Source organism: Eptesicus fuscus, chromosome 4 (assembly GCF_027574615.1).
Source record: "Eptesicus fuscus isolate TK198812 chromosome 4, DD_ASM_mEF_20220401, whole genome shotgun sequence".
NCBI classification, from domain to species: domain Eukaryota; kingdom Metazoa; phylum Chordata; class Mammalia; order Chiroptera; family Vespertilionidae; genus Eptesicus; species Eptesicus fuscus.
This window is the reverse complement of record NC_072476.1, coordinates 84302317-84371868: the sequence shown is the minus strand read 5'-3', so window position 1 is coordinate 84371868 and position 69552 is coordinate 84302317. Positions and strand designations below refer to the sequence as shown.

The 69552-nt window shown below is 53.3% G+C and overlaps 2 protein-coding genes across 4 annotated transcripts; both read left to right on the top strand.

Annotated features, from left to right (window-relative positions):
• Positions 1-19505: 19505 nt before the first annotated feature.
• On the top strand, positions 19506-36815 carry CLPTM1L (CLPTM1 like). 2 transcript variants are annotated; one of them, XM_008161814.3, is made up of 17 exons: positions 19506-19941; positions 20418-20518; positions 21344-21533; positions 23870-24015; positions 25868-25946; positions 27167-27284; positions 27595-27689; positions 28375-28459; positions 29937-30040; positions 31066-31131; positions 32137-32187; positions 33009-33091; positions 33766-33800; positions 34383-34438; positions 34521-34565; positions 35237-35352; positions 36198-36815. In XM_008161814.3, exons 1-17 carry the CDS (start codon positions 19780-19782, stop codon positions 36280-36282), a joined length of 1617 nt encoding a protein of 538 aa, XP_008160036.1. In that variant the 5' UTR covers positions 19506-19779; the 3' UTR covers positions 36283-36815. The 2 variants fall into 2 exon arrangements, with proteins under 2 accessions (XP_008160036.1, XP_027995264.1); XM_028139463.2 differs by having other exon boundaries at positions 23867-24015.
• Positions 36816-48109: 11294 nt separating this feature from the next.
• On the top strand, positions 48110-66501 carry TERT (telomerase reverse transcriptase). Of its 2 annotated transcripts, XM_008161815.3 has the most exons (16): positions 48110-48328; positions 48444-49755; positions 52555-52750; positions 53974-54154; positions 54970-55149; positions 55975-56133; positions 59052-59147; positions 59706-59791; positions 60010-60123; positions 60437-60508; positions 61151-61339; positions 61691-61817; positions 62752-62813; positions 64932-65056; positions 65800-65937; positions 66398-66501. In XM_008161815.3, exons 1-16 carry the CDS (start codon positions 48110-48112, stop codon positions 66499-66501), a joined length of 3360 nt encoding a protein of 1119 aa, XP_008160037.2. The 2 variants fall into 2 exon arrangements, with proteins under 2 accessions (XP_008160037.2, XP_054570283.1); XM_054714308.1 differs by lacking the exon at positions 61151-61339.
• Positions 66502-69552: the final 3051 nt, after the last annotated feature.

Here is a 69552-nt window from a genome sequence, read left to right as displayed (position 1 = left end):
CCAGACTTCAGCCCTGCGGTCTGACCACTGCCCCTGCTGGGCCAAGTGCCTCTTCCAGGGACATGTACCAGGGTCTCAAGTAGCTCCCTGTCCTTGGTGTCTGAGGGCTTTTCATCCACTCTATGGCCAAAGGAATCCTTCTAGATACCAGTCAGCTCAGGCCACAGACTAGAGGAGAGCTCTGTGGCTTATCATTATACTTGAAATACGCCAAATTCTGTGATCTGAGTGGTCAGGTAGCCAGTCACTCCCTCCAGGCTGTGGGACACTGGTCACTCCTGCCAGACCCTCCAGCCCTGCTCCCAGGCAGGGTATCCGGCAGACACACCCACCCCTGCATGGCCATTCTTGCTCCAGGTCCCCAAAGAATATCCTCACTTCTTTTGGGTCTCACTTTCCCAGGGACCAGGGGACCACACAGAGTCTGCCCATTGGGCTCCACCCATCTGGCCTCATCTGGGCCATGCCTCAACTGTCCAGCACTTCCTGCTGCTGCTTTCCTGGGGTGCTGCCTGCCCCTTGGCTATGACCCAGCCCTCCCCCTCCTGGCTCCACAGGTGTCTTCACCTCTGTCAGCCATCACAACACACCCTGGGCGGGACATAGGACCTGTCCCAATGGGACCAGGTGAGCAGACCTCAGCACCATTGTGTCCCCTCTGCTCCCTGGTCACCAGAGCAGGCGTGGTCCACTTGGACTAACTGTCCATGGCCTTACAGGCCTGTTCTGTTGCCCCAGGTGCAGTGTGAGCATTGCAGGACCCTGGGAAAAGTCATGAAACAAAGGTCTGATTGTGGCCACAGCCCCAACATGGAGCCTTCCAGGTGTCACATTCTGGGGTGGGGAGAACTCCAGGAGCCAAGCTGTCCTTTCTTACATATTCTCCCACACAGAGAGAGACATGCACATGCACACACAGTGTATATCTTGCATGTGTCATACATATGCTGCACACATCATACACATACACACAAGCACATGCACCAGACATGCTTCACATCACACATGAGCCTGTGTATGCACACATACACGCTCTCATACTGGGTCCACTGCGATCAGCAGAGAGCCTCATGGTCAGCTGGGCACAGCCTGGGAACTTTGTGCCTCCCTGGACGGTCCCAGGGAGCTGTTCCATGGAGCAGGCCACCCCAGAACTGCTGAGGGGTGTTGTCTTGGTCGCCCCTTGTTACAATGGGAGCCTCCTCTGTGTCCTGATCCCAAGCTACTAGGCTGGGGTTCCTCCTAGGCAGCCAGACAGACAGCCACATGCTGCTCAGAGCTGTGACACAAACGGACGTGACAAAGGGCTTATACCCTGCATCTGTAGAGAATTCCTACCAATCAATAAGAAAAAGAGGGACAACCCAATAGGAAAATGAACAGGCACACAAGGGGAGGTGGGTCCAAATGGCCAACGGTCCCACAAAAAGATGCTCAACCTCATCCGTAATCGAGGACTTGCAGGGGAAGCTGTGAGGCAACTCCACCTCAGCCCGCCACACCTGGTAAACTCCAGAGGCCGGACACTCCCCACCCATGTCGATGAGCAGGCCGAGCAATGGGAATGCTAACACATTTCGGGCACGAGAATAAATGATATGCGTTTTCAAGGTTGAACCACGCTGCAAGGTCTCCGTCTGGCATATGGGATGTTTTCTTGCCTTCGGGTGTGGCACCTGCTGCAGGTCAGCACAGCTCACACCTGGAACCACCCCGGGGGCTGCCTGGGTGACTGGGCCCCTCACACGGAGACTCCTGGGGCTTGGGCTTAGGCCTGCCCTGGGATGGGATGCCAGTTACCAACCACTGACCATGTGCAAAAGCCTGACCCTGACCTGAGGTGGGTCTGTGCCCCAGAGTGCCCCAGGGCAGGCTTGCTTGACTGCTCCTGAGACCAGGCCCATTCTTAGCCTTTGGCCCCTTTACCCCGTTTCCTTCCCATTTTCTCCTGAGCACCCCCTCTGCTGAATCAGGGAATCCTCTGCTTCTCAGGAGTTCCAGCCTATGGAGAAGTACATCCCCAAACACAACAATTCCACCTCCAACCACATGCCCAGCAGAACACGTACACACCTGTCTGTCACAACACACTGAGAGATCATGAATGGAACATTTCAGCCGGTAAGGGAGGACCTGTTAGCAGATGGCATTGACTTATGGGGGCACTAGAGGTTAACTTCTGTGTCCCAGCAAGAGACAGTGAAGTCCTAAGCCCAGCACCTCATTGGAAATGTATCATTACATTATGTTAGCACAGTATCAGAGGGTAAATGAGAGCATTAGGGTTAGCATTAGCGGAGGTATGAGAGGATCAGAGGATAGATAGTATTAGAGTTCCCGTTGCTCCACAAATTCACTAACACAAGGGGTTGTCATCTTTTAAATGTTAGCTGTGTAGCTAGGCAGTGGTATTCCCACACAGGACGTATATTGAATGGAATATAATTAGGTAAGAGGAGGTCATACTGGAGTGGGGAAGGCTGTATCCAATATGACTGGCGACCTTATAAGAAGAGGAAAGAGACAGAGACGCAGCGGGGAGAAGACCATGGGATGACGGAGGGAGAGATGAGAGTGAGGCAGCCACAGCCCACAATGCCCAGGATCACCAGTCACCCCTAGAAGCTTGGAGAGAGGCGTGGAACAGACAGTCTCGGGGCCCTGTGGAAGGAGCCAGCCCTTCCTGTGCTTGATTTCAGACTCAGACCCCAAAACTGTATAAAAATAGTACATTTTAAAGGTAAATAAAATCAATTTCCGTTGTTTGAAGCCCCTCCATCCCACCCAGGTTGTGGGGCTTTGTTACAGCAACCCCAGAAAACTGATACAGGTGGGCCTGCCGGGGATGTCAGAAAGAGCGGGTCTACCCTGAGTGGAGTTCAGGTCCCTGAGACCACCCTCCAGGCTCCAGCCTAATGGGATTCATCTCCAAGTTCCTGAGCCTCCCACTTGCTCCCTGTCTAGAACAATCTCCTTTCCACTCTCACCCCCCACTTTCTAACCACCATTCCAGACACCATTCTGGCTTCTCTTGAACAGCACCTCTGGAAGCCTGCTCCAACCCCCACTTCTGGGTTCTGGCCCCTGGTCAGTGTCCCCTGAATGTCCACTCTCCCCAGGTGTCACAGGAAAGGGCTACACTCCTCCCAGTTGGCTGGGAGCTCCCTGGGAGCAGGCCTGAGCTGGTCCCAGTCACTTCTACCAGTGTCCTTGATAGTCCTGGAACACGGTGGAAGGTGTCACTCATATACAGGGTGTCCAAAAAAATCTATACACACTTTAACAGCTGATAGCTCAATTTTGAAGATGAAATGTATTTTAATAAGCACTGCATTTATAATTATTCAAAGTGTGTATGTGTATACATTTTGAGGGACACCCTACATTTACAGATGGACGAGTTGATGGGTGGGTATTTAGATGAATGAGTGAGTGAGTGAGTAAGTGGATGTTTGGTGGATGGGTGGATAGATGAAAAAAAGATAGGTGGGTGGATAGAAGGAGGATGGAGAGAAAGGAGGGAGGGAGAGAGGAAGGTAGAAGAATGGATGGGTAGGTGGATGATGGATTATGAATGGACAAATGATGGAGGGATGGATGAATGGATAGGTGGGTATGTGGATGGATGGTTGTCAGGCAGGTGATTGGGTTGATGGATGGTGGAAGGAAGGATAATAGATGGATGGGTGGGTGGATAGATAGAGGGGTAGTTGGATAGATGAACAAGTAGGTGGATGGGTGGAAGGTCCTGCATTACATCTAAAGTCTGTCATTCTGGCCCAATATAAGATCCCCAATAAAAGTATTGATCCAGACTCACTAAATTGAAGTACTCTGACATTGGGGCTAGACATAGGAACGCTGTATGTGCCACTTGTTCTCCAAGGAGACATCAGGCTCTTTAATACTGTCCATTTCAAAACCTGGAGAACTGTACTCTTCTCACACCAACATGTGCAGAGGCCAAGCTCTCTGGGAGGGAGAGCCTGCCTGTGCCCCCAATTCTGTCAAGTGGGAGGTCTCAGCCCTCTGTCCACCCTGCACTTTACCATCGAATTTATGCTGTTTGCCAAGTGACCTTTAGACACAAAGTCTGCAAGTTAAACCCCAGAAAAGCCATGTGATTTTCCTTTGAGAGAAGCATTTTAATTTAAGGTTCAGCAATAGTGAACTCGGTGATTTAAAGGGTAAACAGATTCCTCTGTGTTCGGCTTTTTTGCTTTTTCTCTGCAATCCTTTAATCTTTAGAGATGCATCTGACCAGCCCAAACCTTTACCTGAATCCTGATTCCTGGCAGCAGAGGAAAAGGTCACCTTTTTTTGAGACAATTACCGTAATTAGCAAGTCCCATGTTCAGTTGTCCCCATGGATGCTGCTGCCACACCCAGATCTACCTGTTCCCCTCCTCCTTCCAAGGAGCCTCAAGGGCACAAAATCCACCTTCAAGGCCATGATTCCAGTGGAGAAGGCTGAGGCACCACACCCTCCCCACACTTCGCTTCAAACCAACCCCAGAGCACCCGTGCTACCTGCCTGCACAGAAGGCTCACGTGGGAGCTGGGAAGACAGAACAGGAGCAGACAGCCACACAGGGGCTTCCACCCCTCCAGCCCCCACCCCTGCTTGCCAGGTAACTGGGCGGGGCTGGGCACCTAACTGCTTCCCAGGTAATCCAAGCAAAAGAACCTCTGCACTGGGCCAGGACCCACAGTTTGGGGTAACATCACATAGAATGGAAAATGTCAGAGCATTTCAATTTAGTGATTCTGGCTTGATACTTTTAAAATTTCTAACCCAAAATATCAAAGTTAGTGCACCTGAGAAGGGCAAGTTCTGTTTTGTGAAACCTGTTTCAGGTGTGGGGGAGGGGGAAGGGGGAGAACAGGCCTTTGCAGGTCAAGGTCAAAGACCTGGGGCCCAGACTGGGAAGGGTGAGTGGCCACCCCAGTCCACCCAGCACTTCCCAGGATGGTTGGTCACTGGAGTCCACAGCCCCTGTAGCCCCCATGCTGTCCCTCTGTGAAGACCAGGGGCGGAGCCCTGAGTTCGGGAGGAGTGAGGCCCAGGACAGTTACATCTGAGAAGGGCCACGGTGTCCCGAGGGGGAAGGTAGCAGAGGGGTATTTGAGGAGAGCAGACCTGTTTGCCTCACTGTGTCCCAAGGGCAGCTATAGTAGAAGGTGGCAGCTGATGAATGACACAATAGAAGAGAACAGTGTCCAGTGAACTGGGGGTGCTAAGTGGCCTCATTTTCCTGTTCAGGACACCTCACCGCCCGTAGTGTGCGAGTGTGCACTGCTGTCTGCAGTGGAAACCAAGGGCTCCAGTGTGGGTGGGGCCCCGGGTCACCGACACCAGTGCAGACCGGCCAGGTGTGGACAGGTAACAGAGATGAGTGCAGACACTAGGAAATTCTGCCCTGGGAAGCAGCCCTTCCCTTTCTCAGGAGGGGTGGTGTTCACTGGGACGGAAGGCTCCCCCTTGGGGACACCAGCCTTGGGGGTCCTTGAGTATACCTAGCAAATAGGTGGCGTGGGAGAAAATATCACAAACCCTATTTGCTTGGAATACTCGCTCTTCCAAACTGAATGCAAAAAGCTTCAGTTTATATAACTGAACTTTAAAAGTCAAGCCACTTATGCACTGAATGTATTTATCTAGAATTTAAATAATTTTACTTATTCCAGGAGCTAAGTTCCTCTTGCCTTAAAGTTATTTGTTGTGTAGATGAAGAGTTGCCTCCAACAGAATACTTATTGGGTTAAAATTTGAATGGTAAATGTATTCACACGCTATCCCACTTGAAACTGTGCGCCCAGCCTAGCTGCCCGGCCCAGGGGCAATGCCCTGGGGGTCCTCACGGGGATCTAGTCTGGTCTGGATCAAAGGTTAATATTTGAGTAGCTTTTCCATAAATGTATTCAAAGATGGTATTATCAACCATCAGCTATTAAACATTCTGATTTATCCTTTAAGCCTTTTTCACACAGAGACACTAAATCTAAAATTTTAAATATTCTACTATACCACAAAATGATTATTTTTAAAGCTTAGGAAGAAGAAGGGGAAAAGTCACCTATAGATCCATTCCCCACGGCAGCAAAGTCTATGTTGGCCCTGTGCCGCTGGGGTGCAGAGTTTTGTCTGTGTGTCAATGTTGGGACCCCCTGTCCTGTCCACCCTGTACTCTGTCCACCCCAGAGGTGTTGGAGGAGGACGTGGGAGGAGGGGGGAGGGATGGGCAGGGCCCCACTGCCCAGTTCAAGGGCGAAGTTCCCGCCTGCCTGTTTACTCATCAGTTTACTCATTGTAAACAGGTGATCGCCAGGCCCAGCTGAAGATGTTGAAACTATTAGATGAGTTAAGTGTGGAAGGTCGCAGAGCCCCCGGTGCTGGGAAGCCTGGGTTATGAGGTTGATGTAGAGCCATTTTCATGGGCTCTTCCAGTGATTCGCTAACGAGATCACATTCTCAGTTGCACTCACGACGGTAGCTAGCACGGAGGAAAGTTGTTTTTAACCCAGGCCATAGATTTTTATGGCTGCTCTCTGATTTCTAACTAGAAATGCAAGTTTATCTGAACCAGTAAGTTGATTTGTTTCTGTTTCTGACCCCAGCACCGTCGTGGCTTTGTGGGCAGTGTCCTGGGATGATGGTCAGTCCTACATGGTTCCTGCAGGCTTGTTGGAGGTACCCATGCCCCACAGGCATGACTGGGCGCTGAGAGGTGGAACACTATGGGCCGGGGCTTTGCCCGGGGAGAGCTCCTGCCCCATCATGAAATTGTCCACAGCAGCAACCAGGTGTCCTATGGGAATGGACATGCCTTCCACAGCATCAGCACCCCCTCAGCCGCCTGTGGAAGGGGAAGCTCTCGGACCGGGCTGGACCTGCTGCAGCTGTGGGCATCTTAGCGGGGTGCCTGGCTGAGCCCAGGGGCACACACATTAGTGTCAATTCCCCCCACCCAGAGGGCGATTTGCCCTGAGCCCCAGACCAAACTTCCGATTCCAGTGCAGATTGGTTTCCTTCTGGCTGCTTCCAACTGGAGTCAAAATGCTGCCCAGCCCTCCCTGGCCTGGGGACCGACAGACCAGCCACTCCTCAGACTCCAGGCAGAGCCCAGGCCTCTCCTGCTTGTCCCCACAGCCTTCCCGGAGAGTTGCAGTGCACTGTGGGTTCTACTGACTATCGTAGCAGCAGTGGACAGACTGGGAGGCCATGGCTGAGCAGGCTGGGGCATGAGGTCAGAGCGGTGCTTATAGCCCCACAGGTCAGCACAGGCCAGAGGGCTCCTTGTCCCCCAGAGGAGTGGCCCAATGGCCACACATGCAAGCTTTCAAGGGTCCCTGCGGTGACCAGTGCCCTCCTGTGTTCCAGCTGAGTCCTGGGGGCATGTGAGCCCTGGACCAGGGAGGACTCAGTGTTGTTGTGTTAAGTTGGGACTGAAGAAGACAGAGCATGTCCAGGAGGCCCAGGGAGGGGAGGGCCAGTAGCCTAAGCAGCACCCTTGTGATTTCTGTGATCTCACCACCTAACAGGGCTGCATTTGTGGCTAGGAGAGAGCACTTTCCACGGAAGACTAGAGACTGGGTTTTCCCCAGCTAGAGCTGAAACGACCATGGAAGAGCAGAGCTATCTAGTCAGAGAGGGGCCTGGTCCCAGGGCCACCAGGCCCTAGAGCTGTTCCACAGCTGTGCTGTAGCACCACTGAGCTCTTCCACAGCTGTGCTGTAGCACCACTGAGCTCTTCCACAGCTGTGCTGTAGCACCACTGAGCTCTTCCACAGCTGTGCTGTAGCACCACTGAGCTCTTCCACAGTAGTGGTGTTTTCACATCTGTGCTGTAGCGCCACTGAGCTGTTCCACAGCTGTGCTGTTTTCACATCTGTGCTGTAGCGCCACTGAGCTGTTCCACATCTGTGCTGTAGCACCACTGAGCTGTTCCACAGCTGTGCTGTAGCACCACTGAGCTGTTCCACAGCTGTGCTGTAGCACCACTGAGCTCTTCCACAGTAGTGGTGTTTTCACATCTGTGCTGTAGCACCACTGAGCTGTTCCACAGCTGTGCTGTTTTCACATCTGTGCTGTAGCACCACTGAGCTGTTCCACATCTGTGCTGTAGCACCACTGAGCTGTTCCACAGCTGTGCTGTAGCACCACTGAGCTGTTCCACAGCTGTGCTGTTTTCACAAGTATGCTGTAGCACCACTGAGCTCTTCCACAGCTGTGCTGTTTTCACAGCTGTGCTGTGGCATCATTTAGCTCTTCCACAGCAGTGCTGTTTTCACAGCCATGCTGTAGTATTGTTTGCACTGAATAAAGTTTCCTTCACTGCACCCCAATTGGGGATTCTTGTTGGCGTTGAATTGGTGCCAACAAATTATTGGTTGACAGGTGCAACACACATACCTGCCCGGAGCCTGGCTCCTGCTCCTGTCTAGGCAGATCCCTACTGAATACCAGACTGCCATCTCCTGGAGCCTGGGCTCCCAACCCCTGGCCCAAGCCCTGAGTACACACCTCTCCCTTCTGGCCCTGCACTTACCCCCCTACCCCTCCACCCGCCACCACTGTCCGTCTCCACCAGGCTGGCCAACTGTCCACTGGCCCAGGGGTGTGTCAGTTCAGCCAGGATGAGACAGAGGGACACCTGACCCCACCCCAGGTCTCAGGATGACAGTATTTTGACTATATGCAGTAAGACAAGTAGAACTGTACACAGATAATGTGCCCCAGTTAGGAAATTTGTTTTGCACAGAGCTATGAGTTAGCAATCCTAGAGTTATTTTGTTTTCTAGAATTGAGCAAGCGAGCAAACATGTTTTGGATAATCAGAAGTGGATACATAATTTTGCATAATTTTCAGGCCCTGTACAAAATGAGAACATGGGGCCCTTGTTCAGAATTCGTTAACAATTTCAGGACAGCAACAGTAGAGCATTAAACCAAGCCCTTCTGTGCGGGAGGCTCTGTGGATAATGAGTCTCAAGGCTGAATAAGGTGAATGTTGGTCATAAACACAGAAGGAATGACAGACAGAGAAAAACAAACACGATGTGATTTCACTTATATGTATAATCTTCTTAAAAATCCCAAACTCATAGAAAAAGAGAGATTTGCATTTACCAGAGGTGTGGGGTGGGACAGAAGGAATTGGAGGAAGGGGGGTCAAAGGTACAAACTTTTAGGCATAAGATCAATTAAGTCCTGGGCGTGTCAAGTACAGCACAGGGACTACAGGTCACAGTGTCATGGGGGATATAGGAAAGCTGCTCAGACAGCAGATCCTAACAGTAAAAAATACAAGAACATGTATGTTCAAGCTTATCCATTACTAAAGGCCCAATGCACGAAATTCATGCAGGAGTAGGCCTTCCTTCCCCGGGCTTCCCTCACAGCCCCAGCTTCGTCCAGAAGGACAGAAGGACGTCTGGAAGGACATCTGGTCTAACTAGCATATGACGCTTTTATTATTATAGATAGCCCAGTTTTAAAGCTGAAGGCTGGAAACAACCCATATGTCTGTCAAGATGGAGATAGTTGAATAAACTGTGGTACAGCCACAAAATGGAGAAATGTGCAGCTGTAAAAAGATATAAGAAATGTCTCTATTTACTGCACAGCATTTTCTCCAGGATATATATATATTTAAAAAAAAAAGAATAAAAAACTCAAACGTCTGGAGATAAAAAAATATAACACCTGAAATAAAAAAACACACAGAATGAGCTTAATAGTTTGAAAACTGCAGGGGAATATTGGTGAATTTAAACACACAGCATTAGAAAGTATTCAAACCCGAGCATGGGAGGGGAGGAAGTTGGAAAAATAAACCAGCCTAAAGCTGTGTAACATATACATAGCTGGAGCCCAAAAAAAGGGGGCAGAAAGAACTTATTTGAAGAAATCTCAGCTGCAGCATTTTCAAATTTGATGAAACTCTCATTGAATAAGTTCAATAAGCCTCAAGCAGGACAAACAAGGGAAACCACACGATAGCATGTCATCAATAAATTGCTGAAAACCCACCACTTTTGTGAGACTAAACAAGTCATCTTTTCTGTCAAAGAACAGTTTAGACAGCTGCCATTTTGGACTGCGTGACTTGGCAGCCACCATGTTGGCTACACGACTTGCAGCTCCCTGGAAGCTGCCATCTTGAAACGGCAAAGGCCAACCCCTCCCTTCAAATTAGGCAATCTCAAAAGAATGTCGGCCTGAGCTCCAATCAAGAGTGAGAGGCAGGTCACATGGGTCAGGATTAAAAAGCCAAGCAGACCATCTCAGTGCAAGTGTGTTCCCAGGCCATGTGCATGCACACCCTTCTGCACAGGAGTAAAGGTATTTGCCTTGCTGCCTAGCTCCCGAGTGTTTTGTGTTCTATCAGGACCCCTGAATTTGGGGTTTTGCCTTATTTCTTACCCTTTTTCAAAATATTCTAAAAGCAGCCAGAGAAAACTAACACACTATAGAAAGAGAAACAAGGACAAGGATAACTGCTAACTTTTCAGCAGAAACAATGCAAGCCATAAGACAATAAAACATGTGCTTCAACATGCTGGAAAAAAAATGCTGATCAAACTAGAATCCTGTAATTAGTGAAAATACCTTTCAAAAATGACAGCAAATTAAAAACATCTCCATATAAGCAATGGTTGACAGAATTCACCACCATTAGATCTGCATAACAGGAAATGCTGAAGTAATTGAGGCTAAAGGAATAAAAACTAGCTGAAAGCCAGGATACATACAAAAGAGCCAAGAGCAGGTAAATATATATATTGTCAACTGGTGATGGTTGGTGCCAATTCAACACCAACAGAAGTCCCCAATTTGGAAAAAGTAAACTTCATTCAGTGCAAAACAGCTCAACTGTGATACAGCACAGCTGTGGAACAGCTCTGGGGCCAGCCAGGCCCTTCTCCAGCTACACAACTCTGCTCCTCTATGGTCTACTTCATCCTGGGTCAGCTCCACTCTGCTCTGGCGAGACATCTTCAGTGTTTCATCTCAGCCAGGGGGAAACGGCTTCCATCTCTCCTAGCCAGAGGAGAACTGGTTTAAGTGGTCCCTGATTGGCTCACAGTCATGCAAATGAGGATTCCAAATCTCCACAGCCTGATTGGTCAGAACAGAGCCACTCTGATTGGCTGAAACTGCACAGCTTCAATTGGATGGAAAAAACCTCAGTCCTATCATCAGTTGAAATAGGATTCCAGGAATTCCTTCATAAGGGCTGGCTCAGATGGCAGAAACACATGCAGGCAGGCAGTTCAGTGCAGGCTTCTCTGTGAAGTGCAGTTTCTGTGAGAGGCCCCTGTGTGGAAATGGCTGCTAGGCTGTTTTGTTTTGTTTTGTTTTTTTTTTTTAATTTGAGTGCAGTTAGTCACTAGTAGCCCTTCTTAATAGGTGTGTCTCCCCCCTCTCCCCCACTCCAGGGTTTACATTTTAAACACATTTGTTCATTGCTAACTTATTTAAAAGATAATTGACTGTTCAAAGCAAAAAATAGCAATATATCATGGAGCTGATGGCATAATAGAAGTGAAATGTATAATAATAAAAAAGGAACAGGACAGTAGAAATGAAACTTGACTGTTTCAGGTTGTTGCAATCTATGTGACATATAATATGATTTGAAGGTAGATTGCCCTAAGGCAATATTGACAACTGGAAAATAATTTTTTTTTTTTCAAAAAGGCCCCACTCAGAAGCCTATAACAAAAAATACATTTAAATCATCCTACATAATAAAAACCTAATATGCTAAGTGTCCCACCATTCGTTCGACCGTTTGACCAGTCACTAAGACGCACACTGACCACCAGGGAGCAGACACTCCAACCGGTAGGTTAGCTTGCTGCTGGGGTCCAGCTGATCAGGACTGGGTGAGATGGGCCGGACACACCCTGGAGCCCTCCTGCGGTCCCTCCCTGGCTGGCCAACCTCCTGAGGTTCCTCCCTGGCCGGTAGGCCCTGATTGAGACTGGGCAAGACAGGCTGGACACGCACCTGGATGAATCTGTGCACCGGGCCGGTTTCAGCCTGATCCCCACAGGCCAGGCTGAGGGATCCCACAGGTGCATGAATCCGTGCACCGTGCCTCTAGTTTAATAATAATTAATAACATAATAATAGCAAAAATATAAAAACATACCGATAATTACATTAAATTTAAATGATGTAACACCAGATTAAATGGCACAGATTGTCAACCAGAATTTTTAAAAAGCAAGAACTCTAAACTGCCTATAAGAAACACATTTCAAATGCAAAGACACAGAGGTTAAAAAGTAAAAGATCATGAAAGAATATGCTAGGGAAATACATCAAAAGAAAGCTGAATTAGTTCTGTTACTGAAAGTAGAATTGAAAATAATATCGCCAGGATAAAGGACAGTTCAGAATCCCAAAATGGCCAATTTATCAAGAGGGCATAATCCTAAATGAGTATGCTCCTTTTGAGCCTCTGAGAGGGATCCTAACCATTTTATTCCAGTTAATTTTGTATTTTCTTCAACAGCGCCCGCCCCATGGAGTTTATATTGAAAAAACAACAAAAACTGTTACCAAACTCAAGGGTTCACGTTGTGGGTTGTTCTGTTCAAGGAGACTTGGTTGTCTCCAGGTAGTTTTATTTACTTGCAGCAACTAAAAGAGAAGGGATTCACATCTAAAGCTCTGTCTCCCCAAGGGAGGCCTAGCCATTGCTCGTATCAGCTATTTTTCAACCTTTTTCATCTCATGGCGCACAAAAACTAATTAGTAAAATTCTGTGGTACACCAAAAAATATACCTTTTTTTGTCGATCTGACAAAAACATAGGTATAATTTTGATTCATTCACACCGACTGCTATTATTGTGTTGGCTGTTGTCACTTTTTCATTTGACAGTCTAAAGAAAAAGAAGTCAGTGCCCCTGACTAAATAGTCAGGTACTGCATGATTTTAAAATTCTCGCAGCACACCGGTTGAAAATCACTGGCTTATATATACTATTCGGTCAATTACCCGTAGTAGGCTACACATACCTGGTTGGGTCCCTATCAAGCTTATCCTGTTTACAGCAGGTCTGCAAAATACTGTGCTACCTTTTAACATTTAGTAATGTGCACAGGAAAAGGGGCCACATACTAAACCTGACTAAAGCTGGGGGCAGGGTGGGGGAACGGTCTGCATGGTGGGACAGAAAGTAACCACACAGGATGGTCTGAATTTACAAATGTCCTAACTGAAAGCAAGTCATAGCAGGGAGTCACATCCGGGGCTGGTAGCTTCCTTAACAAAGGTCATCCTTTACCTTAAGTGAGCCTGTCTTTTTGCAACTGAGATAACACATCTTTGAAATGTCAGTCATCTTTTTCCAGACCCCTGATGGCACAACTCCCACCAGAGCAAGAGACCACAGAACCCGTCATTGTTATCTTATTGCCCACATACTAATGTAAAACAAGTATTTGTCTCTCTCTTTTGCTTTTTATCCAATCTTTCCCTGCTTTCCTTTCTCCCGCCTCTTTCATCTACCACCCCTGGATTTCAAGTAACCACCACCCCCCTTTATGTCTCCTCCTTTGATCCTAATGTATAAAACAAGCTGTAAAACTGCCATTCTCCAGAGCATTTTCTCAATTCGTTAAGCTTTTGATTCCTGGCAACTGCAATCAATGTGGCTCAAATCTTACATTATAATAGAGTAACATGCAAATTGACCGCACCTCCGCTATGCCCATGATTGGACCTGCGAGAGGCAGGGGGCGGGTCTCCGGGTGCCTATATGGCCTTTGAGAAAACCAAGATGGCGGCCGCCAAATCCTCTTAGTTCCCCGGGTCCTGGGGAGCGATGGCAACCCTAGAGGGGCGTGGTAGGGAAAAGCCAGAAGCCTCCCTGAGTCCCCGGCTGGATTGAGATGGGGGGGCGTGGCCGGGCACGGCCAGCAGCCTCCCCGGGGTCCAGGGCTGCATCAAGACCGGGGGGCGTGGCCGGGCACGGCCAGCAGCCTCCCCGGGGTCCCGGGACCCATCGCGACCCGGGGGGGCATGGCCAGGCACGGCCAACAGCCTCCCCGGGGTCCCGGGACCCATCGCGACCCGGGGGGGCATGGCCGGGCACGGCCAGCAGCCTCCCCAGGGTCCAGGGCTGCATCGCGACCGGGGGGGCGTGGCCGAGCAAGGCCAGCAGCCTCCCCGGGGTCCAGGGCTGCATCGCGACCCGGGGGGGCGTGGCCGGGCACGGCCAGCAGCCTCCCGGGGGTCCCAGGACCCATCACGACGGGGGGGCGTGGCCGGCATGGCCAGCAACCTCCCCGGGGTCCCGGGACCCATCACGACGGGGGGCATGGCCGGGCACGGCCAACAGCCTCCCCGGGGTCCAGGGCTGCATCGCGACCCGGGGGGGCGTGGCCGGGCAAGGCCAGCAGCCTCCCGGGGGTCCCGGGACCCATCGCGACCCGGGGGGGCGTGGCCGGGCACGGCCAACAGCCACCCCGGGGTCCCGGGCTGCATCGCGACCGGGGGGGCGTGGCCGAGCACGGCCAGCAGCCTCCCCGGGGTCCCGGGACCCATCGCAACCCGGGGGGGCATGGCCGGGCACGGCCAGCAGCCTCCCCGGGGTCCAGGGCTGCATCGCGACCGGGGGGGCGTGGCCGAGCAAGGCCAGCAGCCTCCCGCGGGCCCTGGGCTGCATCGAGACCCGGGGGGGCGTGGCCGGGCACGGCGAGCAGCCTCCCCGGGGTCCCGGGACCCATCGCGACCCGGGGGGGCATGGCCGGGCACGGCCAGCAGCCTCCCGGGGGTCCCGGGACCCATCACGATGGGGGGCGTGGCCGGCACGGCCAGCAACCTCCCCGGGGTCCAGGGCTGCATCGCGACCCGGGGGGGCGTGGCCGGGCACGGCCAGCAGCCTCCCCGGGGTCCAGGGCTGCATCGCGACCCGGGGGGGCGTGGCCGGGCACGGCCAACAGCCTCCCCGGGGTCCAGGGCTGCATCGCGACCCGGGGGGGCGTGGCCGGGCACGGCCAGCAGCCTCCCGGGGGTCCCGGGACCCATCACGACGGGGGGGCGTGGCCGGCACGGCCAGCAACCTCCCCGGGGTCCCGGGACCCATCGCGACCCGGGGGGGCGTGGCCGGGCACGGCCAGCAGCCTCCCCGGGGTCCCGGGACCCATCGCGACCCGGGGGGGCATGGCCGGGCACTGCCAACAGCCTCCCCGGGGTCCCGGGACCCATCGCGACCCGGGGGGGCATGGCCGGGCACGGCCAACAGCCTCCCCGGGGTCCAGGGCTGCATCGCGACCCGGGGGGGCATGGCCGGGCAAGGCCAGCAGCCTCCCGGGGGTCCCGGGACCCATCGCGACCCGGGGGGGCGTGGCCGGGCACGGCCAACAGCCTCCCGCGGGTCCTGGGCTGCGTCGCGACCCGGGGGGGCGTGGCCGGGCACAGCCAGCAGCCTCCCCGGGGTCCAGGGCTGCATCGCAACCCGGGGGGGCGTGGCCGGGCACAGCCAGCAGCCTCCCCGGGGTTCCGGGACCCATCGCGACCCGGGGGGGCGTGGCCGGGCACGGCCAACAGCCTCCCGCGGGTCCTGGGCTGCGTCGCGACCCGGGGGGGCGTGGCCGGGCACGGCCAGCAGCCTCCCCGGGGTCCAGGGCTGCATCGCGACCCGGGGGGGCGTGGCCGGGCACGGCCAGCAGCCTCCCCGGGGTCCCGGGACCCATCGCGACCCGGGGGGGCGTGGCCGGGCACGGCCAGCAGCCTCCCCGGGGTCCCGGGACCCATCGCGACCCGGGGGGGCATGGCCGGGCACGGCCAACAGCCTCCCCGGGGTCCAGGGCTGCATCGCCACCCGGGGGGCGTGGCCGGGCACAGCCAGCAGCCTCCCCGGGGTCCAGGGCTGCATCGCGACCTGGGGGGGCTTGGCCGGGCACGGCCAGCAGCCTCCCGGGGCGGGGTCCCCGGCGATCGCCACCCTCGCCTAAATGGCTGGTGCTGAGAGGGATCAATGGGGCCAATGGAAGGAGCAGGTGGTAGTTGACCACGGAGGCCATCTGCAGCAGCCGGATGCAGAGTTCGGGTCCACGTTCTCCAGGTTGGCCTCCATGGGGCCCGTGTCGCACCCATTGTAGCCGAGTGGGCATGCTGGCATAGTAGCCCCAGCATGAGGCCAGCTTCCCAAGCCAGGCTGCGGAGGGAGGGAGGGCCTCTGGGCTGGGAGCACTCCCCGACCCCAGTGGACAGGGCACAGAGCAAGCAGCAGAGAGCTACTAGGGTTGGTGGGTGTGGTGGCCTGGCTTCCAAGAGGCTGGCTTCAGCTGCTGTGGCCTGCGCTGAGGTGGCTGGTGGTGGGGGCAACTGCGTGGGCGCATCCGTGGCTGGGGCACTGGGAGACGTGGGACTGCAGCCCAGAAAGCGAGGCTCCGGAGGACCTGGTCACCGACCCCGGGCATTGAAGCCGCCTCCTACAAGATGGATCCTAGCCTAGGTGTGTGGGAAGCAGGTTCAGGAACCTCTCCCTTTGCGGCGCCAGAGCCCAGGCCTGCCAGCGCCCCAGAGGAGACCCCCACCAGGATCGGGGGCTTGACCGGTCTCTAAACCAGGGTGGCCATTAGCCCAGGCCTGCCAGCACCCCAGAGGAGACCCCCAACAGGATCGGGGGCGTGACCGGCCTCCAAACCGCCAGTGACCCTAACCCAGGCCTGCCAGCGCCCCAGAGGAGATCCCCACCAGGATCGGGGGCATGACCAGCCTCTAAACCGCCCTCAGCCCTAGACCAGGCCTGCCAGCACCCCAGAGGAGACCCCTGCCAGGATTGGGGTCATGGCCAGCCTTCAAACTGTGGCGGCCCCTAGCCCAAGGAGGCCTCCTGGCCGAGGACGCCTGAGTCTGTTCTTGACCTAGGGCCGGGCTCTCCCCGCAAGGGACTCAGAAGCCACCAGAGTCTAACTGCCAGTCTCTGGGAGTGCATCCACTGTCCACCAAAAAGTAGGGCCATCAAACCATTCAGTCGCAGTGCAGGCACAGGTCCGTGGCTGACGGGGTGGAGGCCAGACCAAAACAAAACAGCAGAAACACCCTGCCCACCTGGGCAGGTACTGCTGTAGTCCACGTGGCCTGGGCAGTGTAGAAAGCGCTACCTTCTCCCAGGTCCTGTGCTGGCACTGCCGCCTCGCTCACCCTCAAGCCCCCCTGAGTCCTGACAGCAAAGTGTGTGGGGCATTCTGCAGGAGTTGTACTGTTCTGAGTGCTTTTGCCCAAAGACACACTTTGGGATGAATTCAGAGCCACATCTCATTTCCCATGAGATTGGAAGAACCATGTGAAAGGATTTTGACAAAAGCTTTCCACATCTCTGTTTATTCTTTTGAATCCATAAAATGACCTTAAAAAAAGCATCCGGGCCACCTAAGAAAGAATGCACTTTCTGGCCAGAGCATGCAGGATTCTTTTGCCCAACAGGTTAAAGGGAGCAGAGCTGGCCCAGTGGGAATGGCCCTGGTGCCCTATGAGGAGACCGGGGGAATGGGGTTGCCGAAATTCCATAAGCCTCTTGCCACCTTCTCCTTTGCAAACCACACCATCCAGATCCACCAGGAGTGGAGGCAACTGGGAATCACAGCCGTGATTTGGGACATGGTGAGCAAATCTTGAGGGGCCTCTGAAAACATCTGCAACTGATTATAAGACTGGTCTTTATTTAAAAAGAAATAAAAGAACAGCTTTGTTGAGATATAACCCATATACTGTACATGTCACCTAAAGTGTACAATGAACTGGTTTTTTAAAGTAAATTCAGAGTGGTACAACCATCACCATGCTCAATTTTTAAATATCTTCATGACCCATCCCCTCCAAAAAAAACTTCTACCCATTGGAATCACTTTCCTGATCATCTTCCCCAAAATAGATTGCACTTTAAAGGTGGGTAAAGGAAAGTTGAGGGAAGTTAAAACACTGCACAAAGGATATTGTAAGATGACAAAGCCCAAAGTGAAGATGATGTGTTTTCTTTAAAAATATATATATTTTTAAAATTTCAGAAAGGGAGAGGGAGAGAGAGATAGAAACATCAATGATAAGAATCACTGATCAACCGAAACCGGTTTGGCTCAGTGGATAGAGCGTCGGTCTGCAGACTGGAAGGTCCCAGGTTCGATTCCGGTTAAGGGCATGTACATTGGTTGCTGGCACATATCCCGGTGGGGGGTGTGCAGGAAGCAGCTGGTCGATGTTTCTCTCTCATCGATGTTTCTAGCTCTCTATCCCTCTCCCTTCCTCTCTGTGAAAAATCAATAAAATATATTTTTTAAAAAAAAAGAATCACTGATCAGCTGCCGCCCCAGGCCCCCTACTGGGGATTGAGCCCGAAACCCAGGCATGTGTGCCCCTGATCAGAATCAAACCTGGACTCTTCAGTCCACAGGCCGATGCTCTCTCCATTAAGCCAAACTGACCAGGGCCATGTGTTTTCTTCAAGTTCTGCGTGGTTGTAATGGTCCCCAAATCTATACTAATAAAAGGGTAATATGCTAATTAGAGTGGTTGTCTTCCGGACATCTTTCCAGACAAAGCCGCAGTGGCTACAAAGGCCAAGGCTCAGGCAGCCATAACCAACTGCAGTGGCAGCAGCATTGGGGTTATGGGGGTGGTGCCTCCAGAGGGAGGCCAGACGGGGGGCCAAGGCACAGGCAGTTTGGGGTGATCAGGCTGATAGGGGAGTGCAAGGTAGGAGCAATCAGGCTGGCAGGAGATCAAGGTAGGGGCGAGCAGGCAGGCAGGCAGTGGGGTTAGGGACAATCAGGCAGGCAGGCAGGTGAGTGGTTAGGAGCCAGTGGTTCCGGATTGTGAGAGGGATGTCCAACTGCTGGAAGTTGGACATCCCCTGAGGGGTCCCAGATTGAAGAGGGTGCAGATTGGGCTGAGGGGCACATCCCCTCACCCCCCCAGTGCACGAATTTCGTGCACCGGGCCTCTAGTAAACTCATAAAAACTCTACAGGTTTAGACGTTTCTTACTTCCACATTTAGAACCGCCCAGACCTATCTAACAAAACCAACATGAAATCAGGTATTTCATTTTTGTTAATCTATTTACTACTTCTTTCTCAACTTTTATTTTGACGTTTCCAGATTTAGGACTGAAACAACACAGAATCTCTGTATCGCCTCCACCCAGCTTCCTCAAAAGTTAACATTTCACTCATTTGTGGATCTGGCCAAGCCTGGGGGATGGCGTGGTTCCAGGGCGAGGAACCGCTGGCGATCTCGGGTGGTGGTAGGCTCTGAGATGGCACCCTCCCACCTCTGGGCGCCCCTGGTCCTCCGGCTCTGGTTCCCAGACCCGCCCCCGACCTGAAAACGCCTGAGAGCTCGGAATCGCCCGGGCGCCTAGGAAGGACGGCGCGGGGGAAATGACGTCGCCGCCTCGCCTCGGACGCGAGCTTGTGCGTGCATACGCGCGCGAGGGGACTAGACTACGTTTCCCAGGTGGCCGTGCGGCGCGCCCACTTCCGTCGGGTGGCAAAGGACCCGGAAGCTGCCGGCGCGCCGGCGAATCCCGCGGTGACAGGTAGACGGCGGCGGCAAGAGTATGCAGGGTGACCGGTGGTCCGCGGCGCCCGGCGCGTTAGTTCCCCGACGGCGGCGGCGGCGCGCGGCGGCTCTCGCGTGAGCGGCGACGGCCAGAGCATCCAGCGGGCGCTGGGAGGGAGGCTCGCGGGGCCCGCGGCAGCGAGACGGACCGGGGCGGGTGGGCGCCACGCTCCGCCCGGAGGCGACGGCACCATGTGGAGCGGCCGCAGCTCCTTCACCAGCCTGGTGGTGGGCGTGTTCGTGGTGTACGTGGTGCACACCTGCTGGGTTATGTACGGCATCGTCTACACCCGCCCGTGCTCCGGCAACGGTAACTGCATTCAGCCCTACCTGGCTCAGAGGCCCAAGCTGCAGGTGAGTTCCCGGGTTGGGGAGAGGGGTCTCTGCGACGGACGGGGGACAGGAGCTAGTCTCACCTGAGCTGGGCAGAGTCCGGTGGGGTAGGGGTCGCTTCTCATCTGAGCCAGGCCGGAGCTGGGCTGAGGAGTCTCCTAGCCTGATCCCTGACCTCCCCACCCCTAATATAGACTCTGTGTGCATAGTGGCCGCAGGCAGGCCCCCGACGCTGCCCCTTGTCACCCCATTACAAGGTACCCAGAGTCAGTGTACCCCTGCTCTGTTGATCCAGTCAGCTACACACTTGAGCAAGTTGTTCTTTTGCAGCAGACACATCAGGTTCAACCATTCTTTCACAGGTCAGAGTTTTGTCCCTTTGGGAGTTAAAAATGAAACCTTTCGCCTTTCAGATTGCTCTCCTTTGTGTAGCTGTTTGATGTGTGTATTTTGTGGCCAGGGCCTTGCCAAGCTAATTTTCTTCACATCGCTTCCAGCTGAGCGTGTACACCACCACACGGTCCAACCTTGGTGCTGAGAACAACGTGGATCTTGTCTTGAACGTGGAAGACTTTGATGTGGAGTCCAAATTTGAAAGGTGTGGTTATATGACAAAGTGCCAGTGATAAGGTTAACATAATAAAATGTTTAGATTGTTTAAAAGTTAGCGTTCTGTATGTAACAAGGTTGCCTTAGAAAAGCAGTATTACCTACCGTCTTGTGAGAAAGTTTTAATGGAAGACCTAGGTGTGATATGTAGACAGTCAAACTTCCGTTTTACTTGAAAATAGCAGCTATGTCATTTAGGAAGCAGTTGACACCTGCATCTTATGGCTGTGGGACATGCAGCAGCTAGGGGGAGTTTTTGAAGGAGTGGATGTTGCAGTGGGAATGACATGCGGTTTCCCACAGCAAACTACTGTCTCTTTGTAACCAAAGGTGTTTCATATATAACTATGGCTCTAGGTCTTAAGATCTCAACAAGCGCAACTTAAAAAATGATGTGCTTGTCAAGAGTCTACCTTTTCCCTCTACATCGTCTGGGAGGTATCAGATAGAGTGATAGGAACATGTGCTGGAATGAATGTCCTCTAGCCAGCCAGCGCCATCAGAGAGCTGCAGAGGCAGTGCAGCGGGCAGGGGCCTTGCACACTTGGGGTTGGCCACTGCCTGTGAGTGAACTGACTTCTCTGAGTGCCAGGAAATGGAGGCAGAAAACGCAGGCTTTCCTGCTCTCAGGTATAGCTGCTCAAGCTTTTAGGAAACATTCCATAAACTTCTGTACCTAGGACTCTCAATCAAAGGCAGGTGGGTTTCATTTTTAGTACTCTAAACTAAAATTAGTTGTTGAGTAATCTTTGCTGTGTGTGTATATACAGAGTGTAAGTGTACATGTTTGAAATTGTAATTTGTCTTGTTTTAGGACAGTTAATGTTTCTGTACCAAAGAAAACAAGGAATAACGGGACACTGTATGCCTATATCTTCCTCCATCATGCTGGCATTCTGCCTTGGCACGATGGGAAGCAGGTGCACCTGGTTAGTCCTCTGACCACCTACATGGTCCCCAAACCAGAAGAAGTCAATCTGCTCACTGGAGAATCTGCTGCACAGGTGGGCATCTTCATCAGGTTATCAGCCAAAGGAGCCTGCACTCTGCTTCCTGGAATTCACACCTGCATGTCCCTGTACATGCAGCTTAGATCTAGGGCTAGGTTATTGGCGAACATGTCTGTGTTTCAGCAGAATAATTTCCCATGATTTACACATAAATTTTTTGTCAGATTAGTGACGTGCACTTTAAGTAATCCACTGACATTTTTTATGCATGTTTTTTCACAGGGAGCCCCTTCTATGGAGCTCAGCTGCATTCATTTCTTAAGACTTGGGAAACTTACTGCACTTAATATATTAATTCTAAGAATATAATTTAAAATTATTCAAAAGGCAGATGTACAGACCATATTTTATACATCCGTAGAAAACTATATGTACCAAGAAACACTGGGAGTTACATAAGTGACCATTGACAAAACCTAGGAATTCTGGTGTTTGGGTCTTTGTTGAACGGAAGGTGAGATCATTTACAAACAAGAAAGATGGCAGCTTTTCAGGGAGTTTCTGTGATGTTCCCTGCACAGGGACAGGGCTGTCAATGGTTCAGGTAGGTTTTGAAAAACCTGACAGCCTTCTCTGGCCTCTCCCAGTTTGCACTCCCTGCTGTGTGTCCTTGAGAAGACCCCTCACCTCCTTTTCCACAGGCAAAGTATGGCCCTGTCTCATGGGGCCTTCCTGGGAAATCAAGGAGGCAGTAGGTGTAAAGGGAATGAGAGGTCTTTGGAACGTATAAATGCCAAATGTTAGCTATTACTATTATTTGGGAGATAAATTATTACATAAAAAATATATCTTTTTTTCCCAATATATTTTTACTAGAGGCCCGGTGCACGAAATTTGTGCGGGGGGGCGGGGGCGGCATGTGTCCCTCAGCCCGGCCTGCGCCCTCTCGCAATCCAGGACCCCTCAGGTAGAGTCCCTAGGCCTGGCCAGTGATCAGGGCCTATCAGGGTTTTCCTTCCCCAGGCTGCCGGCCGCTGGCCCTGCCCCTGCCACTGCCACTGCTTGCCACCTGTGTAGCATTGCCGCCCCCCCCACCACTCACCCGCCACCTGTCGCCTCCCTCTGTAGGCAACAGGCATGGGGTACGATTGCTTGGCTGGCCTGGGCCTCCCTCTGCAGCACGATCGCTGGCCGGCCCCGCATACCCGCCACAGCGTCGCTGGCTGGTGGCCTGGGCCTCCCTCTGTGGGGCGATTGTGGAGCCCCCCCCCCCCACCCCCCGATCAATAGCCTCGCCAGCTGGTGGCCTGGGCCTCCCTCTACGGGGCGATCGTGGGATGATGGCGGGGCCCCTGACCAATTGCATTGCACCCGCTTTGGCTGGCCTGGCGCCAGTGCGTGTCATAGTGTGGTCATCTGGAAGGTCGCTGTTCGGTCATTTGGTCAATTTGCATATTACACTTTTATTATAGATTGATTTCAGAGAGGGAGGGAGAGAGAGGGAAACATCAATGATGAGAGAGAATCATTGATTGGCTTCCTCCTGCATGCCCCCTACTGGGGATCAAGCCCACAACCTGGGCATGTACCCTTGACCGGAATCGAACCAAGGATCTTTCAGTCTGCAGGCCGACACTCTATCCACTGAGCCAAACCAGCTAGGGCAAAAATATATCTTTTAAGTAGGAGATAAAGGACACTGTTTCCTGGAATATATCAGTTAGAGCTCATATAAAGATTTTCCTGCCAATCGGTTTCTTGGTGGATGCCTAGACATTGACACAACTCCCTCCAGTCAACCTGATGTTCCTGATTGAGGAGCAGTCTCCTTTTCAGTCTCATTGCACATGCAGGACAGTTGGCTCGCCTACATCTCCTATAATTGTCTCGAGGACTCACCTTCCCCAGGTTCCCTGAGAAGTGGGCCTTGCTTAGGTGGAGGACCCAGGACAGGAGTCAGTGAGATCTAGGGCCACATGGTGCTTCTATGGAGAGAAGGAAGTGAGGGGTATAAGAATTTGGGCAACTGGCAGTTGTGGCGCCCCACGCTCTACCAGGCTCTGCTTCCCAATTGGTCTTGGCATTGTGACCAACCAGCTAGGGAGGGGGAGAGAGAGAATATAACTTAAAATTATTCAAAACAGGTTGAGGTAACAGGGTGGTTGGCACCTTCACCAATGTGAGAGAAACACATCAACTGGTTGCCTCCAGCAAAACCCCACCGGGGCCAGGGTTGAAACCTGCAACCAAGGTCAAGGGCACATGCCCGGGTTGTGGGCTATTCCTAGGTGAAGGTGCCAACCACCCTGTTACCTCAACCTGTTTCAGGCCCTGTTTCCCAGCCAGCATTGGCCTCTTTTCATGCTAAGTCGCTCCTTTTCATTTAGCAGAATATCGAAGCTGAGAAGAAGCCGATGAGTGCCCTGGATGAGCCTGTTTCTCACTGGAGACCAAGATTGACACTGAATGTGATGGTGGATGACTTTGTCTTTGACGGGTCCTCCCTGCCTGCCGATGTGCATCGATACATGAAGATGTAAGTGCACTAGTCTAACCGGTGACTGAGGCTTACTTGCCTGGCTTTAGCATCAATTTGCCCTGAGCTGACAGCAGAGGAGGCGACCACAATGGTGTAGGGCTGGAGGAAGCCCCTCAGGATGGTGGCCCACCAAAATCCAAAAATGGATTGGTCGCACGTGCATTTTTTAAAATATGTTTTTATTTATTTCAGAGAGGGGAAGGGAGAGGGATAGAAACATCAATGATAGAGAATTATTGATCGGCTGCCTCCTGCATGCCCTACACTGGGGAATCAAGCCCACAACCTGGGCATGTGACCTGACTGGGAATTGAACCACTAACCCACACCGGCTGGACACACCTGCATCTTTGAGTTGTCCCTGGGATGGGAGGCCCAGAAGAGCCTAAGGTGCTGCCTGGACACCCTCAAGCTTTGTCCCTTTTCTCTGGGCAGTCTTGCTGACCAAGATTGCCATCAGAGTATTGGAATGAATGAAACTGGGAGTCATCCTGCCCTTTGTTTTTGTTTTTTTTAAATCCTCACCCAAGGATATTTTTTCTGTTGATCTATAGAAAGAGAGTGGAAGGGGGAGGGGGGTGGAGAAACACCAATGTGAGAGAAACACATCAACTGGTTGCCTCCAGCAAAACCCAACGGGACCAGGGTTCAAACCTGCAACCAAGGTATGTGCCCTTGCCTGGGAATTGAGCTCGAGACCCTTCAGTCCTAGGGCTGAGATGCTCTAACCACTGAGAAAACTGGCCAGGGCCTGCACTTTGTTCTTGGCAAAGGCTTCCCTTGGAGAGAAAATGGGAGCACTGATGAGATCATGTCACTTGAGTTTTGTCCTGTCTGCATTCTGACTACCTTTGTTAGGGGCGCCATGGTCAGTTTTAATGTGACTCATTTACTATTTAAAATTAACTTTTGGTTGTGATGGATAGCTCAGTTGGTTAGAGCATCGTCCAGATATGCCAAGGTTGCTGGTTCAATCCCTGGTCAGGGCACATACAAGAATCAACCAATGAGTGCATAAATAAGTAGAACAACAAATCAATGTTTCTCTCTCCCTCTCTCCCCTTCTCTCTTTCCCCCTCTTCCCCTCCCTCCCTCTCCCTTCCTCTCTCTCAAAAAATCAATAAATTAAAAAATAATAATAATAAAATAAACCGTTAGAGCTTGTCACTGTCATTTTCCATTATTAGTTAAGCATAACTATTAGCATTGATTGACCATTTAGACTAGTCTGTGTCTCCAGGCTTTGGGGAGCCTGCTGTTAGGTTAAGACCTATTATAAAGTCATCACAAAGCGTCTATGAGTGGCCACTATAATAAGTGTTCTTATTCATTTGTCAGTAGTTCCTCTGGTATTGTCAGGAGGGGTTTTCCTTTTGTAATTTTAAACCTTATTTTTGAATACATGATACACTCGCAGTTCAAAATGTGAAAGGTGTAGAAAGTATCATTCAGTAAAAAGCCCCCCCCCCCACTCCTATCCTCTGGCCCCCACCCCTCCCAGACATGAAAAGCAGGTAGATTTTTATTTTTGTTCTTACTGCCTCACTGGACCATTCATGTCTGTGCACAGAGGGGCCTCTTGCACGTTTTCACGCCTTGGATGATGTTCCACAGTGTGGTCAGGTCCTTGTTTGTTTACCCATCTCCTCCTGGTGTCCAGTGTGTCAGCAATGAGCGTAGCTTGTGAGACCCCTGCTTCCTTTGGGAAGGTGTGCCTGGGACTGTTGTAACCCGAAGCAACCGAAGGTGCTGGGAGGGATTTCTCAGGTAAATGCAGTGTCTGGGGCTGCGTTCAGGTCATCTAAGGTGACAGAAAACTTCACAGTGACTGAAAACTGCTTCACCCCAGGATCCAGCTTGGGAAGACCGTGCACTACCTCCCCATCCTGTTCATCGACCAGCTCAGCAATCGGGTGAAGGACCTCATGGTGAGCACGCTCCCCTCTGCACTTCGTGGCCTGAAGTGTGGCTGCCTCCTCAGTCCTGCCCTGATGGCTCGTGTGTGCTTTCACTTGGCATGGGTGTGTTCTGGGTTTGCTCCTGGCCAGCGGCGGGTTCCTTCCGAGCCATCCCCTCCTCGAGCCCCTGTGCCCTCGCTGGTGTAGGGCTTCAGAAGGTCCTCATTAAAGGGACACTTGGGAAGCAGTGAGGAGAGAAAAGTCTGTGTCTGGGCCATGGAAGGATCTGGGCAGCATCCACAGAGCACCTGCGTTATCCTGGTCACTGCGTGGTTTGATAAAAGGCCTGCAGTTCAAAGTGCTGTTGTTCACAGAAACAGTTGTGTGTATAGGCAGCTAGCTTTTTCCCAGGCTGCCTTCTGCCACTAATGCTTTGTCTCACTTGGAGCCGCTTTTCTGAAGGAATGCCATATTTGGAGAACAACCAAGGCCACTGGTTTGTGGGGTGCTGCCTGCTATGGGAGCCTTTACAGTGGCGCCCCCGTGGGACGGGCCTGGCCTGCTGCCCACCTGGCCTGATGCTGGTGCACTGCATGTGGTAGCCCGGTGCTGGACCTGGTGTCTGGTTGCCTGGCTCACTGCGAGGGGTCACGGTGAGCATGGACAGTGACACTGATGCGTATGCTCAGGACCCTCCTGGGACCTGACCGCTGTGGTCACATATGCTGCTAGACAGTGGGACTGAGCTTTCCTTCCTGTGCAGCCTCCACCCTCAATTCTGTGCCTCCTCATGAGCCCAGCCTGAATGCTGCCTCTTCCTGGAGCTTTCTGCCAGCCCAGGTGGAGTGACTGCCTGTGCCAGGCACTTGGCCTGTGGGTATGGGCAGAGTAATTCTGTCTCCAGCCCTTCCAGGAGAGGGGCCTGTGTTTGGTTCAGTGGCACATATGTCCTTAGTCCCTGGCATGTGGTGGTGCCGCTCATGCTGGGAAAGATGAGCAGAGGGGATGTGGTCCAGAGAGATGTGCAGAGTTTCCTCAGGAAGAGCTCAGAGCAGTGTGTGCAGGAGGAGTCCCGCCCAGTTCTGAGAGGAGAGCACGTGGGTGCTGGAGCCCCAGAGGAGGGAGGGAGGGAAGGAAAGAGGGAAGGTCAGCCTCAGGGTGTGCAGTGGTCCGAATGAGGCAGAAGGGTGCGGTCTGGCAGCTGGGTGCACCCTGGTGGGTAGGTTCCGACTGTGTCGTCACTCCCTTAGGTCATCAACCGCTCCACCACCGAGCTGCCCCTCACCGTGTCCTACGACAAGATCTCACTGGGAAGGCTCCGCTTCTGGATCCACATGCAGGATGCTGTGTACTCCCTGCAGCAGTTTGGTGAGGCCGTGGGTGCCAACCCAGACCCTGGGCGGCAGTGTCCTGTAGTTGCAAGTCCAGATATGTACACAGACTCGGTAGCCTTCGTACCTTGTGGTGCAGGTTCTTCCATGTAATTTTAATCAGAGGATCACTCGTGTCCTGTCCCTGAAAAATTCTTGATTACCTGAAAGTTTGCTTTATTCAGAACATAGTATTTGAAATGCCATAGTTTTGCTCAGGTGAACTCTTACTACCAACAACATTCAGAAACCTTTGTAACGTTAAGAGGCTGACATTGCCCATTTTGCATTATGTTTTCTTTTTTCAGGGTTTTCAGAGAAAGATGCTGATGAAGTGAAAGGAATTTTTGTTGATACCAACTTGTATTTCTTAGCGTTGACCTTCTTTGTCGCAGCATTTCATGTGAGTAGGTCACTGAGTCCTTGTTGGTGATGACAGTGGTGGGCGTGGTGACTCCAAGGGCACCCGCCATCCTCAGCTGGGGGGTTGGTGTAGCGGTATCCCACCAGGCAGCCCCTTGGTTCCCAACGGACCTGAGACTCCCCAGGCCACAGTGCTAGGCCTTTATCGCGGAAATGAATTATTGACTATATGAGCCCTACTGTGGTGATCACAACGTTAAACACCAGTCCTCTGTGTGGAATCCCTGTTTGAAGGTGGGGTCTCTAGGCTGTGGAGGAAAGCCATCACTGGATGGTGGCTGTGCTGGACTCAGGTCCAGGTGGGAAGGTGAGGCAGCACAGGTCCGGAGAGCTGAGCTACAGCTGGTTCTGAGTGCCTGGGACTCAGCTGCCAGTCCAGCTAAAACTTTCCAAAGCTGCTGAAAAACAGCACTTTTTATCAAAAGGTCATGTCTCAGAATGAGCCTGTGTGCTTCTGAGGCGGACACACTGCGCTGTTGCCGTGCGAGGGGAGGAGAACATCTGGGCGCCTGTGGTCTCCCTGCCACTGCAGGCGGAGGTGCTGGTCGTGGTGACCCCACAGTGCATACCACAGTGCGGTACATGAGACGTAGGGTTCACCTGTGTCCAGTGCCCACCTGCCAACCCACAGGAGATAGATGCACACTGCTGTCCTTCCTTTTCAGCTTCTGTTTGATTTCCTGGCATTTAAAAATGACATCAGTTTCTGGAAGAAAAAGAAGAGCATGATTGGGATGTCCACCAAAGCAGGTAGATGCCCTTGGGATTTTTGACCCATTCCCAAAGCGTATTATGCTGTTATAAAAATGGGTTAGAATGTTCATTTTGGAACCTGAAGTTATAATTGTCTATGATGCATGCTGGTTGCAGGGCCCATCCCCTGCTCCTGTTCAGAGGGTCCTCTTAGGTCATGTATGGTAATAACTGGGAGGGACCTGTCTCCACGATCTTGGTGAGTGTCGTGCAAGCCTGTGTCCACAGAGCACAGAGGACCATGGAGGCCACACAGCCAGGGCCCATCTCAGTGACGTTCCTAGTGCCGTCTGTGTCAGCCAGGCGAGTGTCTCCCATGGAAATGACACTCCCCAGTGGCTGGTCTGGGATGCTGGGGTGCTCCCCTGCCCCTGTCATCCGTGTCTCAGATTCTTCTTTCCTGTCCTCTGGTATCCTCAGAGAGGATGCCCCTCCCCTGCCGAGTCCTCCTGCCTGCTCCCAACCTTTTCAGGTGAGAGGAGAGGGAGGGTCCCTGAGTCTGTGCCCATGGAAGGCAAGCAGGCGTCTTACCCCCCACCCCCTGCCAGTGCTCCTGGTGAACGCCCTGCAGAGCTGGCTCTGCCGCTACTGCCGAGAGGAGTACTTAAGGCAGTCGGACACTTTCAGTCAGCTACAGTGTTTTCTAAAGCACAACTTATTTTATTTATTGAGTTTAGAGAGAGAGGGGAGGGGAGAGGGAGAGAGAGAAACTTCGGCCTGCTGCCTCCTGCATGCCCCTTACTGGGGACTGAGCCCACAGCCCAGTTATGGGCCCTGACCGGGCATCAGACTAGTGGCCTCTCAGTACAGGGAATGACACTCAACCAAGTGAGCCACACCAATCTGGGCTAAAGCATGACTTGAAAAGAAAAAGGGTACAGCTTTAAAAGACAGGTGTCTTTATCACAGAATTGGTATAAAAACAAGAAAGTGTAATTTGAATACAGGAAAGCAAATTGTCATAATTTCAGTCAAGAATCCATTATTCTCAGTATGTTTGCTGTGTGTTTATGTGTTTGCAAGTGTAACTTGATTATGTTTATGTAGTTGAGGTTGCCTTCTGCAGGGTTCTAGAGCCTTTTCTAATCATTTTCCTTAGTGCGTGTGGCCTACTGTTCACTGTTAATGGACAAGGGGGGAGAAATATTGTAGGTCCACATGTGTGTGCACGTATGTGTGTGTTTGGAGCTGGGGCAGGGATGTGCATGTGTGAGCTGTACACGTACAAATGTGTTTTTTAGTCAAGTGCAGGTGTGCGTGTGGGCTCTGTATATACAGGTGTATGTATGTACAGGTGTATGTGGGGCTGCATAAATACAGGTATATGTGAGTGGGATGGGTATGTGGGAGAGGGGCTGTGCATGTGCTGGTGTGTGTGAGCTGGGTGGGGGGGGTGCTTGTGGTCTGTACATGTGTAGGTGTGTGTGGTAGTGGGGTGGTGGCCCCCCTCAGCAACCCCCCACTCTGTCCCCAGTGCTCTGGCGCTGCTTCAGCACTGTGGTCATCTTCCTGTTCCTGCTGGATGAGCAGACAAGCCTGCTGGTCCTGGTCCCAGCGGGTGTTGGAGCCGCCATCGAGGTGAGCTATCGTCTGAGTTGCCATGGTCCTTGGGCACAGGTGCTCAGTGCAGTCAGAACCTACGTAACTGCCCGAGTGACATGGGGCCACCTCCATGGGCAGTCAGGGACGCAACTGCTGCGAGTATTTACCAAAGTGAGAATTCAGAAGGTCCTTTAGGTGGCCCTCCAGTTTTTATCATTAAAAGGCCCCAGCTCATCACATCTATTGCAGAATGTATCCTGACATGTTTAAAGTTCCACGTGGTTCGTGCTGTGCTGGATGCCACTGAAAGCAGAAGTATTCGGTGTGGGCTCCAAAAGCTTAGTGCCTGTGGTGGCCCTGCTGTGTGGGGCTCAGGAAAGGGAGCCCTGTGGGGCAGACAGGCTTGGGGCCAGTCCTCAAGTACGCAGGTGGAGTTGGGACACAGGAATAATGGAGGGAGGTGGCAGCCTGCACATCCTGCTCTGCGAGTCGCAGCCCTCCTTGCACATGGCTGTCAAGTCAAGGACTGTGCTCTCCGTGCCTGTGGAAGAAGGCCGCCACCTGGGGACCCTCCCGGAGCCACAGCTGCAGTATAGAAACTGGCCACAGCTGCAGTATAGAAACTGCTCTCTAAGGCCGTGACGCCTTTCCTATCAGCAAGGCAGCAAGTGGGGCATGGGTCCCAGAGAGACCCAAAAACACAGGGCTTGAGCGGAGGCTGGGGCCTTCCAGTGCCAGAAGAGGGTGCCAGGGTGAAGTTAAAGATGCAGGCAGGGTGTGGTGAGCCAGCCAAGTGCACACAGCTGGGAAGGAGACAGCCCAGAGGAGGGCAGCAGGCTGAGGGCTGGTTTGTTAGTGCCGATAGGTGGTGATGGCATCCACATGGGGGACAAGCTGCTGGGTGGCATGTGGGCCAGGGGTCAGGTCCCAGGGCCTGTGCCTGTGAGCTAACCCAGTTGGGCTTCAGCAGGCAGGTGCCTGGTCCATGAGGGTTTGAATTGCAAGTTCTGGCATCTCCTTGCTCTTAGAATCATAAATGTCGGTTTCTTGTTTTTCCTCAGCTGTGGAAAGTGAAAAAGGCTCTGAAAATGACTATTGTTTGGAGAGGCCTCAGGCCCAAGTTTCAGGTGCGTGTTTTTGCTGTGTTCTCTAGGGGTTCTGTCTTCCTCCCTCTTGTCGACCCATCTGCTTCCCTCTATACCTCCCATTGTTCATGTGCACCAGCTTGTCTGCTGGTGCATTTCATAGCTGCACCCAGTGAGGTGAAGGACCCTGTGAGCATGCGACTGTCCTGCGACGACTGGACTGCCCTCCCGGCACATGGAGCACCTCCCTCGGCAGAGCCAGCGTTGGCTCCTTGATCACAGCTAATTCACACGGAACTCCCCAATCACAGACTGAGCAGTGCCTGCACTAAAGGCAAGCTGTCTCTACACCAGACGGGACGCTGGTCTGACAGCTCCCATGCTCCTGTGGGCAGTTCAGGCCAGCTTCCCAAATAGCCAGCCACAGCCCAGACTTGTCCCAGCTATGGGCGGCAGGAGCTTCCCTCCCAGGTCAGGGCTGGGAGTTGAGCGGCGTTTGAGGTTTACAGGAGTGAAACTCACTGCTCTCCAACACCTCAGTTGAGGGATTTTTGACCCTCCCATGTCCAGGTCCAAACAGACCAAGGGCAGGAAACTCAGCAGATAGTGCAGTTCACTGTTTTCTAAGTTAGACCAGTAAACCCTCCTTTACTGGTCTCCTTGACTGATCTAAGCGCACTGCCCATGTATCTGCACAGAGCAAGTGTTTTCACTGAAAACACCACCAGGGGAAGAACAGGGAGCAGCCTGGTGAGTGGTACACATGTGGACAGGGCTGCTCTGCCACATGGACACACGATGTGGTGTAGGGTCCATCCAGGCCAGAGGAGCAGAAGTGCTGCCCGCTGGTCCTCCCGGTGGAGGGAGGTGTGTGGTCATGCCAACCTCAGCCTTGATGGAGGGGTCGTACCTCACACAGTGTGGCCAGGCCAGGCATCTCTGCCAATCAGCACACAGCCCTGATACCCCTTCAGTCCTAGCAGAGTCATGCTCAGACACCTGCCTTAAGTCACTTAGTTAACATGATTGTATTGACTTTTACAACAGTTTGGCACCTACAGTGAGTCTGAGAGGAAAACCGAGGAGTATGACACTCAGGTGAGCAGCAGGTGGGCGGGGGGAGATGGGGGGAGCGTGCATGTCCAGCAGACAAGTCACTGAGCACCTGACTGTGATGTTCAGCACAGGAAGACCATCTCCTCGGAGGGTGGTCACGATCCCAAGTGGTTTTCTGGCTTGGAAAAGGGGCCAGCAGGTGTCTTCTCCCTGTTTCCGGGTCCCTGCACGTGTCCTCATGCCTGTCTCCCAGGACATTTTTCATAAGCAGATTTGTCCCCTGGGGGTTTGCTGGGGTTGCTGTGAGCTCACTCTGTCACTTGGACCTGAGCGACCCCACAGGGAGGCCCGTGTACTGAGGCTACTGTGAGGGAGCTGTTTGCAGTATGACCATACACCGTGTCCCATACAGGAATGGGTATGTTTATTGGCTAGTAAGCATCAGCCTGCATCCCAACGTTTATTGGGGCTACGATAAAATCCAAATCAGAATAAACTCAAGGATACAACTGCGTTGACTTAGATAGCAGTCTTGACACAAACCTAGGAACGTTTCTTCAAATTTTTATCCACCATATTTATTCACTGATCTGTCATAAGCTAGTTTGTTTTGAGTGAGCCAGTATGTTATTGACATCACTGTCTACATCAGTGAGCTGTGGGTGCTGTGAGTTCTGTAGGTTTGATAAACGCACACTGATGTGTCCTCCATTACAACATCACACAGGTCAGACAGCTGCCCACATGTGCCAGTTTCTTGTCCTGTTTGTTTATTTTCCATCCTTGTGAGTTAGTTGCATGAAGTGCACATTAACAGAGGTTTGAGGATTGGGCTCTAACGGGAAGTACTCTGCTCCCTGCAGGCCATGAAGTACCTGTCCTACCTGCTCTACCCTCTGTGCATCGGGGGCGCCGTCTACTCACTGCTGAACATAAAGTATAAGAGGTACAGGCACCACTAGGACTTGCCCTGCCACACTATCACCAGTTTATTCTGGCATCCTTCCGTGTCTGCCTGCCATTGTGGGGACTACGGACTGGCCAATTCTGTGGCTCTATCTCATCTGCAGTGTGGAAAGCAGGAGGTCGGGGGTTGGGAGCGCTCATGGGAGTAACCTTAGACTTGAGACACAGCTGAAATGGGGCTGTCCCCATTCTCCTTTTTCCAGATCAGCGGTCACATAGAGGCCGGCACCCATAGCACTGGTGTCTAGGGTGAAGTTGGGTGCTTTTGATAAGGGAAAACCTAGTAGCAGTGTGTGGCTGCTGCGTTCAGGCCGCAGGGGCTTGGGAGAGGCCTGGGGTTTTTCCATCTGCCTGGCAGTTCTGAAGGACAGTATCTGTCAGTGTAGAGAAAGCATGTCAAACTCGCAGCCCGCCAGCCATGAGTTTGACATGCTTGGTGTAGTCTCCCACCCCTGCAGCATCAGGGATCTGACCAGGGTCCAGGGCCTCCAGTGTGCAGAGTATCTCCAGGAACCTGTAACCACACCTTGTTATGGGTCCCTGGGAGAGCTTGGTGTTTACAGAGGGTTCCCACAAAAGAATTTGTTCAGTTTAAACAGACACTGATGAGAGGGATGTCGAGCCTTTCACAGTGACAGCTCTCTTCCTTTTCAGTTGGTACTCCTGGCTAATCAACAGCTTCGTCAATGGTGAGTCATGTGGTTTTCTGTTCTGGTAACAGCATACATAGCGGGTACCTTTTCATTGCTCCTGTGACATGAGGTTACCCTATCAGGCCCTCTGCACTCGGCTGGGCCTCAGGATGCCCATTTGCCTACGAGAGTCCCACACAGGCTTCCCGGGACTAGAGCCTTGCGAGGTCTTTTCCTCTGCATGAAAACCTGCAGAGTGAACAGCACTGTTCTTACATCCGATTCCTTAGGGCAACTACAGCCACAGCCCTACAGCATGGAGCTCTGCGTGGGGCCTGCCAGCCTGGGGCTGGCCCTGACCACAGCACTGGGTCCCTGCAGGCAGTTAAGGGCACAGAGCAGAGGGGATGGGCTCCCGGTATGCCATGTTCAGTGGGTGCGGGTCTCAAACCTGGCCATAGCCCCCGGAGGGGACCATGTGGGGTGGGCACCCTGTCCTCACAGCCCCCAGCACTACTTGGCCCCTGTGGAGGACTTATGGTGATTGAAGAAAAGGATGTTGCTCTCTGAAGTCACTCTGCTGGGGCTGTCAGGATGGCATAGTCCATGCATGCTCTCAGCCATGTCTTGTCTCCCCAGGGGTGTACGCCTTTGGCTTCCTCTTCATGCTGCCCCAGCTCTTTGTGAACTACAAGGTAAGACACATCCCCAGCTGGACAGTCGCCCATGTGCTCTGTGCAACCTGTCCCTGACCTGCACATGTCTCCTTGTCCCCAGATGAAGTCGGTGGCCCACCTGCCCTGGAAGGCCTTCACATACAAGGTCAGTGCTCTGCCTGCAGGAGGCGCTGTGTGTACAGGGCCACATTCCTGGCACAGTTGGGGCATCTCCTTTAAACACGAGAACCCCAGCAATGACTTTAAAAGACAGCAGCTCTGACTCTCAGAGCAACAGAAGACGTTTGCTTGAATTAGATGCCATGTTACTTGACAACATGGATCAAAACGAGCACCCAGGCCCTGGCTGGGTAGCTCGGTTGGTTAGAGCATCATTCCAATATGCCAAGGTTGCGGATTTGATCCCTAGTCAGGGCACATACATGAATCAATTAATGAATGCATAAAATAAGTGGAGCAATAAAATTGATGTTTCCCTCTCCCTCCCTCCTCTCTCTCACAAAATCAATAAATAAATTGAAATTTTCATTTAAAAAAATACTGGACACCCCTGACCCAGTGGCTGCTGTCCAGAGGGTAGACCATTATCCCATAGGTCGGGCTGCCCTGAAGGCTATCTGGGTATGTTGTGGCCAATCGAGAGCCTCCACCTGCTCATTTTGTTTTTACTGTCACTACAAGAGTCTCTGTTGCCCATGGTATGTCTGCTATGATTTGCTGACTCGCGTTGTATGAACAGGGTTCAGGTAGTTGGGCATCTCCAGGCGAGCCCCCACGGCCCGTTCCTCACCCTCTCCCCTCTCCCACCCGGCACAGGCCTTCAACACCTTCATTGATGACGTCTTCGCCTTCATCATCACCATGCCCACCTCCCATCGCCTGGCCTGTTTCAGGGACGACGTGGTGTTCCTCATCTACCTGTACCAGCGATGGTGAGTGTGGGGTCTCTGAAGCACACTGCCAGGTGGAATCTCACCATTCCTGCTGATGTGCACCTGGCCATCCTGAGGGGAAAGATACAGCTTGCAATGGTCTTTGTGTGTTGCCCAAGCTTGCATTCTGGTTGCCAGTGGTAGGCGGTGGAAGAAATTATTCTGTCTCTTGGTATAGAAGTGCTTGTTCTGTCTGAGTGATGGGATCAGCCACTGCCGGCTCGTATCTCCACAGTCGAATTTGGTGTGACATAAAGGAGGTCGCTGCCCCAGCCTCTAGGAGCTGGGACTAGTCCCCAGGGGAAGGCCTTCACTGGGCGTGGTGTTCCAGTCCCAGCTCCCACTTGGGCACAGCTGTCCTTGTCCTCTGATCAGCCTGGAGCACAGAGCTCTAGTCTGACCATTTAAAAATATCAATAGGCACTAGCTGGTTTGGCTCAGTGGATAGAGCATCAGCCTGCAGACTGAAGGGTCCCAGGTTCAATTCCAGTCAAGGGCACATGCCCAGGTTGCAGACTCGATCCCCAGTAGGGGGCATGCAGGAGGCAGCCGATCAATGATTCTCTTTCATCATTGATGTTTCTATCTCTCTCTCCCTCTCCCTTCCTCTCTGAAATCAATAAAAATATATTTAAGAGAAATTTAAAAAATAAAAATAAATTAAAATATCAATAGGAGGGCACAAGGTGAACCCCCAAATTCCTCTGATGCAGTGAACTTCTGACGATTTGATTCTTCCTTTTTTTTTTTTGTCATTTATAAGACATTTGATTTTTTATTATTGGGCTCAAGGGCATGTGCTTCCTCCCTTCAAAAGCAGTAGAGCATCCATCGTATCGTTGCAGGCTCTACCCTGTAGATAGGAGCAGAGTGAACGAATTTGGGGAATCCTACGAGGAGAGGCCCCAGCAGAAACCCCACACACAGTGAGCCCTGGCCTGGGCCGCCCTCGAGCCACTATGCAGCACATCTTGGATGGTCAGCTGACTGAGTATTTTTGAATGCTTCTGGTGAATTCCTGGACGTTACACCTTCTACATTGCCAAAACCTCTGAGCATTTCTCATACGTCTCCTGAGTCCCGTCACGAGGTGTTTGAGAGGAGCTGGCTTCACTTACAGTGTCCCCAGCGTGAAGACATCTGTCTCAGTCACTGAGATGTTGGGCGCTTGTGGTCATCCTTGGCCGTTGGTGGCTCTCGTCACAGGAGCGTCCAGTGTCTGCAGTGGCTATGCCATCACCGTCACCGGTGTCCCCCGACCTGGCGGACTCCGGAGGCAGGGAGGTGCAGGTTTCCACCTCCAGTTGTCTGTAAGTGCTCCTTACGTGAAATTCAAATGCCTCTAAATCCATGCTGTACAGACTCTGGGATCAAATGGCTTTTTTCCTTTTTGTTAAAACTTGACTATTTTAAAGCTTAATGTATGTATGTTTCTATATTAAAATAAATTTCTCTGGCTGTAACAGTTTCTTGACCTGCTACAGATACTTTCAGATACTTCCGTTTACCTGGTTCCCAGAGATGAACTTACGATGTGGGTTCACTTGTGTTTGCTAAAAGGACAAATGGAAAGACCTTTTACCTAACCTTAGAGTCGTGAATGTTCTTAAGTATTTATATTTGGTATGAAGACTAAATGACTAAATTATTATACGGTCATGACTGGTCAGACTGATGGTGTTTTTGTTACAGAAATGCCCTAGGTTAATGTAGAGAAATAGCTCAGGTGAGGCAGAGAGCAGCCACAGATTTGGGGGTAATGTGGTTATTTTTGTGTTCAGTGAAATTGCATTATTGAGGATCTGTTTTCAAAGTGTATGTGTCCAGGTGTGTGAGCACAGCGGATAGCTGTCCATGCTTGCAGCAAGGACATCAGTATCTCAGCCCCAATGGCACTTGGGTCAAGCTTGGACTTCAGTCTTCTTGCCACTAAGGGTCCTCTGGGTGCTCTGGCCTCTGCAGATGGGCAAATGACGGGCCCCTTCTGGGGAGAAGGTGGAGTGGAGCGAGGGCCCTGCTTGAAAGGGAGCCTGTGTTCTTCCCACACATTCCACTCTCTGTCAAGCTTGTCAGGAATTAATAGGTTTTAGTTAAGGCGTGTGTGCCTCCCTCGATGATTTGGAAGAACACTGGTTTCAAGTTACTCCTTTTTAGTTTTATCATCAGGACACTGAGGTGGATCCAGGGTCCCACCATCAATCTCTGAGACTGGTCACCTGCACGGAAAGTGCTTATGAAGGTTGGGCCATCCAGTGGGCTGGCCCTCTCACACCCACAAGTTTTACATAATGTGTTTTCTTTGGGGGAGTGGAGGCTTCTCTGAGGGTTCATCCCATCCGCCCATGTGGAACACGAACACGGCTCTGAGTAAAGGAGCTCCATGACCACCTGGCTGGGCCTGAGGGGCTCTGCTGACCTGGTGCCAATTCAAGGCAGGCCTCAGGCTCTCAGCGCCTGGGCCCAGCCCCCACAGCAGTGATGTCCTAGAACTTACTCCTTGCACTTGAAGCCTAACACTTGGCAGACAGGAAGTTTTCTAGAGATGGTTGCTGCTCTCTCGTTTTCAGTTTCCTTATGAAATAGATGTTAGGAAGACTATTGATTTGCCAACAGGTTGTGCAAAGTTCTCACGGTGCAGGAACCTAATGAGCCTGGCAGGAATGTATGTATTTTATTGATCTCAGAGAGGGAGTGAGAGATAGAAACCAATGATGAGAGAGAATCGTTGATTGGCTGCCTCCTACACGCCCCACACGGGATGAAGCCCACAACCCCGGGCATGAGCCCCAACCCAGAATTGAACCTTGACTTCCTGGTTCGTAGGTCAACGCTCAACCACTGAGCTACACCAGCCAGGCAAACACAGGTTTCTAGATGGTCGTTGGGAAGTCCCTGAGGGCTGGCTTTCAGGGCGGCGACACTGTGTTCCATTTCTGAAGAGTCTCAGAGCTTCCAGTGGCCTTTCAGTCACTTTTTTTCCAGGTTGCAAATCCCATTATACGTTGACCAGTCTTGCCTTGTGGCTGTTGAAGTCACATTCTTTTAAAAGAAATGTTTAATCAATAGCTCCTTTTAAAAAGCTGAAGTCATATGTGTTAATAAGTTACTTGTAGGGGTCACTTCAGAGCCTGCCTCCGTTTTTTAAGATAAACAAGTTTATATCAAACAAGTTTGACATGAGACCTTAAAGTTCCTTCCAGCTTCAGGATGGAGCATTCTTCCAACACTCAGTAGAATGTCTCAGAACCCTTAGAAGCTGTTAAGTTGAATATTGGGTAAAAGTGATCCCTTGAAAGGGACCAGGACCCAGAGCCACACAACAGCTCCTGATTTGGGCCAGTGGGCTCCATACCTGGGCAGGTGGGCCCCTCAACACACGCACCTGTGTCTAAAAAGACATTCTTTGAAGTGAACACAGTTTCTGCTATGGCCCTGCCTGTATTGCATCTGTGCAGAATCCCGCACTAGTACCGGTTTAAAGCAGCCCAAGAGAAAACATGACATACAAAGGACAAAGGAAATGATGAGATTTCTTGTAGGAAGCAAGCCAAGCCAGAAGACACCTTTCAAATACTGAAGGGGGAAAAATCTGACATAAAATTCTTTACTCTGTGACATATATTTCAAAATGTATTTTAAAATTGAGGACTTTTACAAACATATAAAAGATAGAAGAATTCATCACAGCCAACCTGCTATACAGGAACCGTGCCAGGGATCCTCCCAGCAGCAGCTGGTGGAAGTCTGACCCACAGGAAGGAATGAGGCAGCCAGAAAAAGTAACTATGTGGGTAAATATAGAGATTGTTCTCTTATTTAAATTATTTTAAAAGATAATGGGCCACTTAAAGCAAAAATAGTAATAATGTTTTGTGGGATTCATGACATACACAGAAGTGAAATGTATGACAACAGTAGTACAAATGCAGGCAAGGGCCATAGCAGAAACTGTTGTAACATTTTTCTACTAAACGTGATGATGTGATATAACCCAAACGTTGACTGAGATCAATTAAAGACAATACTGTAAACCCTACAGCAACCTCTAAAATAAAACAGTTATAGTTATTAGGACACTAGGGAGATAAAATTGAATCATAAAGAACACCCAACGCAAGATAAGGCAGAAAAATGAAAAGAGGAACAAAGAACAGATGAGACAAATAGAAAACCAATAGCAATGTAGTAGATTGAACCCACCCAGCCTTATTAATAATCACATTACATGTAAGTGGCTTAAGACATTCTAATTAAAAAGCAAAGATTGCCAGACTGAATGGAAAAGCAAGACCAAATTAAATGTTGCTTATAAGAAGCCCATTTGAGCATCGACCTATGAACCAGGAGGCCATGGTTCTATTCCTGGTCAGGGCACATGCCTGGGTTCTGGGCTCAATCCCCAGTAGGGGGCGTGCAGGAGGCAGTTGATCAATTACTCTCTCTCATCATTGATGTTTCTCTCTTTCCCTCTCCCCTCTCTGAAATCAATAAAAATACATATTTTTTTAAAAGAGCCCACTTGAAATACAAGGACACAAATAGGTTAAAAAACACATTAAGAGAAGATTCACCATAAAAAGAAAGCTGGACTGACTATATATATAAAAGCCTAAGTGAATGTTTGACCAGTAGCTATAATATGCACTGACCACCAGGGGCAGACGCTCAACGCACGGAAACATGGAACAGACTGATGAATCTCAGAAGGAAGAGGGGAAGAGGGAGGGCAGGAAGAGATTAACCAAAGATCTTTTATTCACACTAGAGGCCTGGTGCATGGATTCATGCACCGGTGGGGTCCCTCGGCCTGGCCTGTAGGGATGGGGCCGAAACCGGCAGTCCGACATCCCTAGAGGGGTCCTATATTGCCAGAGGACATAGGCCAGGCCAAGGGACCCCACCGGTGCATGAATCCGTGCACTGGGCCTCTAGCATTACTATAAGGAAAAGCAGATTTTAGGGTAGGAACATTACCAGGAAATAAAGTATTATAAAAATATAAAAATAAAGTCTTTTCATAAAAATAAAGGTATCAGTTCATTGAAAGGACATAACAATTCTAAATATTTATGTACCCAATAACAGAGCTTCAAAATATATCAAGCAAAGATTGTTAGAAATGCAAAGAGAAACAGTGGAAACCACGGCAGGGGATTCCCACATGTCTCTCAGTAATTGATAGAACAAGTATACAGAAAGTCTGCAAGAATTTTCAGCCAGCTTCAGAAGGACTCACATTCTTTTCAAGAGCTTATAGAACATTTACCCAAGAAAGACAATATTCTGGGCCATAAAACAAGCCTAGATAAATTTAAAACTACTATGTTCTCTAGCCCCAATGGAATTAAAAGCACAAGATCTCTGGGGGGGGGAAAAAAATCTCTAAATATTTTGAAATTAAATATCACATTCTGAAATAATTACTAGATCAAAGAAGAATCAAAGGGAAATTAGTACTTTGAACTAAATGAAAATTAAAACAAAAATTATCAAAATTTGTGATATTTGGCCCTGCTGGTGTGGCTCAGTAGTTGAGCATGGACCTATGAACCAAGAAGTAATGGTTCCGATTCCTGATCAGGGAACATCCCCAGTGTGGGGCGGGCAGGAGGCAGCTAATCAATGATTCTCTCTCATCATTGAAGATTCTATCTCTCTCCCCTTCTCCCTTCCTCTCTGAAATCAATTTTAAAATTTTTCAATTTTTTGTGATATTTGTATAGATGAACGTACAGCTAAAGCAGAAGGTGGACATTCATTGCACTGAAAACCTACACTAGAAAAAAGGTTTCAGTGTCTTCAACATCCACCGTGAGAAACTAAAAAAGCAAATTAAACCCAAAGTAAATGGAATATAATAAATATTAGAGCAAAAAAAAATCAATGTAATAGAAAAAAAGAAAAACAATACAGAAAATTAATAAACTCTAAAGGTTATTCCTAGAGATGGTTAATAAAACTGGTAAACCTCCAGCCAGGATAAGTAGAAAAAGAGAGAAAACATGAATTATGGTACCAGGTATGAGGGAAGTGACATCATTACAGATTCCACACATATTTAAAGCATCATAAGAGAATATTATGGGTAATTTTATGCCATTATTGTCAACAGGACAAAATGGACAAATTCCATAGTTCACTCAAGAAGAAACAGGTAACCTGAGTAGCCCTCTATCTATATAAAAACTTGAATTTGTCATTAAGGCCCTCCCACCAAGAAAACTCAGGGACCAGATGAGTCACAGTGGAGTCCGTCTGACTCTTAGGGAAGAAGCCATACCTGTGTCACACACACCTGGGAACAGAAGTGACCTCAGGCCTCCCAGCTTGGCCCGTGAGGCCATTTACCTTGGATCAGCCCTCAAACTTCAGTGCTGTGGATGTCAGTCTCTTACTAGCTTGCTTTCTTTTTTTGAGCCTCACCAATCAAATCTCCCTTTTATTTTATACATGTGCATGTTTTCTCGTTCACATTTCTTTCCTTCCTTTAGAAATTCGGCTCCTGGTAAATCCTTCAAGATTTATTCAGATAAAATGTCTTTGTTGCACTCTCATTCTGGAGAGAGATGTTTTTATGGGGACTTCCCCTGGTTACCTGCAGGTGTTTCCCTAGAGCCACTGTCGCTTTGGTCGGTGATGTGTCTTCTTTCATCTGAATTTAAGATGTTCTTTCTGACATTTGTGTAGCCCCTTCTTTAGGTACGCAATGCACTTACTTTAACAGTGCATTCGTGTCTTCCATCAACAATAGAAAATTTCAGCCATTTTCTCTCAAATAATGCTGCTTCCACACTTTCTCTCTCCTGCAATTTTGTTCTAATCTCTTAACCTCTTCCTGTTTCAGCCTCTTTGTCTCTGCTGAAGTCTGTGTAGTTTTTTTCAGTTACATCATTTTCCATGTTGCTAATTGTCTCTACTTTGGTACTTAGTTCATCTTACTGAATTTCATCCATTGATACACATAATTCTAGACATTCTGTTTGACTCTCTTTAAATCTTCCTGGTCAGTTATAATAGCCTTGCTCTTCAGTCATACCTTGCCCTCCTGCTTTTGTTTTTAAATAGATGAAACAAATTTGCACTACACTACAAATCTTTTAAGTTGCTGCAGAATTTGGACATCTGTTTCACTGTGTTTTGTGTGTTTCTGCCTACTCTCACGGCACTTCGTTTTCTGTGTTTGGAGGATTCTGATGGTGTGTTCGTAAGTTAATCTTCATCTGTGGAAACCTCCAGACCTAAAATGTAGGTCAGTCCTTCCAGAACGATCCCATATGTCACATCTGCCTGGCAAACACGGGCACAAAATGACTAGCTCTTTCAAGGGTCCTGGCTGAAGGCAAGCATGGGAGACGGGCGTGGAGAGACCAGGCAATGTACATCTCTGAAGGCCAGAGTAAAAAGCCTGGGTTTATTCCAGAATCAATGACAGGCCTTAGCAGGTATGAGGAGGATGTGACGTGCTCTTAGTTGCGATTTTCTTTTTTTTCATATATTTTTATTGATTTCAGGGAGGAAGGGAGAGGGACAGAGAGATAGAAACATCAATGATGAGAGTCATTAATCAGCTGCCTCCTGCACGCCCCACACTGGGGATAGAGGCCGAAACCTGAGCTGACCAGAATCAAACAGTGACCTCCTGGTTCATAGGTTGATGCTCAACCACTGAGCCATGCCGGCGGTGCATTTATGTTTTCCAGAGATCCTTCTAGATGCTCCCTGGAGAAGGGCTAGCAGGAATGGAAGGACTTAGAAGCCTGTTGCAATCATGGCAGAGATGACAGTGGCTAATGTGGCACATGCCAGGGAGAGGTATCGAGGACATTCTCTGGCATGTGGCTCAGTCTTGCTTTCATCTTAAGCAGTGACTGAGTTTACTTGGAAGGAAGTTCAAGTTTTGCTGAAACCGGTTTGGTTCAGTGGATAGAGCGTCGGCCTGCGGACTCAAGGGTCCCGGGTTCGATTCCGGTCGAGGGCATGTGCCCCGGTTGCGGGCACATCCCCGGTGGGGGGTGTGCAAGAGGCGGCTGACCGATGTTTCTCTCTAATCGATGTTTCTGGCTCTCTGTCCCTCTCTCTTCCTCTCCGTAAAAAATCAATAAAATATATTTTAAAAAAGAAAGTTCAAGTTTAGTTCCTCCTTTTATAAAATCACTAGCACTCTTCTCAGAAGAAGCTCTGTCTTTGAGGTCACTGCCTCCTCTCTGTCCCTATCTTCCCCTCACTCTTGCTGGTGGGAATAGACTGCCCCCGGGTCACTGAGTTTCCCAGCCCCAAGTTTCTCCAAGACCCTAGTTAGGACCCTGCTTCTGATGCGCCTCACAGAGGCCCCAGGTCCCCGTGCCTTCCTGGCAGGGAACCAGCACGTGGCTAGGCCGGGAATGTGGTGCTCACAGAGGGAGTGATTAAAGGACTTAATTCTCTAAGTAAATTCCACCTTTTGGCAACCCAGTGGATAATTTTAACTTACTGCTTTCTTAAATTTCATCAAATACCTCTTAAGAGTGCAGAAATCTGAACGTGGGCGGCTAGAGCTGACTGTTTGCCAAGATGCGAGGAGTAAACACTGGCAGCCTCGGGGGTTTTGAGCCCTGAGCTTTTTTATTGGTTTTCATAAGGAGGTTTAAGGTGTAAGAGAAAGTACACAGGAGATGGAAACAGGTCAAGGAGGATTAACGTGATGAAGCCGCCCACGTGGGGATCAAAGGTTTTGTCCAACTAAGAAAGTGGGAAAACATGCCCGTTTTTCCTGGTAGCGGCCAAACTGGGCGAGGCTACAGCATCTGAGTTCCTGTGACTCTTATGACCTGGCAGGGCCATGACCCCAGAGTCCCCACCCTGGGGCACTGGGTGAGCACTGGCCTGGGACTCAGAGACCCTGGGTTTGTGTCCAGGCTCTGCCCCAAATTCTTATGGGGATTTTCAGGAAGCCACCTCCTCTGAACCTGTAAGAAAGTACAATCGCACTTAACCTAGCTACCTCCCAGGGCTGCTCAGCGATAACGAATTTGCTAATGTGCATGAATTTGCATGTGAATTGTAAAGCTCTTAATAAACAAAGACATTATTCGTATTGTTATTTATCTTCACCACTAAGAATTAAATATTCCAGTAACCTCTTTGGCATAATAAAACAGGCACAGAGCAACCACTGTTTTATTACTCTTTTATTGTGCTCACGGAGACATGCCCAGACTCCCCAAAGATAAATCAGATAAACCCAGGATAGAAAATGAACTGGGGGTTGCCCTGAACCCCCCAGGTTGGGGTAACAATAGCAGCTGGAACAATGGGCTCTTGGACAGACAAGTGCAGAGGTTCTATGGGACAGCTCTCCTCCTCCCACCCACACACCAGAGACTCGAGACTCGGGACTCAGATTCACGCAGCCGTGTCCTCTGCTCCATCCCCTCCCCAGCAGGTCCCTTAGCTCTCCCGCTGCTCCTTGCTTCTCCAGAAAACACTTTCTAAACTTGCCTTAAGGTTGTTCCCTCTTTTCAATCCCTGTCTAGTTTGAATGACAGCTCTCCTGACATGTTTCTACTTAGCCAACATTCTCTGAGCTGGAACCTACCTCACAGCCCAAATGCAGGTCCTTGTGTTGTGGCCTCAAACTCTGGCTCTGCCAGCTTCCAATCCAGACCCCCTACTGGATATGTCCCCCAACCCTGAGGTTGTCAAGGCCTCTCAGAACTATGAGAGATCCTCTATCTCACTTATACACCTATCAGAGTGGCTACAGTAAGAACAGTGACACCACCAATGCAGGCAGGGACACAGAGAAACCACATTCTGGGTACACCACTCTACATGGGTGATAAAGTGACAACATCAAACCACCCACACACATACCAGGGTCAGCATCCTGGCTCTGGCTTAATGTTGACTGACTTATGGGAGTTTAACCACTTGGGGGCGCAGGGAGAGAAACCCAACCCGAAGCTGAATGGTTCCTCTAACAGCTGTACTCTGCTGCGCTGAGTGTCCTGGGCAGAATAATGCCCCCAAGATGTCACCTCCTGGTCCTGGAACCTGTCAGTGTGACCTGATCCAGCACAAGGGACTCTGCAGAAGGGATTATGTTAAGGATGTTGGGGGGGGGGGGTGGCCCTGGATTATCCAGTTGGCCCTATATCAGTCAGTCTGAGGGGGCCTTAGGAGAGGGAGTGGAAGAGACTGAGTCAGAGAGCTGGGAGGCTCTCCCAGTGTCTTGTCCTCATGCCTGGTGCTGGGTTTGGGATCGTGCTGGCGTTTTCACAGGCAAGGGCACGCTGTTGCCCGGGTTTTGGTTTTATACTGCTTTGTGGTCAGGTCGATAAGGACGATTTGAATGCATCCCATTATGTCACACTGCATTCATCTGGCCCCATCCTGACCCTCTGAGCCGTCTGGACCCTGATTCTGCAAGCTGGTCTTCCTGCTCCATCCTGGCTTTAGGTCTAAGACACGAGCTGCATGTGTCATCCAGGATGCTGACAAGAGGGTGCCCAGGTGGGGCATGCATTGGGCACTTGGCAGGCTGTCCATTGGGCACAGGCACAGGCAGTACCAGAGCACTTCACTGCGGCTCCCTCCCTCCCCCCACGGGCTATCACTCAGTGCTAAGCCCAACAACCTAATCACTTATTTAGACATCTCCCTAGGCTCAAGTCACACTCACTGGTCTGGAGTTTATGGAATTCTGTCTCCCTCCCTTTGCTCAGATGACTCTTCTACAGGCTTTTCTGTAATCGCTCATGGACTGGCAGCCACAGTGGGCAACACTGCAGGGCAGCTTTGGGACACAGTGGGGTCAGGACTCCTGACTCTCCCCAGGAGGAACCCAGGGTCCAGTACTGTGCACATTGTTGCAAATCTGGGGACATCAGTCTCTTATTCACCATCTCCCAGCGAGCGAATGGTACATCGGTATCCTTGGCTCCTGGCACAGATCTGCTCCATTTAGAAACTTCTGAGTGTAAGGCCCATCCATGTCCTCCCAGAAGACCCCAAATGGGATTTTGTGGTTGTATTTGATCTCAAGCTGACAATGCCTTTTTTTTTTCTTGGAACATTTATCATGTCTCATGAGGCAATGATTTAAGACCATCCATCACTCGCACCTCAGAGCCAGAACGGAAGCTGCAATACTGAAGGGCTCTGGATGTGAACAATTCCATTCAAACTGGAGATTTCCTCACTGTGGACATGGTACTAAGCACACACGCCTGTCATTTTCTGCCTTGGGTCCATCTATCCTTTTATTATTATTATGTTTCATCCTGGTTTCTCCAGGTGAGCCAGAGTAACTTCATTGTTGGAAAAGAACAAATTTCCTGAAGCAGCCCCAAACCTAGAGCTGCACAAGGAGACAACGCTCACTCGGGGACTTGCAGAACAGCAACCCTTCATCCCCAGGATTACCCGGCAGCAGACAGCCCGAGGGCACCATAAATCTGAAACACCATCTGTCTGGGGAGGGAGAGTGGAGGCCTGGAAATGCTAAGGCCATGAACGGGAGCAATTTCCGGAGCAAGTTTCTTCCTGTCGTGCAAGGTTAACATTTGTTCAGCCTTCAGTGTTTGCCAACTCAGATCTGTCACCTCAAGGAGCCTCCCAGACCTGGAAGCTTCTTAGTGATGCAAACGTGGACACCTGCAGTGACTGGGTCTGGGTGTAATCTCATTGGGGTGACTCCTCTGAACTGCCTTGTTCAGATGACCAGCCCTTGTCAAAACTGTCCTCCTGCCTCTGGGGAGGATGAAGGGTTGTGGGGGTCTCTGCTGCTGAGCTGAAAGTCGAGGATCCTGACTATTTTCGAAGCTGCAAGGCTATAGGGAGGTGCCTTGGTCTGTCCAGTCTCACCTTCCTCCCCCTGGGTTGGGAGGGCTCATGTATGAAGGGACCACGCAGGTGAGTCCATAGGTGGCTCCACTTTCTCCCCTTCCTTGGCAGACTGACCAGGTGTGTGATGAATAGGGAATTGATTTTTTGTGTGTATTTCTGTTTATGGTCGGAACAAGAGAAGCTTAAGAAGCCAAAGAGAAATTACAGTCCTGGTCAAGGAGACCAAGTCCGCGGAGAAGGACTGCTGCTACCTGCTGACCACGGCCACTACCCGCTGCCCGCCCTGAAAATGATGCGGGAGCACCACTGGGTGCCGGCGGAGGATGCGCCTGTGCCTTCAATCCCCCCAGGCCTGCCTGGCCCGAGCAGTGGGGTCCATTCTCTCCTTTGTACATCATTATATATTGTCTTCCTTCTAAACTCCTCTACTGAACCCCAGAGCAGCCCTCTGTGCCGGAGTTAACGGTCCCCGTGAGAAAATGATAAACCAGAAGCACCCTCTCTCCAGGGGGTGCAGAGTGCACCAGGTCTCCCAGGGGTCCCCTCGGATACCCCCAGAGCCTCTCCAAGGTGAGCCTCGCTGCGAGCCCTGCACCCTGGGGGAGGTCGCTGGGCGCGGGTGGGGAGGCTGACCAGTGCAGCGGCGCAGAGGGGGCACACCAGGCCTCATGGACACCAGATGCCAACATCAGGCACCGAACACCAGAGCGGGAGGTAAAGTAAAGGGGCCGAGCACCATCTGTGACCCGCCCCTTCGGCCTGACCAGGCTCCGCCCCTTCCTCCCCCAGCCTCGCCTCCTCTGCGCAGACCCCGCCTCCCCTGCGCAGACCCCGCCGGCTCCGCCCCTTTCCCCTCCCCTGGGATCCCTTCTGGCAGCGCAGCGCGCGCGCCCCGGTTTACTACACGTGGGAGCCCAGCACGCCTCCTGCAATGCCGCGCGCGCCCCGGTGCCGCGCCGTACGCGCCTTGTTGCGGGGCCGCTACCGGGAGGTGCTACCGCTGGACACCTTCGTGCGGCGCCTGGGTCCCCAGGGCCGGTGCCTCGTGCAGCCGGGGGACCCGATGGCCTTTCGCGCCCTGGTGGCCCAGTGCCTGGTGTGTGTGCCCTGGGACGCGCAGCCACCCCCCGTCGCCCCGGACTTCCGTCAGGTGGGCTTCCCGGGGTCTCTGGTCGGGCCTGCGGGGTGGGGTGAGGGCCGGACGCCGTCGCCCTGATGCTCCCGGGCACCTCCGTGCCCTGCGACTCGAGACCCCTCTCCCGCAGGTGTCCTGCCTGAAGGAGCTGGTGGCCAGGGTCGTGCAGCGGCTCTGCGAGCGCGGCGCGAGGAACGTGCTGGCCTTCGGCTTCGCGCTGCTGGACGGGGCCCGCGGCGGCCCGCCCATGGCCTTCACGACCAACGTGCGCAGCTACCTGCCCAACACTGTGACCGAGACGCTGCGCGGCAGCGGTGCCTGGGGACTGCTGCTGCGCCGCGTGGGTGACGACGTGCTCACACACCTGCTGGCACGCTGCGCGCTTTACCTGCTAGTGCCTCCCAACTGTGCCTACCAGGTGTGCGGGCCACCCCTCTACGACCTCTGCACCACAAGACACGCGGGCGGGAGCCTGACGGGCCTCGGACCCACGCGCCAGGCCTGGAATGGCGGAGGTGGCGGGGAGGCCGGGGTACCCCCCGGCTGCCGAACGAAGCGACGACGGAGCAGCGCAGGGGGAAGTCCGCCTCAGGCCAAGAGGCCCAGGCATGGCCCGATCCCAGAGCCATGCCGGGGCCCAGGGGCCAGCGACCCCCGCGTGGTGACACCTACCAGAGCCGCCACGGAAGCCTCGCCTGGGGAGGGCGAGCCGCGCAGGCCCCGGCGCCCCTTACCACTGCTGGGCCGCGAGCGGGAGGCCGGCTGCCCTTTCTCTCGGCCCTCACGTCCCCAGGCCGCTCCTGGTCCCCGAGTGGTCGCCGAGACCAAGCAGTTTCTCTACTGCTCGGGTGGCAAGGAACGGCTGCGCTCCTCCTTCCTGCTCAACTCTCTGCAGCCCAGCCTGACCGGGGCCCGGAGACTAGTGGAAACCATCTTTCTGGACTGGAAGCCCCTGCAGCGGGGGGCTCCCCGCAGGACGCGCCGCCTTCCCACGCGTTACTGGCGGATGAGGCCCTTGTTCCAGGAGCTGCTTGCGAACCATGCGCGGTGTCCCTACGGCGCGCTGCTCCGGGAGCACTGCCCGCTGCGAGACTCAGCCACTCCGGCCACCCCAGCAGCGGTGGAGGAGGCGGCGGCAGTGGGGTCCAGCAACCAGGGGTGCAGTGGAGTGGGCATCAGCGCCCCGGAGGAGGACACTGGCCCGCCGCGCTTGGTCCAGCTGCTCCGCCAGCACAGCAGTCCTAAGCACGTGTACGGGCTGCTGCGGGCCTGTCTTCGCAGGCTGGTGCCCGCACGCCTCTGGGGCTCCAGGCACAACGAGCGCCGATTCTTGAAGAACGTGAAGAAATTCATCTCTCTGGGGAAGTTCGCCAAGCTCTTGAGTCAGGAGCTGACCTGGAAAATGAAAGTGCAGGACTGCGCCTGGCTGTGCCAAAGCCCAGGTGAGGAGGTGGGTGCCAGGGCCCTGCAAGCCCAGGCCCCACAACCAGCAATACAGTAAGCCCCCGCCTCCCCTTATCTCCCCGCCCCCGCCCCCCCTCCCCCGCTTCTTGCTGCTGCAGAATGGCTCTGTCTGGTTTCTCTGCCTCTGATCCACTCTCCCACCCAGTTTGCATCAACTACAGGACTTTTCACGGACGCTGGCAGGTTCTGGGTGTTGGGAATGGGAAGTAAGCACATGGAGCATGGCTATGGCAACAGGATGGAAGCCTCCAGAAGCTCTCCTGAGTGTCCCAAACGTTAATTCATAATCCCTTTTTTGACATTCATGTTTATCACTCAGGGCAAGGTGATTCAGACAGCAAAGTGACCTTCCAGCAACTTGCTTGTTTTGTTTTTATTTTAATTGTGGGAAACACCACATAACATGAGATCTACCTCTTAACCACTGTTTGCATGTACAGGACAACAGTGCTGAGTGTAAGCAGGGCTGCACAGCAGATCTCTAGAACTTGTTCATACTGCGTGACTCGTACACCCACAGACCACCTGGAGCAGTGTGGGTGACCCTCAGGTGCGTCAGACTCAGTTGAGTTAGCTGTCACACGCTCACTGTTCTTGGGGCTTCATCTTGCCTTGTGAAAGGAGAGTTTGACCTCTATGACTCTGTTCCCCAACTTCCAATGAGGCCTTGCTCCACCATGGCGTTTTCCCAGGCAGCTGGGACCTCTGCGGCATCCTTGCTCACTCAGGCTGTACCCTAGGCATTTGTTTCTTTCTGTGGCTGGGCCATGCCAGCTGCCCCCTGGCTGAATAAATGATGCACGGGCAGCCTTGGCCTCTGAGCCACCTCTCCAGTCACGGCTGTCCATGGTCACCTCTTCCACCCTCTCCTGCTGGGACACCCCTTCCTCTGTGCTGGCCTTCTGCCCTGCCAGGCGCTCTGTTCACAGCATCCAGCTCCTTTGCTTCTGTCTAGCCAACCTTGACCATTGTCCCACCTGCCATGCTGTCTTTTGACTCCCATTGACTGCCTGCTCCCCAGCCTTGGAGGCCAGCCTGCCAGCTGACCGCATCTGCTGCATTGTTTAGAGACATCGCAAGACAGGTTCCTGATGGAAACTCAGGAGCTGCCATGGCTCCTTGCTTGCTTACTCAGTCTCCCTGGGCTGTCTTATCCTTGGGCTGGTGGCAACTCCTGCCCCTAACCTGGGCATACACTGCTGCTGCCTTAGGTTGTGCTCTGCCTCCAACTCACATCCTACCACACCATCACTTTTCCTGAGCTACCATCCATCTCCCTCCTGTAGGGGCCACCTTTACCTGCAGGCCAGAGTCTGGGTGGGGCCATTACCGGACCTTTGTTTTGAATTCTGTTAGTTTTCCCGATGGTTGTATCCTTCCTCTGCTCTCGTCCTCTGACCTCTCGGGTGGAGGCCTGGCGGTGCCTTTCCTTTGGTCCTGCTCGGCTGCCCCTGTGTTCTGATGTGTTGCTCGCACTTTTATATCAACTGCATTTAAGTGTTTTGTCGTTTTTGTCATTTCTTCTTTGATCCGTGAGTTCTTTAGACATATAGTTTGGATTTTTCAAATGAGTGGGTATGTTATCTCTTTTGTTACTGATTTCCGATTCGGGTGTGTCGTGGTCTGAGTGCCCTGAGCTGTTTGGAACTTGCTTTGTCATCTCGTGGGCAGTCTTCACCGGTGCTCCTATTGTCCTGGAGGCCCGCTTGGTGGCTGTGTTCGCTGTCAGGCTTGTTCTGTGCTGTGGGAAACCGTGTGTCCTTCCCGGGGCCCAGTGCTGAGCGGTGCTTGTTTCCTTGGGCCGATTGTCCCGCTCCTCGTGTTCTGACAGTGTTTGGTGGTTTTATTAGGCACAGCACGTTTGAGAAGCTTTATCTTCCTGATGTACGTCTACTAATTCTTTTTACCGTAAAGTCTGTCAGAACAGCTTAGAGAACATCTGCACTGGCTTCTTTTTGGTTAGCGTTTACCTCATATAATTTGTCATTATTTGATTTTTATTTTCAATCTTTTTATATCTCCATAATTTAGATGTGTCTTCTTAATAGCCTGTGACTGACATTTTAAGTTTATTTTGATCCAGTGTGAGTCTTTGCCACATTCCTATAAAATCTGATTTGTTTTCATTTCTCTATAATTATATAGTTGTGCCTACATGTTTTTCTTTGTCGTTTGCCTGCCTTTCCCATGCCCTTACTCCTCGTTCTGGTTTTGCCTCCCAGTAGCTAGAAATTAGACTCTCCATTCTCTTTCCTCAGTGGTTTCCCTTCTGAGCAACATAAGTAAGGGCCTTAGCATATTTTAATCTGGTCCCACCCCAGCCTGTGTGCTGTTTCCCCACTGGCCTGGTTATGGCCCAGATTAGACACTGTTACTGTTTCCCACGGTTATTGTGCATTCAGCTTTGTCCCCACCCTGCTGTTCCCCATCCTATCTTCTGTCCCACACCTGCCTCTGGGTCCTTTACATGTTTCCATATGTGCCGTGGCCCTTGTGGCAGCCGGGTGACACCATGGACCTCTTCCCACGATGTTTCACAGAGTAAAATGCTGAGGACCACAGAGGAGGACAGCAGCCCTGGTGCGTGTTTGGAGTCCCACAGCACGTGGCATCCCTTAGCTGGGTGTGACTGCCACCACTCACCTGGTGTCCAGCCTGGAGAACCCCAGGCATTTCTGGATCTTGCTGCTCAGTGAGGATCCCTCAACACACCAACACGTGACTGTGCATCCATGATGGTCCATGCAGGTGGGGTGAGCATGTGCCTCTCGTTCCAGGGGGTCGCTGTGTCCCAGCCACGGAACACCGTCTGAGAGAAGCGGTCCTGGCCAAGTTCCTGTGTTGGTTGATGGGCACGTACGTCGTTGAGCTGCTAAAGTCGTTTTTTTATGTCACGGAGACCACGTTTCAGAAGAACCAGCTCTTCTTTTTCCGGAAGAGCGTCTGGAGCCAATTGCAAAGCATTGGGATCAGGTATCACAGTCAGAGCATCATGTGACCCGTTTTTGCCCATCTGCAGACACAGCCCTGGTTCCTGCTCCGGGTTCCCTGTGCCCCCACCTCGGGGCCCCCACCCAGCTACTCCAGGGGCCATCCTGGCCCACAGGGGTCTTTGCTGGCATGGACTCCTGGAGCGCCTCTTTCCTTGCCTGTAGCTAGAAAATCTGTAGGGTCTCGAAAGCGGGAACAATGGTGCAAGCAAACCACTTATCCCTGGTGTGTGGTCAGATTCTATTTTAATTTGCACAGAATAAGTGGGACTTGTGTCACAAGATAAACCTGCCTGCTTGACAACTCACTGTGGGAAGTGTCTGGAGTCAGAGGTGTCTGCTGTCAGGCAGGACCCTGAGATGGAAACTTCCAGAAGGTGGACTCACCTCTGAGTGGATTTGTCTTAGTTGCTCAGTGGCTGTTTCGGGTACATTGTACAGATGTGGGCTGGATTGGAATCCATCAGGGTTAGGGGTGTGACGGCCCGACACACAAGCTTTCCTCCTCTCTGCGACCAGCCTGGCCGAGGGCTTGGCGAGGACCAGATCAGGGCTCCCGGGCTCCATGCACATTTAGGTCAAACCCAAGCCTGAACCTCTGAAGGGAGGCAGCAACTCCTGAACCAGGGCCCAGTCCCAGTCCTCCTGCACCTGGGAGAGGGTCTGGAAGCCCTTATCATAGGTCTGAGGAGGTGCACAGTGCATCCTGTTGAATAATTTAAAAGTTCACGACATAGGATCCCAAGTGGTCTCTTTTACCCTCACTGTGGGGACCATCAACTTGCCAGTTGGGCATTCAGGTGCCTCCGACCTCCCTTCACTACCAGGCCACGGCTCAGGGAGCATTCTTAACCTCTGCCTCTCCCTGGAGGAGGTTTCAAGGGAAAGGCCAGCAGGGAGCTGTGGGGATCCCTGGAGAGTCATTTCTGACCCTTGTGAGGTTGTACCAAGTAGCCCCACCCCCGCCCCACATTCCTTGTGGCAAAACATGGGGCCTTTTTCCTAGGGGTCCCGTCCCATCCCAGCCGCACTAGCCAGGGCTCTGGAGCAGAGGGAACGGGCGTCCTGGGGCCCCCGGCACAGAGGGCGCTCCAGCAGCGTCTGGTCATGGTGTCAGTGCAGCCTCCTGGACACGGCACCTCCGCAGGTCGACCGCCTGGGTTCTTGTGTGGCTGCCGAGCCACATCTCATGAGGTTCTGTTTCAGACAACACTTCGATAGGGTGCAGCTTCGAGAGCTGTCGGCAGCCGAGGTCAAGCGACACCGGGAAGCCAGGCCTGCTCTACTGATGTCCAGACTCCGCTTCCTCCCCAAGCCCCGCGGGCTGCGGCCGATCGTGAACATGGACTACGTCGTGGGAGCCAGAACGTTCCATGGGGACAAGAAGGTCACCACCTTTGTTTCATTTTTTAAGCAAACAGCATTCAGCCCCAGGCCTGGTGTCCAGGTAGACAGGCCGAGGGCCCCGGGGTGCCATGGGTGGGCCGTGCTCTTGGGTCCGAGGAGGAGCTCGCAGGCAGGCCAGTCCTTGAAGCTGCTGCACAGGCTCCGAGACCCCAAAGGTTCTCATGACGTGGAGCCGTGACACGTGGGACTGACCCAGTGCCCGTGGTCCTGCCGTGGCACTGGGGATGCGCGCTCTCTGAGATGCAGGAACTGGGCCATTTAGCCTTCGGGTTCCTGGACCCTGCAGGACCCCACCCTGTGGTTAGCATCCCCTTCCACCTGTGGCATCTCTGTCACCAGCAGTTCTGACCCCTTCCAAGTGCCTTCCTATAGCATTTGGGGCTGATTTTGTTGTTATTGGTGCCCCCCCTCCCCCAAAGGAAGTGAAGCTGTTGATGTGGATTAGGGACCTGGTTTGGTCTGTGAGTGCAGATGATGAACTCCTCGTCTGGGGTGGGGGAGGGGGCCAGGTGGGAGAGGTGGTCCTGTGTGTCGCTACCTGGTTCTTTATACCATGTTTCTGGGAATTCCAGGGTGGGTCCCCGGGGATGCCCTGGAGTCTGGAGTGGGCGTGGGTGGGTTGTCTATCTGGCCCTTCCACCCGAGGGAAGCTGGGTGGGCAGGGGATGCAGAAGCAGAGCTGCCCCTCGTCACTGGGCCCAGAGGTGGGAAGGGGCCATCGGGCCCCCTCCCCCACAGATCCCCTTGGCTGGGGGCCTCCCGTGACCGTGCCGCCATCCTGGACTGGCCCTGCAGGTGCAGCATCTCACCTCCAGAGTCAAGACGCTGTTCAGCGTGCTGAACTATGAGCGAGAGCAGCGCCCTGGCCTCCTGGGCGCCTCTGTGCTGGGCATGGACGACATCTATAGGGCCTGGCGTGCCTTCGTGCTGCGCATGCGGGCCCAGGACCCAGTGCCTCAGCTGTACTTCGTCAAGGTGGGTGTCCCCTCCCCCCATGAGCCCACTCAGCACCCTCAGGCTCGCCCACTGGGTGACTCCGCATCATGGGCCCTGCAGTGTGGCTGGCTTTTTCAGGGCCTGTGTCTGCCAGGGTGAGGTCCCTGTGGTAGATGGAGTTAAGGCCTTGGGAGAGGGAGGGCAGGGGACCCAGGAGGGAAGATGCTCCATTTGGGAGCATCTGACTCCTGGGGCAGAAGCTTTGAGCCTTCCTTGCTGGCATGGACTCTGCAGTTCTGCACCCCAACTCCACAGTGGCCCCTGCTCTTGGGGAGAATATGACACTGCACCTGCTCAGGGTGTTGGGGGATCCCCTTCTGAGAAGGCAATGCACCTGGCTCAGCTCACAAAGCTGGGGTGCCCTAGCACCCCGATCATCTGCCAGGGACCTGCTGCTCATTAGCCTGCACTCAGAAAGGGACACAGGCCCACGCTGGGTGTCACAGTCTGGGGTGTAGAGGGAGGGACTCAGAACCACCCTGGGATGCACAATCTGGGGTGTAGAGGGAGGGACTCAGAGCCACCCTGGGTGTTACAGTCTGGGGTGTGGAGAGAGGGACTCAGAGTCACCCTGGGGTGCTCAGTCTGGTGGATGTGGAGATGTCTCAGCAAGAGCTCCACAGTGGGGTGGGTATGTGTGGCTGGGATGGGGCTCTGGGAAGGGTGTTCAGGGGCTCCCTATCACCCCAGGGTTTTCTAAGGACAGGCTGGGGCCCCAGCTTGGCAGAGCAGAACGGGTGGGACCCAGGACACGGGGGCCAAGGTGAGTGTGAGCAGCTTATAAACGCACCTCTATCCGTGCAGGTGGACGTGATGGGTGCGTACGACGCCCTCCCTCAGGACAGGCTGGTGGAGGTGATCGCCAACGTGATCAAGCCCCAAGAGCACACATACTGCCTGCGCCAGTACGCCGTGGTCCAGAGAACTGCCCACGGACGCGTCCGGAAGTCCTTCAAAAGACACGTAAGACCTGTGGGAGTGTGCCATGAGGAGGTGTGTCCGTGACATGGATGTCTGCCCCTGCGGTCCATCCCTCCCCCATGGGCCCTGCGCCCCACTTCCTGAGCTCCCATGCTGGGAGACGCCTCCGTCCTTGTCATCCTCATGCTCTGTTCATGTCACAGTCAGTCCTCTCTCCAAGGCACTCCTGCCTGCTGTGCCCTCACAGGGCCGCAGGTTTGTGGGAGGAGGTGGCAGCACAGCCATGCGTGTGCTTCTTGGTGTCCCCATGGCTGCCCCCCGGGAGCCCAGGCCACGTCTGTGGCTACTCAGTGGGGCCAGTTGCTTCATGGCTGGCACTGTGCTGGCTCTGTGAGGAGAGGGCCAGAGGGCACCTCACCCAGGACACCCGGGCCTCGCTCACCGTTCTGCCTCCCAGGTGGGCCCGAGGGTGCCCCTCCCTGCAGCGGCCAGCGGCCTGAGGCCTCAGTGGTGCAGGGAAAGGACAACTGGAGTTCAGGTTGCACTTGAGGCCCAGTCGGCATATGGGAATTTCTGCGCAATTGTCATGAGCATGTTGGAGTGTGAGGGCACCCAACCTCCTGAACCTGTGCCGTGGGGAAGGCAGGAGCGTGCAGAAAGAGTTCCCCCAGAAATTCTTGGGAGAAGCATACCTGAAAACCCCTGGGCAAGTCAGGTGAGGGTGGGTTGCAGATCCAGAGTGGACAACACAGTGAGATTGTACATTTGTGGACAGATGGCGCCACCACCTGCATCAAAGGATAGAAAGTCACCAGCAGCCATGAGGCTCCCCCTTCCTCTCCAGGTGCCTGCCGCTCTGACCTCCCTCATGCAGACTCTCTTGCCGGTCTCAAATTCCAGGAATGTGAATTAGACGGATCGCCCTTCCTGTCTGGTTCCCATTGCTCCCCAGTGAGTCTGAGAAGCAGCTGGGGCCCTGGGAGCAGCTGCCATTCACCTCGCCCGGGGCGTGTTCCTGTGCCCACACTGCTCTCCGCTGCTGGTGGGCCTTTGCTAGTTCCGGGTTGGGAGGTTTGAACGCTGCTGGGAGCATTACTGCGATGTGTCATTTGGTGGATTCGGGTGGAGATGCCAGGCCACAGGCGTGCTTTGTTTAGTCTTAGACGTCACCAAAGAGTGTTCCTGAGTGGCTTGTGCCAGAGTGGCCATGAAGCACTGCGGCCACGGGCCAGGCCTGGGCTCGGGGGGCAGCCACGGGGACACCCAAGTACAGGAGGGCCAGGCATGCTCATGCTCACACACTTGCAAGTGTCAGCACTTGGGGGGCGGGGGGGGGGGGGGGGGGGGAGCCCGGATTCCCTGAGGGCGGGCACAGCATCTTGTGGGGTCTTGACTTGCATTCCATTGACCTTTCTATCCACCCTCCATGTGGACATTTCTTGCGTGAATGCCTGTTCAAGTCCTCTCCTCACTCTCTGACGGGCTGTCTACCTTTGTTGTTGACTTATAGGTGAAATTTGTATGTTCTGAGTACGAGTCCTCTGTCAGGTGTCTGCCTTGGTTTGTCTCGCCTTTTTAGTTGCAAGGGGAGTCTTGATGACGAGAAATTTTTAATTTTAAAGAAGGCTTTATCCATCGTTTATGGCTGAAACTGTGTTCTGTTTCAGAAACCTGCCCCTTCTTATACATGTTTTCTTTCAAGATGTTTGTTGTTTCCCCTTTCTCATTCAGGTGTTGGGTCCATTTTGAATTGATTTTTGCATATGGTATTTTTAAACTGCTCTGTTTCTGCTTAAATCCAAATTTCTCATGAACCTGCTTCCAGTTCACTAATCTTTTTCTGTCTCTAATCTTTGGTTAAACCCACTTACTGAATTCTTAAGTCCAGCGATCCTATTTTTCAGTTTTAGAAATCCCATGTGAGTTTTCTCATACATTCCAAGTCTCTGGTAAAATTCCCCGTTTTCTCCCCTATTTTATTGACTCTGTCATCTTTACTGATTTTTAAATTCCTTAACTCAGTAGCCACCCTGCCCACAATGGGCCCTGAAGGATCGTGCCTGTTTCTGCTGTTTCACTTGCGGTTTGGTCACACAGGCCTGTTCTTCGGCACGCCTCACTATTTTTTTCATGAGATACCAGACTTTTCAGTTAAAAAATGTAAAACATGGGTTTTTACATAATGTTTTTTTATTGGGGAGGATAATGTTTTCCTGAAAGTTGGAGTAGTGAATGACCTTAATACTGCAAGGGTCTTTACACTGTGGGCTGGTCTCCTTCATTTTCCCCTTCCCTGGCTGTGGCCCTCTGCCGTCTCACCTGAGAGCAGGTGTGCAGGCCTTGGTGGGCCTGGGCTCCTCTCAGCCCCTCCGCTCCGGGTGGCTGCTAGGACCACACGCAGCTCCGGCTTCTGCCAGGTTCCCTGCAGTCTCCCCAGAGTGCCTGACGCTGGGGGTTGGTGAGGATTGGAGAAGAAATCACTCACAGTTTTGACTCCTTTGTCTGCAGCCCCCTCCTCCCACCACCTGACCCTCAATCCCAGTTGCTTTGATGGCCCTGAACCCTAAGTGTCTTCAGTCATAGCCCCCCACTTTTTGCTTAAGCGCCACCTCCTTGGATTAGACAGGCCTCAGAGAGATTGTGGGATGCACCCAGGACTGGGACTCTAAGTCCACCTGCTTCCTGCCTCTCCAGCACCCGCAAGAAACTTCCTTCTGCATTCTGCCGGCACAGTAGTCATGGGGGAGGTGACTGGGTGACGTCCTGTGATTTTGTAGCGCTCTCCTCTCCCCGCATCTCCGTCCTCCTTTTCCTGAACACAGGCTGCACGGCGGGGCCTCCCTGGGTTGCTCCCAACCCCGACTTAGTCTTCCGTGATGTGACTTCTGCTTGTCGATGTCAAGGCCAGGGCCTGGGAGGGAGGCGCCCACCTGCCTCACACCTGTCCTCTTCGCCGGCAGGTGTCCACCTTCACGGACCTCCAGCCTTACATGAAACAGTTTGTGCAGCAGCTGCAGAAGACGAGCTCGCTGAGGGACGCCGTGGTCATCGAGCAGGTAGGTGTGGGCAGACGGCAAGGCCACCCTCAGCCAGCAGACACTTGCTGTGCCTTCAGCCGCATTTCTCCTTTTGCACCTCACTGCATTCTGTGTTACTGTCCAACTGCTTTAAGATTTGCTAGAGACGTCTTCTCCCTCAGTTTTGTTCTTGAGGCCAGAAGAACACGCGCCCCTGGGCTATGGGAAAGACACGTTAGATTTGACCCCTCAGGTGGGAAACCCAGGTTTCCTGTGCCTGCGCTGGGACTGCTCCTGAGTTTGTGGCTTTCTGCAGAACCGCTTCCGGTTGAGTCGGTCCTCCAAGTGTGGCTCTGAGCCCTCTGGATGGATGCCTTTCCTGGGGCCCCACCACGCGCCACAGGGCCCCACCACGTGCCACAGAGTCAGTGTGTGGCACAAGCTGTCTGGGCCAGTGGCCCCGAGTCTGAGCCCAGCCAGAGCCACAATGACCCATGCTATTCCTGCTTGTCTGCTACCGCCCAGCCCTTCTCCCCGCTGCGTGTCTCTGGCTAGCGTGTCCTGCTCACCCACGTGTGCCTCCACTTGCTTTTCCAGAGCTGCTCCCTGAACGAGGCCAGCAGCGGCCTGTTTGATGTCTTCCTGCGCCTGGTGTACAACCACATCATAAGGATCGGGGGCAAGTGAGTCAGGGCTACCTGCTGCACGTTGGTAGAGAGTCGTGCCCCATGTGGACGGTCCATGGCAGGGCTTTGCGGGCGGGTGTGTGATCTGTGTTCTCTGTGTGTGTGGTGTATGCATGTTTATGTGCTCTGAGCAACGTGTCTGCACGTGTATGTGGTCTGCACGCATGTCTGTGATATGAACATGTGCTCCACCTTCTGCCCACGTCTCCCCCCAGGTTTTACATCCAGTGTCAGGGGATCCCCCAGGGCTCCATCCTGTCCACCCTGCTGTGCAGCTTGTGCTACGGAGACATGGAGAGCAGGGTGTTCCCTGGACTTCAGCGGGACGGGTAACAGGTTCCTTGTCATTGGTGCCCTGGATTGCTTTCGCCCCCTCCCATGCTCTGGTGCAGACAGGGCTGCCCTTTCTTCATGGGAGGTTTCACAGGAGGTAGTGAGCAGGCCTCAGACGTAGGCTATGCGTGGCTCCCAGTGCACCGGGGAACGAGGCGTTTCCAGAGGACCCGGCTGGTGGCTGTGCTGGTGTGATCGCGGGGCCCCTGCCCCCTGTCCCCAGCCAGTACCGAGTCGCACGGATTACTTTGTTCTCGTGCATGTGAACTCGTATTTAACGGCCCTTTCTCGGGCCTCTTTTCCTACCAGGGTGCTCCTGCGTTTAGTGGACGACTTCTTGCTGGTCACCCCTCACCTGACGCAAGCGAAGGCCTTTCTCAGGTAAGGGTCTGCACACACATGTGTCTCGGCAGGTGCTTCTGTGGCCTCATGCTGCTGACCTTGCTCGTATCAAAAGTAGTTCTCACCTTGTGCCCAAGCTTCCCACGGCGTCCCAGCCTCCCTGCTGAGGGCATGTGGCACAGTTGTGCTGTTCTGAGACCCCAGACACACAGCATAGAAGCCTGGAGCTGAAAGCGTGGCACCAGGACACATGTATCCCCAGAGTGGACACAACTGGCCATTGCAGAGAGAACCGGTGTCCTCCATGGGCCCTGCCTGCCATCCCATCTGGCCGGTCTCAGTTCTCAGCCTGGAGCCTGAGCTCTTGGCTCACCTGTCTTACCTGTGAACAGGGTCCTGTGGCATCTACTTGGCCTTCAGGACTCAGCCTTGTGTTTCTCTCCCCTGCTGCCAGCCTCTGCCCTCCTGGCAGCCACTCTGTTCTTTGATCGTTGGCACTGGTCATCCAGAGCCTTTGGAAACCAGCACCTGGAGGCCCACAGGGTCGGTGTGGCCTCCCTTCAGTGCCAGCCCCTGCCCCCCGCTGCCTCGTGGGGTTTTACGTAGCATCGAGCGAGTGCTTCCGAGACCCTGGGTGGCGTCCCTCTCCTGCCGGTGGCTGAAGTGGCCTGTCTGCTTCAGGACCCTGTCCAGGGGAGTGCCCGAGTACGGCTGCAAGGCGAACTTGCGGAAGACGGTAGTGAACTTCCCCCTGGAAGACGATGCCCTGGGCAGCACGGCCCCCCTGCAGCTGCCGGCCCACTGCCTGTTCCCCTGGTGTGGCTTGCTGCTGGACACGCGGACCCTGGAGGTGTTCTGTGACTACTCCAGGTAAGTGCGCCTAGCCAGGTGTACGTGGGCCAGTCTAGCCCCGTTCCTGCTCTGTGTGCAGCACATGGCTACGGTCCCGAAAGGTCAGAGGCCTAGGTGCTAGCTCAGCTCCCCCTCCAGAGCAGGGGCACGTCATTCTTGTGTGGGTGAGGGGACCGGCCAGGTGAGCAGTTTTCTGGAGTATTTTTGGTAAAAGGAAATTGTATGGCAGACTTGGGGACCCCCAGCATGTAGGGAAGCAGTATAGATCTGAACCCAGAGATTTCAGGTCCTGCTGGACACCAGGCTCTTTGCATGAGGGTACGCACTTTAATGCCCATCCACAGCCTCGCTGGATGTCATGTGTTGCAGTTATGCCCAGACCTCAATCAGAGCAAGTCTCGCCTTCAGCCAGGGCTTCAAGCCCGGGAGGAGCATGCGTCGAAAGCTCTTTGCGGTGTTAAGGCTGAAATGTCACAGTCTGCTTCTGGATCTGCAGGTGAGCATGCCGCCAGCAGGTGAGCCACGCAGCCAGCTGACTTCAGAGCGCAGAAGACCTGCTGCTCAGTCTACCTGTGGGAGCTGTTTTATAGGTTTTATTGTGTATTGTGTGTGTATAAGTGTGTGGATGTGCATGCACGTGTGAGTGTGAGCATGCATGTGTGTGAGTGAACGCATGGGTGTGTGTGCATATGGGTATATGTTTATATGTGTGTGTGCATGGATGTGCATGTGTGAGTATACATCTGGGTGTATATGCATGCATGTGAATGTGCATATATGCCCCTGTGTGTATTGAGGGTCCTTTTCCTTATCCCCTCTCCGGCTCCCATCTTCCTCAGCCCTGGAGCTCCTCCTTGCAGGGTATGGGACTCAGGCCTCAGCGGGCTAAGGCTTTGGAGCCTCAGGGCCCAGGACGTCATCCCAGCAGGTCTGGGCACTCATCTCCTTGTCCCTTTCTGCCTGGTTCCCTTAGGCAGCTCCAGCAGAGTCCTGACTCAACCCCAGGCGGTGAGGAGCCACCAGTGAGGACACAATGGTCCTTTTTTTATTTTTTTTTTTTAAATTACTTTATTGATTAAGGTATCACATATTTGTCATCACTCCCCCCCCATTCCCATCCCAAACCCCCCCACACGCATGCCCCCATTCCCCCGTTGTCCGTGATCACTGGTTAGGCTCATATGCAAGCACACAAGTCCTTTGGTTGATCTATCTCCCTTGTCCCCACCCTCCCCTACCTTCCCTCTGAGGTCTGACAGTCTGATCAATGCTGTTCTTGTTCTTCAGTCTATGTTGTTCAGCATTTCCCCTAGATGAGTGAGCTCACAATGGTCCTTTTTTAAAAACTCCATTTGAGCTGGTGATAAAGCAAAAGATAAAAATTTAAACTTCAGATGCATTTCCAACATTTCCTTTCCTTGTGACTCCAGGTGAATGGCCTTCAGACGGTTTGCACAAACGTTTACAAGATATTCCTGCTGCAGGCCTACAGGTGGGCTCACTGGCTGCGCCACCACGGGGACGGGCGCATGGCCACGCGCTGCCTGGGTCCCGCTTTCCCGAGCCCGGGGACAGCACCCACTCCCCGGCTCCCAGGCCTTCATGCTGATGCCTTCCGTTTATGAGAGCATTTTCAACGGCAGAGGCTGCCTCTGTGTGGTTCATAGAGGCTCTGCTTTGTTGGAGGGCCTGTTCCCTTCACCAGGTGGTGATGGGGCTGCATGGCCCTGTGGGTGTCCCTGTCTCCCGGTGGGTGGAGGGGAGGTCGGAGGAGGAGAGCTGCAGGTGTGAGGAAGGCAGTCACGCGTGGTCGTGGGAGGCAGATGCCCTGCTGAGAGGATCCCAGAGAGCAGAGGATCCAGCCGGTGCAGGTGACCATCCGTGGCCACAAACACTCCAGTGCCCCCCAGAGGGGGCTCTGGTGTGCGGCTCCCAATCAGCCCAGCCACCACTCCTGGCACACATTGGTGTGTGCTGAGGCCCAGCTGTGCTTCCAGAACATTCCCTGGGTTCGCGACCCCCTGCTGAGAACTGGGGCAGAACACAGTGGAGCCATTCACTGGTTGTCCTGAGTCTTTGCTGGGAAACCAGTTCCACTGTCAAGTTGTGCTGGTCCCTCCGGAAGATGGACATTAGCCTGGCTACCTGCCCGTCTGGCCTCAGGACGCTGGTGTTGGCTCAGTGGTTTCCAGGGGAGACCTGCCACCAGGCAGCTCACGGGGAAAGCGTTCTGCCCGAAGTCAGGGCCAGTGGCTGTAAGCCGTGGGGTGGATGAGGGGTGCGCATGTCTCCCGAGTGCTGGGAAGCCAGGCATCTATGTTTTGAGCCCCTGAGTTTGTGTTAGCCAAGGCTGTGCCCATGTGAGACAAGGTCGTCTCGTAGGAGCTGGATGGGGCTCTTGGAGGAAATGCCTGTTAAATGTCACCAAGAAACTCCTTCAGCCCCGGGGGCCCGTGCCCTCGGCTTTGGCCAGGAGGGCCATGTGTGCACTTCTGTTGTTCCCTTCGTGTCTGGGAGGCGTGGAGCCTGCAGGCTCAGTCCAGGGACCCCAGTGCTCAGGCTGCGTCCTCCTGCTTTTCATGTGTTTCCTCCTTCACCTGCATCTTCTCCCGTGCACTCCTGCTCCGGGTGCAAGCTGCCGTGACTCCTCTGCAGATGTGCTCAGTATAAACAGGAACGTGCCCTCGGGCCATTCACAGCCAACAACAAGGTGGCTGTACACCCTCTCACTTCTCGGGGCCCTCAGGGTGAGGAGCAGTCAGGTGATGCTTCCAAGTCAGCGGGAGACCAGCCCCAGGTCCTTGGTGTTCAGCTGAAGGTTTTGCTCTGGTGTTCAGCCCGGCCTCACCCTTGTGTCCCCGGTGGTGGACCCCCTTGCTCTGTGGGGCCGTGGCCTCAGACACCTGCCTGCCGGGGCATGTTGTAGTGACCTGGGTACAGAGCGGGCACCTGGGGCAGCTCCATGCTCCTCATTCAGGGAGCGGCAGTCCCAAAGCAACAGTGGGTGCTGAGCTGCCTTCTCCTCCACCGCTGAGAGTTAGCTGCTTCCCAATGTGGAAGGTTAGGCGTGCGGGCCTGCCCGTGCCCTCCCCGGCAGGAGGGGGTACGTAAAGCTGGACCGTGATGGCCACAGCAGCCAGGGCTGCGGCATTGGGCCCAGGGAATGTCCCTGGCACACAGAGCAGGACACTCACCGGGCACTGTCTGAGGACCTGCCGGGCTCAGCCTTTTCGGACAAGCGTGGGCTTCAGGTTGGAGGCTTTGGCGGATGTGATATCCACTAGTGGAGGCCTCTCCCCACCCTGCATTGAGCACCACCCCTCTTTTGGGAGAGGGTCCTCCAGCTGCAGAATAGGGTCCCCTTCCAGGCCAGGGGCGCGGCCCCACCCAGTTTCCAGGCCTGGCTCCCCTCTCCCAGGAGTGGGGAAGCCTCCACCGCAGCAGGGTGAGCGTGAGGGAGGGGTCACATTGCTGGCTGATGGACACATGCACGTTGTTTGGAAGGGGCCCAGGGAATGGGCCATGTGCACACCGGCCCCTGTAGACACACACACCTGCTCGTGCACACGCAGCCGCGGGACTTTCCTCTGAGAAACCTGACCTTCCTCAGGTTCCACGCCTGTGTGCTCCAGCTCCCGTTTAGCCAGCACGTTCGGAAGAACCCCTCGTTTTTCCTCCGCGTCATCTCTGACACCGCGTCACGCTGCCACACCCTTCTGAAAGCCAAGAACCCAGGTGGGTGTGCAAGCGACCCAGGGCTGGGGTGGCCTGTGGTGCTGGCAAATGCCAGGTGCTCACCGCACGATTGCAGCACGGAGCTGCCTGTGCCCCATGGGCGCCGGTGGCGGGCACAGCTCCGGCCTGGTGTAGCGGAGGCAGGATTCGGGGAATTGGGCTCTCGACACTTCCCGCCACGGTTTAACTTGCTAAGCACTAGCTGACCTCTCGCCCACCCTCTGCTCTGTGGGCAGACATCTGTCCTGATTGGAACGCAAGGGGACATTTGGGAGCTGCCTTCTCCCGGGCAGGGCCTCCTCTCTGGTGCTCAGGGGGTGCTTGCACAAATCCAGGCAGTAGTCAGGAGGAGGCTGGGCCCCAAGTCCCCTGCCTGTCTTGGGGGGGGGGGGGGCGGTGAGGGACACCCACACCATCCGCTTCGCCCTCGTCATGCACAGTCATAATCAGCCTCAGGTCAGGTCGTGCTGTGTCTTTGTGGTCCTGAGGTTGACCGACTCGACTTTCTGTTTATTTCTGTTTAGAGGAAGTTTCTCTGAAGAAATTTAAAACATTTCAGTTGTCAGAATTCTGTGTACCCTGTTGTTGGGTGGCCCCTGAAACAAAGTCTCCTGTTTGGCCCCTGCTCCTGCACTCCGCCCGGCAGGGACCCCTGGCGTCCACGGGAGCACACGGCCTCTCCTGGGAGGAGCGCTGGGACACTGGCCAGTGGGAGTGTCAGCCTCTGCTTGTGTTGTTTCCAGGGGTGCGTCTGGGGACCAAGGGCGCTGCAGGCCCATTTCCTTCTGAAGCAGCAAGGTGGCTGTGCTTTCACGCCTTCCTGCTGAAGCTGTCTCGCCACAGCGCCACCTACAGGTGTCTCCTGGGAGCGCTCCAGACTGGTAAGCTTAAGGCACCCCTTGTCTGCCCCTCTGTGTCTGAGTAACAGGGGTGGTGGGAACAGGAGCCCCCAGGTGATAGGGTACAGGTGGCTCGAGGGTCCTGGTGCCCTCACCTGGCGGGCCTGGCATGCCCAATCAGTCGCTCCACCTCCAACCCTTCCCTCCAAGGCCAACATTTCCCGCGGGAACTGCGTCTCCCTCCCTCTCTCCTCCAGCCCCGCTGGTCTGAGTGCCCTTCCTCCCACCCCTGGCCTGTGTCCTGGCTGCAGCCCCCCTCTTCCATGCTCTGACATCCTTGCTGGTCCCTGTCTGTTCCTCGGCCATGCACCTGGAGCCTGACCTGCACACAGTAGGCGCTCAGGACTCAGCCAACTCTTCCTGCCCCTCAGTGGGTCCAGGAGGTGAGGTGAACGTTCTCTGGTTCCCTCTGGGAAGAGGTCTGATCTCGATCATCTTGCAGCCCAAGCGCAGCTGTGCCGGCAGCTCCCGAGGAGGACGCTTGCCACCCTGGAGGCTGCAGCCGACCCAGCCCTGACCACAGACTTCAGGACCATCTTGGACTGATGTCCAGTCAGCTTCTCACAGGCCCTCGAGCTCATTCCCAGCTGGTTCCACCCAGAGGGTCTGGCCCCTGTGTCCCGAGACCCCAAGACCTGTGCTGCTGGCTGGGCTGCTCCCCGGAGAAGGTCAGCCCCCAAGTCATCGAGGAAGCAGAGCCCACCCAGCCCCCAACCAAGCCCCACCCCCACCGCCACTTTCTAGTGACAGGTTTGTCCTTCAGCTGCCCGCTGCCAGGAGGAGGCAGGTACGAGAGCCTGGTTGGGGCGTTGGCATCTGGCAGGGAAGCATCAGGGACCTTTGTCACCCTCCTTGTTGGGGGGTCACCCTGGTCTGCAGTGATGGCCCACGTGTGGTGGGTGTGTGTGACCTCCTTCCTGCTGATGGGCTGTGACTCAAGCCGTCCACACCCGCTGGAGCAGCATTCACCCAGCTGACCCCCCAGCTGCATCCAAAGTCCATGTCTCGATGAACTTGTCCAGAAGCAAAGGGCCCAGTCAGCTCTTTGAGCCCATTCCCCACCGTCCACACCCACGCTTCTGACCTGCGTGTCCCCATGCCCTGCCCAGGCCTCCTGGAGCCAAGCATACACCGCTTGCCACTTCCACTTCCGGAGTCTTCTGCTGGCCCCACTCAGCACACAGCCCCATGGCCCCTCCTGCACTACCTCCTGCCTCCACCCCAGGGATGGGGTGAGAGCTGTGAGAGAAGAGCCTTTGTATATTTTCTTAGTTTTTCAATATTTCTCTTACATTTGTATTAAAATATGCACCACATAAGTACGGTTATCTATATAAACATGAGTATTGAGTTGATGTGCATGGGCCCGTGGTTTGGTGGGGCCTGGAAGGTCCTGGGGTAGAGATGTGGTGGGAGGGAGGTGGGAGGTGGGTAGATGGGAAGGGCGCTCCCACAAGGCAGGTGCAGCATGCTGGTGGGTGGGAAGGCCCCAGCCCAGCACCCTCCCCTGCCGACGGCTGACTGCACTGGCTCAGCTTGGAGGTGACCTGGGAGCTCTCGAGGCAGCAGATTTCTACCTGAGCTCTGGGTTTTGGTGCTGGAACCACACATACTTGGGGTCCTGTCCCCCAAGTTTATAGTTCAGGTCTGGGGTGGGACCTGAGAAGTTGCACTTTTAACAAGTTCCTGACACTGCTGGCTGGCACCACTACTGGGGGCACCGGGAGGTTTGGGGGCTGGTCTTGGGGCTCTTCTATGCAGTGGCCAGGAGAGCAGACAGCAGCTTGCTTGGTCCATGGTCAGGAGTTGGAGGTTATAGGGGCATGGATGAGGCCACCTGGGAGAAGTTATTGGCACCCTGGAGGAGCTTGTGTGGGAGTGGGCAGTCTGGGGCCTTGGTGATGGGGAGGAGGGACCAGCCTCACCAGAGCCTCCATACACCCCATGTCCCTGATCTGATCCCCACCTCTGGGTCCACCCTGTCCTCCGGTCCCTGTGAGGAGCGCCAGTGAGAAGGGTTTGTCCTTGGAGTGGCAGGTGTCATCAGGAAAAGGAGCTGGAGTTAGGCTCTCATCCTTGTAGAAATGACCCCTCGAGTGGGAGACCCATAGCATGCCTGTCTGGACCTCTGGGGGCCACGCTGTGCACCCGTGGGCTATGCAGGGCCTTGGACAGACAGCTGGAAGGATTGCACAAAGAACAACAGAAAGGGGTGGCAGCTCAAAGGAGGTGTCATCGGAAAGTCTCCACCAGGGGAGTTGGCACTGGGGTGGAGTGGTGAGCAAGTTGGAGGCTTCCTTCCGGATGTCCCTAATGGGGCCACAAAACGTGACAGGTGCCATTGAGTGTACCTGGGAGGGGTTGCGTGCATGCTGCGGTCGAAGTTTATGGATATTGCCTTGTTTACTGCTACTGCGGCGAGCGTTCAAGTAACTGGGCTATGCATTTATGGCTGACCCAAGTCCACCACGTGCATCGTAAATGCCCAGGAGAAATGAGCAGCGAGAGGCTGAGCCCCACCCTGGGCGCCGGCCTGCAGTGCCCTCGCTATCACAAACACGGGAGGACTGACCCTCAGCCCAGGGTGGAGGGCACTCAGGGCAGGTGGGACAGGGCCCAACCGGGCCCTGCAGACACCTGAGACAGCAGATTTCAACCTGAGCTCCGGGTTCCTTGGTGCTTGAACCACACATAGTTGGGGTGCTGTCCCCCCAAGTTTATAGTTCAGCAAGTCTGGGGTGAAACAGGCACCTGAGCTGACCCTTGCTGGCTACCCCGGGCTCACAGCACCCTGGGCGTTTCGGGCATTTCCATAGCAGACTGGGCCCAGGAGGTCAGCTATGGCTCCGTTATCCGTCTTCTAGAAGCTGTAGAACCTTGTTCTCTAGGAAATACATCCCGGGGCAGCTTTACTCAGTCACGTGCATCTTTACCCAAGTGTTAAGCCCTTGAGAAGGGCGCACGCGGTGGTCAGGCTTCCCTCACTGAGAATTTCTGACTTATCTCTTTTTTTAAAAACCACTGTGCAGTCTGTCAAACTCAGGGTGAAATGTTAAAACAGTAACAATTTTAAAAGAAGGATTGCTGGTCTTCCCTAGAACTAAACCGCATGGACAGGAGCCCGTTTGCGCCTGCATCCCACAGAGGTGTGTGGAGCAAGTGGAGTGAAGCTGTGAAAAGGAGTAACCAGGATGCAAGAGTGAAAGCAGATGATGCTCCAGGACCCCCAAAGTGCTCAGTGGTTATTCTCCCCCCCTCCCCCCCCCCGCTGCCCCCGTCCTGTGGTTGGCAAACTGGCTCGCGAGCTACATGCGGCTCTTTGGCCCCTTGAGTGTGGCTCTCCCACAAAATACCACGGCCTGGGCGAGTCTATTTTGAAGAAGTGGCATTAGAAGTTTAAGTTAAAAAAATTTGGCTCTCAAAAGAAATTTCAATTGTTGTACTGTTGATATTTGGCTCTGTTGACTAATGAGTTTGCCGACCACTGCCCCAGTCCCATGACCCTGCCCCTCCCTTTCCCGCGTGTGCGCCTGGCTGTGAAGGACACTACAGAGCAAACGGGTCCCAAACCTGGGTGGGCTCAGAAAGCCCTGGTGC

Bases quoted from the DNA above. Each gene is read 5' to 3' on its own strand.
- CLPTM1L (XM_028139463.2), top strand. From the start codon at position 19,780: ATGTGGAGCGGCCGCAGCTCCTTCACCAGCCTGGTGGTGGGCGTGTTC. The intron at 34,566-35,236 runs GTCAGTGCTCTG...CACCCGGCACAG, and splicing joins GGAAGGCCTTCACATACAAG to GCCTTCAACACCTTCATTGA. The intron at 35,353-36,197 runs GTGAGTGTGGGG...GTATCGTTGCAG, and splicing joins ATCTACCTGTACCAGCGATG to GCTCTACCCTGTAGATAGGA.
- TERT (XM_008161815.3), top strand. From the start codon at position 48,110: ATGCCGCGCGCGCCCCGGTGCCGCGCCGTACGCGCCTTGTTGCGGGGC. The intron at 54,155-54,969 runs GTCACCACCTTT...CTGGCCCTGCAG, and splicing joins CGTTCCATGGGGACAAGAAG to GTGCAGCATCTCACCTCCAG. The intron at 60,124-60,436 runs GTAACAGGTTCC...TTTTCCTACCAG, and splicing joins CCTGGACTTCAGCGGGACGG to GGTGCTCCTGCGTTTAGTGG.